General features: G+C 45.7%; 2 protein-coding genes and 1 pseudogene across 3 annotated transcripts; all 3 read right to left on the reverse strand.

Moving 5' to 3' along the window:
- Positions 1 to 25642: 25642 nt before the first annotated feature.
- LOC125550384 (putative protein phosphatase 2C 65 pseudogene) lies at positions 25643 to 29353 on the reverse strand (annotated as a pseudogene). The gene is made up of 3 exons (XR_015600174.1): positions 28034 to 29353; positions 26850 to 27434; positions 25643 to 26348 (listed from the first exon to the last, which is right to left on the reverse strand). The product of XR_015600174.1 is annotated as a putative protein phosphatase 2C 65 pseudogene (transcript).
- Positions 29354 to 31240: 1887 nt separating this feature from the next.
- Positions 31241 to 35648, reverse strand: LOC125554554 (tyrosine--tRNA ligase 1, cytoplasmic-like). Its single transcript, XM_048718077.2, has 9 exons — positions 35406 to 35648; positions 35033 to 35298; positions 34867 to 34948; positions 33973 to 34075; positions 33783 to 33862; positions 33496 to 33641; positions 33178 to 33283; positions 32981 to 33040; positions 31241 to 31388 (listed from the first exon to the last, which is right to left on the reverse strand). The coding sequence occupies exons 1-9, from the start codon at positions 35589 to 35591 to the stop codon at positions 31362 to 31364; spliced, it is 1056 nt and encodes a 351-aa protein (XP_048574034.1). The 5' UTR covers positions 35592 to 35648; the 3' UTR covers positions 31241 to 31361.
- A 1156-nt stretch (positions 35649 to 36804) lies between these two features.
- LOC147974577 (uncharacterized) lies at positions 36805 to 37302 on the reverse strand. Its single transcript, XM_087520082.1, has one exon. It carries the CDS (start codon positions 37300 to 37302, stop codon positions 36805 to 36807), a length of 498 nt encoding a protein of 165 aa, XP_087376208.1.
- Positions 37303 to 72089: the final 34787 nt, after the last annotated feature.

Here is a 72089-nt window from a genome sequence, read left to right on the forward strand (position 1 = left end):
GTCTGTATAAAACCAAATGCTTTGATCACACTATCAAAACGTTTATTCCAACTCCGAGAGGCTTGCACCAGTCCATAAATGGATCCCTGGAGCTTGCACACTTTGTTAGCTCCCTTTGGATCGACAAAACCTTCCGGTTGCATCATATACAACTCTTCTTCCAGAAATCCATTCAGGAATGCATTTTTGACATCCATCTGCCAAATTTCATAATTATAAAATGCGGCAATTGCTAACATGATTCAGACAGACTTAAGCATCACTACGGGTGAGAAGGTCTCATCATAGTCAACCCCTTGAACTTGTCGAAAACCTTTTGCGACAAGCCGAGCTTTATAGACAGTAATATTACCATCAGCGTCAGTCTTTTTCTTGAAGATCCATTTATTCTCTATTGCTTGCCGATCATCGGGCAAGTCAACCAAAGTCCATACTTTGTTCTCATACATGGATCCCATCTCAGATTTCATGGCTTCAAGCCACTTTGCGGAATCTGGGCTCACCATCGCTTCTTCATAGTTCGTAGGTTCATCATGATCTAGTAGCATGACTTCCAGAACTGGATTACCGTACCACTCTGGTGCGGATCTTACTCTGGTTGATCTACAAGGTTCAGTAGTATCTTGTTCTGAAGCTTCATGATCATTATCATTAACTTCCTCACTTATTGGTGTAGGTGTCGCAGAAACAGTTTTCTGTGATGTACTACTTTCCAACAAGGGAGCAGGTACAGTTACCTCGTCAAGTTCTACTTTCCTCCCACTCACTTCTTTCGAGAGAAACTCCTTCTCAAGAAAGTTTCCGAATTTAGCAACAAAAGTCTTGCCTTCGGATCTGTGATAGAAGGTGTATCCAATAGTTTCCTTTGGATATCCTATGAAGACACATTTCTCCGATTTGGGTTCGAGCTTATCAGGTTGAAGCTTTTTCACATAAGCATCGCAGCCCCAAACTTTCAGAAACGACAACTTTGGTTTCTTGCCAAACCATAGTTCATAAGGCGTCGTCTCAACGGATTTTGATGGTGCCCTGTTTAACGTGAATGCGGTCGTCTCTAGAGCATAACCCCAAAATGATAGCGGTAAATCAGTAAGAGACATCATAGATCGCACCATATCTAGTAAAGTACGATTACGACGTTCGGACACACCATTACGCTGTGGTGTTCCGGGTGGCGTGAGTTGCGAAACTATTCCACAGTTTTTCAAATGTACACCAAACTCGTAACTCAAATATTCTCCTCCACGATCAGATCGTAGAAACTTTATTTTCTTGTTACGATGATTTTCAACTTCACTCTGAAATTCTTTGAACTTTTCAAATGTTTCAGATTTATGTTTCATTAAGTAGATATACCCATATCTGCTTAAATCATCTGTGAAGGTGAGAAAATAACGATATCCGCCACGAGCCTCAATATTCATCGGACCACATACATCGGTATGTATGATTTCCAAAAAATCTGTTGCTCTCTCCATAGTACCGGAGAACGGTGTTTTAGTCATCTTGCCCATGAGGCACGGTTCGCAAGTACCAAGTGATTCATAATCAAGTGGTTCCAAAAGTCCATCAGTATGGAGTTTCTTCATGCGCTTTACACCGATATGACCTAAACGACAGTGCCACAAATAAGTTGCACTTTCATTATCAACTCTGCATCTTTTGGTTTCAACATTATGAATATGTGTATTACTACTATCGAGATTCAATAAGAATAGACCACTCTTCAAGGGTGCATGACCATAAAAGATATTACTCATATAAATAGAACAACCATTATTCTCTGATTTAAATGAATAACCGTCTCGCATTAAACAAGATCCAGATATAATGTTCATGCTCAACGCTGGCACCAAATAACAATTATTTAGGTCTAATATTAATCCCGAAGGTAGATGCAGAGGTAGCGTGCCGACCGCGATCACATCGACTTTGGAACCGTTTCCCACGCGCATCGTCACCTCGTCCTTAGCCAATCTTCGCTTAATCCGTAGCCCCTGTTTCGAGTTGCAAATATTAGCAACAGAACCAGTATCAAATACCTAGGTGCTACTGCGAGCATTAGTAAGGTACACATCAATAACATGTATATCATATATACCTTTGTTCACCTTGCCATCCTTCTTATCTGCCAAATATTTGGGGCAGTTCCGCTTCCAGTGACCAGTCTGCTTGCAGTAGAAGCACTCAGTTTCAGGCTTAGGTCCAGACTTGGGTTTCTTCTCTTGAGCAGCAACTTGCTTGCTGTTCTTCTTGAAGTTCCCTTTCTTCTTCCCTTTGCCCTTTTTCTTGAAACTAGTGGTCTTGTTAACCATCAACACTTGATGCTCCTTCTTGATTTCTACCTCCGCAGCTTTCAGCATTGCGAAGAGCTCGGGAATAGTCTTGTTCATCCCTTGCATATTATAGTTCATCACGAAGCTCTTGTAGCTTGGTGGCAGTGATTGGAGAATTCTGTCAATGACACAATCATCTGGAAGATTAACTCCCAATTGAATCAAGTGATTATTATACCCAGACATTTTGAGTATATGCTCACTGACAGAACTGTTCTCTTCCATCTTGCAGCTATAGAACTTATTGGAGACTTCATATCTCTTAATCCGGGCATTTGCTTGAAATATTAACTTCAACTCCTGAAACATCTCATATGCTCCATGACGTTCAAAACGTCGTTGAAGTCCCGATTCTAAGCCGTAAAGCATGGCACACTGAACTATCGAGTAGTCATCAGCTTTGCTCTGCCAGACGTTCATAACATCTGGTGTTGCTCCAGCAGCAGGCCTGGCACCCAGCGGTGCTTCCAGGACGTAATTCTTCTGTGCAGCAATGAGGATAATCCTCAAGTTACGGACCCAGTCCGTGTAATTGCTACCATCATCTTTCAACTTTGCTTTCTCAAGGAACGCATTAAAATTCAACGGAACAACAGCACGAGCCATCTATCTACAATCAACATAAACAAGCAAGATACTATCAGGTACTAAGTTCATGATAAATTTAAGTTCAATTGATCATATTACTTAAGAACTCCCACTTAGATAGACATCCCTCTAATCCTCTAAGTGATCACGTGATCCAAATCAACTAAACCATGTCCGATCATCACGTGAGATGGAGTAGTTTCATTGGTGAACATCATTATGTTGATCATATCTACTATATGATTCACGCTCGACCTTTCGGTCTCCGTGTTCCGAGGCCATATCTGTATATGCTTGGCTCGTCAAGTATAACCTGAGTATTCCGCGTGTGCAACTGTTTTGCACCCGTTGTATTTGAACGTAGAGCCTATCACACCCGATCATCACGTGGTGTCTCAGCATGAAGAACTTTCGCAACGGTGCATACTCAGGGAGAACTGTTGGAAATATACCCTAGAGGCAATAATAAAAGCATTATTATTATATTTCCTTGTTCATGATAATTGTCTTTATTCATGCTATAATTGTGTTATCCGGAAATCGTAATACATGTGTGAATAACAGACACCAACATGTCCCTAGTATGCCTCTAGTTGACTAGCTCGTTGATCAACAGATGGTCATGGTTTCCTGACTATGGACATTGGATGTCATTGATAACGAGATCACATCATTAGGAGAATGATGTGATGGACAAAGACCCAATCCTAAACATAGCACAAGATCGTATAGTTCGTTTGCTAGAGTTTTCCAATGTCAAGTATCTTTTCCTTAGACCATGAGATCGTGTAACTCCCGGATACCGTAGGAGTGCTTTGGGTATACCGAACGTCACAACGTAACTGGGTGACTATAAAGGTAGACTACGGGTATCTCTGAAAGTGTCTGTTGGGTTGACCTGGATCAAGACTGGGATTTGTCACTCCGTATGACGGAGAGGTATCACTGGGCCCACTCGGTAATGCATCATCATAATGAGCTCAAAGTGACCAAGTGTCTGGTCACGGGATCATGCATTACGATACGAGTAAAGTGACTTGCTGGTAACGAGGTTGAACGAGGTATTGGGATACCGACGATCGAATCTCGGGCAAGTAACATATCGATTGACAAAGGGAATTGCATACGGGGTTGATTGAATCCTCGACATCGTGGTTCATCCGATGAGATCATCGTGGAGCATGTGGGAGCCAACATGGGTATCCAGATCCCGCTGTTGGTTATTGACCGGAGAGTCGTCTCGGTCATGTCTGCTTGTCTCCCGAACCCGTAGGGTCTACACACTTAAGGTTCGGTGACGCTAGGGTTGTGAAGATAAGTATATGCAGTAACCCGAATGTTGTTCGGAGTCCCGGATGAGATCCCGGATGTCACGAGGAGTTCCGAAATGGTCCGGAGGTAAAGAATTATATATAGGAAGTGCTATTTCGGCCATCGGGACAAGTTTCGGGGTCACCGGTATTGTACCGGGACCACCGGAAGGGTCCCGGGGGTCCACCGGGTGGGGCCACCTATCCCGGGGGGGCCCATGGGCTGAAGTAGGAGGGAACCCAGCCCAAAGTGGGCTGGGGCGCCACTCCCCTAGGGCCCATGCGGCTAGGGTTGAGGGGAAACCCTAGAGGGGGCGCCCCTTGCTTGGGAGGCAAGCCCCCCACCCCTTGGCCGCCGCCCCCCCTAGTAGATTCCATCTACTAGGGTCGGCGCCCCCCCCCTTGGCACCCCTATATATAGTTGAGGAGAGGAGGGACTTCATACCTCAGCCTTGGCGCCTCCCTCTCTCCCCGTTACGTCTCTCTCTCGTAGTATAGGCGAAGCCCTGCTACTGTGACGCCCTGCATCCACCACCACGCCGCCTGGAACAGTTTCACAACTCACGCCGCCTGGAACACCACAGTGTAATGGTGTGTCCGAACGTCGTAATCGCACTTTATTAGATATGGTTCGATCTATGATGTCTCTTGCCGATTTACCGCTATCTTTTTGGGGCTATGCTTTAGAGACCGCCGCATTCACTTTAAATAGGGCTCCGTCGAAATCCGTTGAGACGACACCGTATGAATTATGGTTTGGGAAGAAACCTAAGCTGTCGTTTCTAAAAGTTTGGGGATGCGATGCTTATGTCAAGAAACTTCAACCTGAAAAGCTCGAACCCAAGTCGGAAAAATGCGTCTTCATAGGATACCCAAAAGAAACTATTGGGTACACCTTCTACCTCAGATCCGAAGGCAAGATCTTTGTTGCCAAGAATGGGTCCTTTCTAGAGAAAGAGTTTCTCTCGAAAGAAGTAAGTGGGAGGAAAGTAGAGCTTGATGAAGTATTACCTCTTGAACCGGAAAATGGCGCAACTCAAGAAAATGTTCCTGAGGTGCCTGCACCGACTGGAGAGGAAGTTAATGATAATGATCAAGATACTTCTGATCAAGCTCCTACTGAAATTCGAAGGTCCACAAGGACACGTTCCGCACCAGAGTGGTACGGCAACCCTGTCTTGGAAATCATGTTGTTAGACAACGGTGAACCTTCGAACTATGAAGAAGCGATGGCGGGCCCGGATTCCGACAAATGGCTAGAAGCCATGAAATCCGAGATAGGATCCATGTATGAAAACGAAGTATGGACTTTGACTGACTTGCCCGTTGAGCGGCGAGCCATAGAAAATAAATGGATCTTTAAGAAGAAGACAGACGCGGATGGTAATGTGACCATCTATAAAGCTCGACTTGTCGCTAAGGGTTATCGACAAGTTCAAGGGGTTGACTACGATGAGACTTTCTCACCGGTAGCGAAGCTAAAGTCCGTCCGAATCATGTTAGCAATTGCCGCATTCTACGATTATGAGATATGGCAAATGGACGTCAAAACGGCATTCCTTAATGGTTTCCTTAAGGAAGAATTGTATATGATGCAGCCGGAAGGTTTTGTCGATCCTAAGAATGCTGACAAGGTGTGCAAGCTCCAACGCTCGATTTATGGGCTGGTGCAAGCATCTCGGAGTTGGAACATTCGCTTTGATGAGATGATCAAAGCGTTTGGGTTCACGCAGACTTATGGAGAAGCCTGCGTTTACAAGAAAGTGAGTGGGAGCTCTGTAGCATTTCTCATATTATATGTAGATGACATACTATTGATGGGAAATGATATAGAACTCTTGGACAGCATCAGGGCCTACTTGAATAAGAGTTTTTCAATGAAGGACCTTGGAGAAGCTGCTTACATATTAGGCATCAAAATCTATAGAGATAGATCGAGACGCCTCATAGGTCTTTCACAAAGCACATACCTTGATAAGATATTGAAGAAGTTCAATATGGATCAATCTAAGAAGGGGTTCTTGCCTGTGTTACAAGGTGTGAAATTAAGCTCAGCTCAATGTCCGACCACGGCAGAAGATATAGAAGAGATGAGCGTCATCCCCTATGCATCAGCCATAGGTTCTATTATGTATGCCATGCTGTGTACCAGACCTGATGTAAACCTTGCCGTAAGTTTGGTAGGAAGGTACCAAAGTAATCCCGGCAAGGAACACTGGACAGCGGTCAAGAATATCCTGAAGTACCTGAAAAGGACTAAGGAAATGTTTCTCATTTATGGAGGTGACGAAGAGCTCGTCGTAAAGGGTTACGTCGACGCTAGCTTCGACACAGATCTGGGTGACTCTAAGTCACAAACCGGATACGTGTATATTCTGAATGGTGGGGCAGTAAGCTGGTGCAGTTGCAAGCAAAGCGTCGTGGCGGGATCTACATGTGAAGCGGAGTACATGGCAGCCTCGGAGGCAGCACATGAAGCAATATGGGTGAAGGAGTTCATCACCGACCTAGGAGTCATACCCAATGCGTCGGGGCCAATCAAACTTTTCTGTGACAACACTGGAGCTATTGCACTTGCCAAGGAGCCCAGGTTTCACAAGAAGACAAGGCACATCAAGCGTCGCTTCAACTCCATTCGTGAAAATGTTCAAGATGGAGACATAGAGATTTGTAAAGTACATACGGACCTGAATGTAGCAGATCTGTTGACTAAACCTCTCCCTAGGGCAAAACATGATCAACACCAGAATTCCATGGGTGTTCGATTCATCACAATGTAACTAGATTATTGACTCTAGTGCAAGTGGGAGACTGTTGGAAATATGCCCTAGAGGCAATAATAAAGCATTATTATTATATTTCCTTGTTCATGATAATTGTCTTTATTCATGCTATAATTGTGTTATCCGGAAATCGTAATACATGTGTGAATAACAGACACCAACATGTCCCTAGTATGCCTCTAGTTGACTAGCTCGTTGATCAACAAATAGTCATGGTTTCCTGACTATGGACATTGGATGTCATTGATAACGAGATCACATCATTAGGAGAATGATGTGATGGACAAAGACCCAATCCTAAACATAGCACAAGATCGTATAGTTCGTTTGCTAGAGTTTTCCAATGTCAAGTATCTTTTCCTTAGACCATGAGATCGTGTAACTCCCGGATACCGTAGGAGTGCTTTGGGTATACCAAACGTCACAATGTAACTGGGTGACTATAAAGGTAGACTACGGGTATCTCTGAAAGTGTCTGTTGGGTTGACATGGATCAAGACTGGGATTTGTCACTCCGTATGACGGAGAGGTATCACTGGGCCCACTCGGTAATGCATCATCATAATGAGCTCAAAGTGACCAAGTGTCTGGTCACGGGATCATGCATTACGGTACGAGTAAAGTGACTTGCCGGTAACGAGGTTGAACGAGGTATTGGGATACCGACGATCGAATCTCGGGCAAGTAACATATCGATTGACAAAGGGAATTGCATACGGGGTTGATTGAATCCTCGACATCGTGGTTCATCCGATGAGATCATCATGGAGCATGTGGGAGCCAACATGGGTATCCAGATCCCGCTGTTGGTTATTGACCGGAGAGTCGTCTCGGTCATGTCTGCTTGTCTCCCGAACCCGTAGGGTCTACACACTTAAGGTTCGGTGACGCTAGGGTTGTGAAGATAAGTATATGCAGTAACCCGAATGTTGTTCGGAGTCCTGGATGAGATCCCGGACGTCACGAGGAGTTCCGGGATGGTCCGGAGGTAAAGAATTATATATAGGAAGTGCTATTTCGGCCATCGGGACAAGTTTCGGGGTCACCGGTATTGTACCGGGACCACCGGAAGGGTCCCGGGGGTCCACCGGGTGGGGCCACCTATCCCGGGGGGCCCCATGGGCTGAAGTAGGAGGGAACCCAGCCCAAAGTGGGCTGGGGCGCCACTCCCCTAGGGCCCATGCGGCTAGGGTTGAGGGGAAACCCTAGAGGGGGCGCCCCTTGCTTGGGAGGCAAGCCCCCCACCCCTTGGCCGCCGCCCCCCTAGTAGATTCCATCTACTAGGGCCGGCGCCCCCCCCCTTGGCACCCCTATATATAGTTGAGGAGAGGAGGGACTTCATACCTCAGCCTTGGCGCCTCCCTCTCTCCCCGTTACGTCTCTCTCTCGTAGTATAGGCGAAGCCCTGCTACTGTGACGCCCTGCATCCACCACCACGCCGTCGTGCTACTGGATCTTCATCAACCTCTCCTTCCCCCTTGCTGGATCAAGAAGGAGGAGACGTCTCCCGTCCCGTACGTGTGTTGAACGCGGAGGTGCCGTCCGTTCGGCGCTTGGTCATCGGTGATTTGGATCACGTCGTGTTCGACTACATCATCATCGTTCTTTGAACGCTTCCGTGCGCGATCTACAAAGGTATGTAGATGCATCCGATGACTCGTTGCTAGATGAACTCCTAGATGGATCTTGGTGAAACGAGTAGGAAAATTTTTGTTTTCTGCAACGTTCCCCAACAGTGGTATCAGAGCTAGGTCTATGCGTAGTTCTTCTTGCGCGAGTAGAACACAATTTGGTGTGGGCGTAGATTTGTCAACTTTCTTGCCGCTACTAGTCTTTTCTTGCTTCAACGGCATTGTGGGATGAAGCGGCCCGGACCAACCTTACACGTACGTTTACGTGAGACCGGTTCCACCGACTAACATGCACTAGTTGCATAAGGTGGCTGGCGGGTGTCTGTCTCTCCCACTTTAGTTGGAGCGGATTCGATGAACAGGGTCCTTATGAAGGGTAAATAGAAGTTGAAAAATCACGTTGTGGCTTTAACGTAGGTAAGAAGACGTTCTTGCTAGAACCCTAATTCAGCCACGTAAAACTTGCAACAACAATTAGAGGACGTCTAACTTGTTTTTGCAGCAAGTGGTTTGTGATATGATATGGCCAAAGTTGTGATGAATGATGAATGATCTATATGTGATGTATGAGATGTTCAGGCTATTGTAATAGAAATCACGACTTGCATGTCGATGAGTATGACAACCGGCAGGAGCCATAGGAGTTGTCTTTATTCTTTTATATGACCTGCGTGTCATTGAGAAACGCCATGTAAATTACTTTACTTTATTGCTAAACGCGTTAGCCATAGTAGTAGAAGTAATAGTTGGCGAGCAACTTCATGGAGACACGATGATGGAGATCATGATGATGGAGATCATGGTGTCAAGCCGGTGACAAGATGATCATGGAGCCCCAAGATGGAGATCAAAGGAGCTATGTGATATTGGCCATATCATGTCACGTTTATTATTTGACTGCATGTGATGTTTATCATGTTTTGCATCTTGTTTACTTAGAACGACGGTAGGAAATAAGATGATCCCTCATAATAATTTCAAGAAGTGTTCCCCCTAACTGTGCACCGTTGCGACAGTTCGCTGTTTCAAAACACCACGTGATGATCGGGTGTTTTATTCAGACGTTCACATACAATGGGTGTAAGACAGATTTACACATGCAAACACTTAGGTTGACTTGACGAGCCTAGCATGTACAGACATGGCCTCGGAACACAGAAGACCGAAAGGTCGAGCATGAGTCGTATAGAAGATACGATCAACATGAAGATGTTCACCGATGTTGACTAGCCCGTCTCACGTGATGATCGGACACGGCCTAGTTAACTCGGATCATGTAATACTTAGATGACTAGAGGGATGTCTAATCTAAGTGGGAGTTCATTAATTGTTTGATTAGATGAACTTAATTATCATGAACTTAGTCTAAAATATTTTACAATATGTCTTGTAGATCAAATGGCCCATGTAGTCCTCAACTTCAACGCGTTCCTAGAGAAAACCAAGCTGAAAGACGATGGCAGCAACTATACGGACTAGGTCCGGAACCTGAGGATCATCCTCATAGCTGCCAAGAAAGATTATGTCCTACAAGCACCGCTAGGTGAAGCTCCCGTCCCACAGAACCAAGACGTTATGAATGCTTGGCAGACACGTGTTGACGACTACTCCCTCGTTCAGTGCGGCATGCTTTACAGCTTAGAGCCGGGGCTCCAAAAACGTTTTGAGAGACATGGAGCATATGAGATGTTCGAAGAGCTGAAAATGGTTTTTCAAGCTCATGCCCGGATCGAGAGATATGAAGTCTCCGACAAATTCTTCAGCTGTAAGATGGAGGAAAATAGTTCTGTCAGTGAGCACATACTCACTATGTCTGGGTTACATAACCGCTTGTCTCAGCTGGGAGTTAATCTCCCGGATGATGCGGTCATTGACAGAGTCCTCCAGTCGCTTCCACCAAGCTACAAGAGCTTTGTGATGAACTTCAACATGCAGGGGATGCAAAAGACCATTCCTGAGTTGTTCTCAATGCTGAAATCAGCGGAGGTAGAAGTCAAGAAGGAACATCAAGTGTTGATGGTCAATAAAACCACTAAGTTCAAGAAGGGCAAGGGTAAAAAGAACTCCAAGAAGGACGGCAAGGAAGTTGCCGCGCCCGGCAAGCAAGCTGCTGGGAAGAAGCCAAAGAATGGACCCAAGCCCGAGACTGAGTGCTTTTATTGCAAGGGAAGCGGTCACTGGAAGCGGAATTGCCCTAAATACTTAGCAGACAAGAAGGCCGGCAAAACAAAAGGTATATGTGATATACATGTAATTGATGTGTACCTTACTAGTGTCCGTAGTAGCTCCTGGGTATTTGATACCGGTGCAGTTGCTCACATTTGTAACTCAAAGCAGGGGCTGCGGAATAAGCGGAAACTGGAAAAGGACGAGGTGACGATGCGCGTCGGGAATGGTTGCAAGGTCAATGTGATCGCCGTCGGCACGCTACCTCTATATCTACCTTCGGGATTAGTTTTAAACCTTAATAATTGTTATTTAGTGCCAGCTTTGAGCATGAACATTGTATCGGGATCTCGTTTAATTCGAGATGGCTACTCATTTAAATCCGAGAATAATGGTTGTTCTATTTATATGAGAGATATGTTTTATGGTCATGCTCCTATGGTGAATGGTTTATTCTTAATGAATCTCGAGCGTAATGCTATACATATTCATAGTGTGAGTACCAAAAGATGTAAGGTTGATAATGATAGTCCCACATATTTGTGGCACTGCCGCCTTGGTCACATAGGTGTCAAACGCATGAAGAAGCTCCATGTAGATGGACTTTTAGAGTCTCTTGATTATGAATCATTTGACACGTGCGAACCATGCCTCATGGGTAAGATGACCAAGACTCCGTTCTCAGGAACAATGGAGCGAGCAACCAACTTATTGGAAATCATACATACTGATGTGTGCGGTCCAATGAGTGTTGAGGCTCGCGGTGGCTATCGTTATGTTCTCACCCTCACTGATGATTTGAGTAGATATGGGTATGTCTACTTAATGAAACACAAGTCTGAAACCTTTGAAAAGTTCAAGGAATTTCAGAGTGAGGTTGAGAATCAACGTGACAGGAAAATCAAGTTTCTACGATCAGATCGTGGAGGAGAATACTTGAGTCACGAATTTGGCACACACTTAAGAAAATGTGGAATAGTTTCACAACTCACGCCGCCTGGAACACCACAGCGTAATGGTGTGTCCGAACGTCGTAATCGCACTTTATTAGATATGGTGCGATCTATGATGTCTCTTGCCGATTTACCGCTATCTTTTTGGGGCTATGCTTTAGAGACTGCCGCATTCACTTTAAATAGGGCTCCGTCGAAATCCGTTGAGACAACACCGTATGAATTATGGTTTGGGAAGAAACCTAAGCTGTCGTTTCTAAAAGTTTGGGGATGCGATGCTTATGTCAAGAAACTTCAACCTGAAAAGCTCGAACCCAAGTCGGAAAAATGCGTCTTCATAGGATACCCAAAAGAAACTATTGGGTACACCTTCTACCTCAGATCCGAAGGCAAGATCTTTGTTGCCAAGAATGGGTCCTTTCTAGAGAAAGAGTTTCTCTCGAAAGAAGTAAGTGGGAGGAAAGTAGAGCTTGATGAAGTATTACCTCTTGAACCGGAAAATGGCGCAACTCAAGAAAATGTTCCTGAGGTGCCTGCACCGACTGGAGAGGAATTTAATGATAATGATCAAGATACTTCTGATCAAGCTCCTACTGAAATTCGAAGGTCCACAAGGACACGTTCCGCACCAGAGTGGTACGGCAACCCTGTCTTGGAAATCATGTTGTTAGACAACGGTGAACCTTCGAACTATGAAGAAGCGATGGCGGGCCCGGATTCCGACAAATGGCTAGAAGCCATGAAATCCGAGATAGGATCCATGTATGAAAACGAAGTATGGACTTTGACTGACTTGCCCGTTGAGTGGCGAGCCATAGAAAATAAATGGATCTTTAAGAAGAAGACAGACGCGGATGGTAATGTGACCATCTATAAAGCTCGACTTGTCGCTAAGGGTTATCGACAAGTTCAAGGGGTTGACTACGATGAGACTTTCTCACCGGTAGCGAAGCTAAAGTCCGTCCGAATCATGTTAGCAATTGCCGCATTCTACGATTATGAGATATGGCAAATGGACGTCAAAACGGCATTCCTTAATGGTTTCCTTAAGGAAGAATTGTATATGATGCAGCCGGAAGGTTTTGTCGATCCTAAGAATGCTGACAAGGTGTGCAAGCTCCAACGCTCAATTTATGGGCTGGTGCAAGCATCTCGGAGTTGGAACATTCGCTTTGATGAGATGATCAAAGCGTTTGGGTTCACGCAGACTTATGGAGAAGCCTGCGTTTACAAGAAAGTGAGTGGGAGCTCTGTAGCATTTCTCATATTATATGTAGATGACATACTATTGATGGGAAATGATATAGAACTCTTGGACAGCATCAGGGCCTACTTGAATAAGAGTTTTTCAATGAAGGACCTTGGAGAAGCTGCTTACATATTAGGCATCAAAATCTATAGAGATAGATCGAGACGCCTCATAGGTCTTTCACAAAGCACATACCTTGATAAGATATTGAAGAAGTTCAATATGGATCAATCTAAGAAGGGGTTCTTGCCTGTGTTACAAGGTGTGAAATTGAGCTCAGCTCAATGTCCGACCACGGCAGAAGATATAGAAGAGATGAGCGTCATCCCCTATGCATCAGCCATAGGTTCTATTATGTATGCCATGCTGTGTACCAGACCTGATGTAAACCTTGCCGTAAGTTTGGTAGGAAGGTACCAAAGTAATCCCGGCAAGGAACACTGGACAGCGGTCAAGAATATCCTGAAGTACCTGAAAAGGACTAAGGAAATGTTTCTCATTTATGGAGGTGACGAAGAGCTCGTCGTAAAGGGTTACGTCGACGCTAGCTTCGACACAGATCTGGGTGACTCTAAGTCACAAACCGGATACGTGTATATTCTGAATGGTGGGGCAGTAAGCTGGTGCAGTTGCAAGCAAAGCGTCGTGGCGGGATCTACATGTGAAGCGGAGTACATGGCAGCCTCGGAGGCAGCACATGAAGCAATATGGGTGAAGGAGTTCATCACCGACCTAGGAGTCATACCCAATGCGTCGGGGCCAATCAAACTTTTCTGTGACAACACTGGAGCTATTGCACTTGCCAAGGAGCCCAGGTTTCACAAGAAGACAAGGCACATCAAGCGTCGCTTCAACTCCATTCGTGAAAATGTTCAAGATGGAGACATAGAGATTTGTAAAGTACATACGGACCTGAATGTAGCAGATCCGTTGACTAAACCTCTCCCTAGGGCAAAACATGATCAACACCAGAATTCCATGGGTGTTCGATTCATCACAATGTAACTAGATTATTGACTCTAGTGCAAGTGGGAGACTGTTGGAAATATGCCCTAGAGGCAATAATAAAAGCATTATTATTATATTTCCTTGTTCATGATAATTGTCTTTATTCATGCTATAATTGTGTTATCCGAAAATCGTAATACATGTGTGAATAACAGACACCAACATGTCCCTAGTATGCCTCTAGTTGACTAGCTCGTTGATCAACAAATAGTCATGGTTTCCTGACTATGGACATTGGATGTCATTGATAACGAGATCACATCATTAGGAGAATGATGTGATGGACAAAGACCCAATCCTAAACATAGCACAAGATCGTATAGTTCGTTTGCTAGAGTTTTCCAATGTCAAGTATCTTTTCCTTAGACCATGAGATCGTGTAACTCCCGGATACCGTAGGAGTGCTTTGGGTATACCAAACGTCACAACGTAACTGGGTGACTATAAAGGTAGACTACGGGTATCTCTGAAAGTGTCTGTTGGGTTGACATGGATCAAGACTGGGATTTGTCACTCCGTATGACGGAGAGGTATCACTGGTCCCACTCGGTAATGCATCATCATAATGAGCTCAAAGTGACCAAGTGTCTGGTCACGGGATCATGCATTACGGTACGAGTAAATTGACTTGCCGGTAACGAGGTTGAACGAGGTATTGGGATACCGACGATCGAATCTCGGGCAAGTAACATATCGATTGACAAAGGGAATTGCATACGGGGTTGATTGAATCCTCGACATCGTGGTTCATCCAATGAGATCATCGTGGAGCATGTGGGAGCCAACATGGGTATCCAGATCCCGCTGTTGGTTATTGACCGGAGAGTCGTCTCGGTCATGTCTGCTTGTCTCCCGAACCCGTAGGGTCTACACACTTAAGGTTCGGTGACGCTAGGGTTGTGAAGATAAGTATATGCAGTAACCCGAATGTTGTTCGGAGTCCCGGATGAGATCCCGGACGTCACGAGGAGTTCCGGAATGGTCCGGAGGTAAAGAATTATATATAGGAAGTGCTATTTCGGCCATCGGGACAAGTTTCGGGGTCACCGGTATTGTACCGGGACCACCGGAAGGGTCCCGGGGGTCCACCGGGTGGGGCCACCTATCCCGGGGGGCCCCATGGGCTGAAGTAGGAGGGAACCCAGCCCAAAGTGGGCTGGGGCGCCACTCCCCTAGGGCCCATGTGGCTAGGGTTGAGGGGAAACCCTAGAGGGGGCGCCCCTTGCTTGGGAGGCAAGCCCCCCACCCCTTGGCCGCCGCCCCCCTAGTAGATTCCATCTACTAGGGCCGGCGCCCCCCCCTTGGCACCCCTATATATAGTTGAGGAGAGGAGGGACTTCATACCTCAGCCTTGGCGCCTCCCTCTCTCCCCGTTACGTCTCTCTCTCGTAGTATAGGCGAAGCCCTGCTACTGTGACGCCCTGCATCCACCACCACGCCGTCGTGTTGCTGGATCTTCATCAACCTCTCCTTCCCCCTTGCTGGATCAAGAAGGAGGAGACGTCTCCCGTCCCGTACGTGTGTTGAACGCGGAGGTGCCGTCCGTTTGGCGCTTGGTCATCGGTGATTTGGATCACGTCGTGTTCGACTACATCATCACCGTTCTTTGAACGCTTCCGTGCGCGATCTACAAAGGTATGTAGATGCATCCGATGACTCGTTGCTAGATGAACTCCTAGATGGATCTTGGTGAAACGAGTAGGAAAATTTTTGTTTTCTGCAACGTTCCCCAACAAGAACACTTCTTGATAATTTAGTGAGAGATCATCTTATAATGCTACCGTCAATCAAAGCAAGATAAGATGCATAAAAAGATAAACATCACATGCAATCAATATAAGTGATATGATATGGCCATCATCATCTTGTGCTTGTGATCTCCATCTCCGAAGCACCGTCATGATCACCATCATCACCGGCGTGACACCTTGATCTCCATCGTAGCATCGTTGTCGTCTCGCCAATCTTATGCTTCCACGACTATCGCTACCGTTTAGTGATAAAGTAAAGCATTACATCGCGATTGCATTGCATACAATAAAGCGACAACCATATGGCTCCTGCCAGTTGCCGATAAGTCGGTTACAAAACATGATCATCTCATACAATAAAAATCATTCCTTGACCATATCACATCACAACATGCCCTGCAAAAACAAGTTAGACGTCCTCTACTTTGTTGTTGCAAGTTTTACGTGGCTGCTACGGGCTTTAAGCAAGAACCAATCTCACCTACGCATCAAAAACCACAACGATAGTTTGTCAAATAGACTCCGTTTTAACCTTCGCAAGGACCGGGCGTAGCCATACTTGGTTCAACTAAAGTTGGAGAGACAGTCGCCCGCAAGCCATCTATGTGCAAAGCACGTCGAGGGAACCGGTCTCGCGTAAGCGTACGCGTAAGGTTGGTCCGGGTCGTCTCGTCCAACAATACCGCCGAACCAAAGTATGACATGCTGGTAGGCAGTATGACTTGTATCGTCCACAACTCACTTGTGTTCTACTCGTGCATATAACATCAACATAAATAACCTAGGCTCGGATGCCACCGTTGGGTTACGTAGTAATTTCAAAAAATTTCCTACGCACACGCAAGATCATGTGATGCATAGCAACGAGAGGGGAGAGTGTTGTCTACGTACCCAACGCAGACCGACTGCGGAAGCACTGACACGACGTAGAGGAAGTAGTCGTACGTCTTCACGATCCAACCGATCAAGCACCGAAACTACGGCACCTCCGAGTTCGAGCACACGTTCAGCTCGATGACGATCCCCGGACTCCGATAAAGTGTCGGGGAAGAGTTCCGTCAGCACGACGACGTGGTGACGATCTTGATATACTACAGCAGCAGGGCTTCGCCTAAACTCCGCTACAGTATTATCGAGGAATATGGTGGCAGGGGGCACCGCACACGGCTAAGGAATAGATCACGTGGATCAACTTGTGTGTCTAGAGGTGCCCCCTGCCTCCGTATATAAAGGAGTAGAGGGGGGAGGCTGGCCGGCCAAGGAGGAGGGCGCAGGAGAGTCCTACTCCCTCTGGGAGTAGGATTCCCCCCCAAATCCTAGTTGGAATAGGATTCGCGGAGGGGGAAAAGAGGAGGAGGGGGCCGGCCACCTCTCCTAGTCCTAATAGGACTAGGGGAAGGGGGAGGCGCGCAGCCCATCTAGGGCAGCCCCTTCTCTTTTCCACTAAGGCCCACTATGGCCCATATAGCTCCCGGGGGGTTCCGGTAACCCTCCCGGTACTCCGGTAAAATCCCGATTTCACCCGGAACACTTCCGATATCCAAACATAGGCTTCCAATATATCAATCTTTACGTCTCGACCATTTCGAGACTCCTCGTCATGTCCATGATCACATCCGGGACTCCGAACAACCTTCAGTACATCAAAATACATAAAATCATAATATAACTATCATCGTACCTTAAGCGTGCGGACCCTACGGGTTCGAGAACAATGTAGACATGACCGAGACACGTCTCCGGTCAATAACCAATAGCGGGACCTGGATGCCCATATTGGCTCCTACATATTCTACGAAGATCTTTATCGGTCAGACCGCATAACAACATACGTTGTTCCCTTTGTCATCGGTATGTTACTTGCTCGAGATTCGATCGTCGGTATCCAATACCTAGTTCAATCTCGTTACCGGCAAGTCTCTTTACTCGTTCCGTAATACATCATCTCACAACTAACATATTAGTTGTAATGCTTGCGAGGCTTATGTGATGTGTATTACCGAGAGGGCCCAGAGATACCTCTCCGACAATCGGAGTGACAAATCCTAATCTCGAAATACGCCAACCCAACATCTACCTTTGGAGACACCTGTAATGCTCCTTTATAATCACCCAGTTACGTTGTGACGTTTGGTAGCACCCAAAGTGTTCCTCCGATAAACGGGAGTTGCATAATCTCATAGTCATAGGAACATGTATAAGTCATGAAGAAAAGCATTAGCAACATACTAAACGATCGGGTGCTAAGCTAATGGAATGGGTCATGTCAATCAGATCATTCAACTAATGATGTGACCTCGTTAATCAAATAACAACTCATTGTTCATGGTTAGGAAACATAACCATCTTTGATTAACGAGCTAGTCAAGTAGAGGCATACTAGTGACACTTTGTTTGTCTATGTATTCAAACATGCATTATGTTTCCGGTTAATACAATTCTAGCATGAATAATAAACATTTATCATGATTATAAGGAAATAAATAATAACTTTATTATTGCCTCTAGGGCATATTTCCTTCACTAACACTTAGCAACCGAACCGGTATCTAATACCCTGGTGCTACTAGGAGTACTAGTAAAGTACACATCAACACAATGTATATCCAATATACTTCTATCGACCTTGCCAGCCTTCTATTAATCTACCAAGTATCTAGGGTAATTCTGCTCCAGTGGTTGTTCCCCTTATTACAGAAGCACTTAGTCTCGGGTTTGGGTTCAACCTTGGGTTTCTTCACTAGAGCAGCAGCTGATTTGCCGTTTCATGAAGTATCCCTTCTTGCCCTTGCCCTTCTTGAAACTAGTGGTTTCACCAACCATCAACGATTGATGCTCCTTCTTGATTTCTACTTTTGTGGTGTCAAACATCGCGAATAACTCAAGGATCATCATATATGTCCCTGATACATTATAGTTCATCACGAAGCTCTAGCAGCTTGGTGGTAATGACTTCGGAGAAACATCACTATCTCATCTGGAAGATCAACTCCCACTCGATTCAAATGATTGTTGTACTCAGACAATCTGAGCACAAGCTCAACAATTGAGCTTTTCTCCCTTAGTTTGCAGGCTAAGAAAATCGTCGGAGGTCTTATACCTCTTGACGTGGGCACGAGCCTGAAATCCCAATTTTAGCCCTCGAACCATCTCATATGTTCCGCGACGTTTCAAAACGTCTTCGGTGCCTCAATTCTAAACCGTTTAACTGAACTATCACGTAGTTATCAAAATGTGTATGTCAGATGTTCGCAACATCCACAGACGACGTTCGAGGTTCAGCACACTGAGCGGTGCATTAAGGACATAAGCCTTCTAAGAAGCAATGAGGACAATCCTCAGTTTACGGACCTAGTCCACATAATTGCTACTATCAACTTTCAACTAAATTTTCTCTAGGAACATATCTAAACATTAGAACTATAGCGTGAGCTACGACATAATTTGCAAAGTCCTTTTGACTATGTTCAGGATAATTAAGTTCATCTTGTGAACTCCCACTCAGATAGACATCCCTCTAGTCATCTAAGTGATTACATGATCCGAGTCAACTAGGCCGTGTCCGATCATCACGTGAGACGGACTAGTCAACATCGGTGAACATCTTCATGTTGATCGTATCTTCTATATGACTCATGCTCGACCTTTCGGTCTTCTATGTTCCGAGGCCATGTCTGTACATGCTAGGCTCGTCAAGTCAACCTAAGTGTTTGCATGTGTTCCGAGGCCATGTCTGTACATGCTAGGCTCGTCAACACCCGTTGTATGTGAACATTAGAATCTATCACACCCGATCATCACGTGGTGCTTCGAAACGATGAACTTTCGCAACGGTGCACAGTTAGGGGGAACACTTTCTTGAAATTTTAATGAGGGATCATCTTATTTACTACCGTCGTTCTAAGCAAATAAGATGCATAAACATGATAAACACCACATGCAATCAAATAATAGTGACATGATATGGCCAATATCATATAGCTCCTTTGATCTCCATCTTGGGGCTCGATGATCATCTTGTCACCGGCATGACACCATGATCTCCATCATCATGATCTCCATCATCGTGTCTTCTTGAAGTTGTCTCATCATCTATTACTTCTACTACTATGGCTAACGCTTTAGCAATAAAGTAAAGTAATTACATGACGTTTAAGTTGACACGTAGGTCATAAATAAATAAATACAACTCCTATGGCTCCTGCCGGTTGTCATACTCATCGACATGCAAGTCGTGATTCCTATTACAAGAACATGATCAATCTCATACATCACATATCATTCATCACATTCTTCTTGGCCATATCATATCACATAGCATACCCTGCAAAAACAAGTTAGACGTCCTCTAATTGTTGTTTGCATGTTTTACGTGGCTGCTATGGGTTTCTAGCAAGAACGTTTCTTACCTACGCAAAACCACAACGTGATATGCCAATTGCTTTTTACCCTTCATAAGGACCCTTTTCATCGAATCCGATCCGACTAAAGTGGGAGAGACAGACACCCGCCAGCCACCTTATGCAACTAGTGCATGTTAGTCGGTGGAACCGGTCTCACGTAAGCGTACGTGTAAGGTTGGTCCAGGCCGCTTCATCCCACGATGCCGCCGAATCAAGATAAGACTAGTAACGACAAGCATATTGAACAAAATCAACGCCCACAACTACTTTGTGTTCTACTCGTGCATAGAATCTACGCAATAGACCTAGCTCATGATGCCACTGTTGGGGGACGTAGCAGAAATTCAAAATTTTCCTACGTGTCACCAAGATCTATCTATGGAGAGACCAGCAACGAGGGGAAGGAGAGTGCATCTACATACCCTTGTAGATCGCTAAGCGAAAGCGTTCAAGAGAACGGGTTGAAGGAGTCGTACTCGTCGTGATCCAAATCACCGGAGATCCTAGTGCCGAACGGACGGCACCTCCGCGTTCAACACACGTGCAGCCCGGTGACGTCTCCCATGCCTTGATCCAGCAAAGAGAGAGGGAGAGGTTGAGGAAGACTCCATCCAGCAGCAGCACAACGGCGTGGTGGTGGTGGAGGAGCGTGGCTATCCTGCAGGGCTTCGCCAAGCACCACGGGAGAGGAGGAAGAGAGAGACAGGGCTGCACCAACAGGGAGAGATCCAATCGTGTATGTTGTGCAGCCCCTAGGCCTCATATATATAGGGGAAGGGGAGGAGGGTGCGCCCCCTCTAGGGTTCCCACCCCTAGGGGGGCGGCAGCCCTAGATGGGAAAGGGGAGGCGGCCAAGAGGGGGAGAGGGGGGGCGCCCCCTAGGGTGGGCCTTAGGGCCCATCTAAGCCTAGGGTTTCCCCTTCTCCTCCTTTGCTGCACCTTGGGCCTTGTGGGAGGCGCACCAGCCCACTCAGGGGCTGGTCCCTCACCACTCTTGGCCCATGCAAGCCTCCGGGATTGGTGGCCCCACTCAGTGGACCCCCGGGACCCTCCCGGTGGTCCCGGTACGTTACCGATAAACCCTGAAACTTTTCCGGTGACCAAAACAGGACTTCCCATATATAAATATTTACCTCCGGATCATTCCGGAACTCCTCGTGACGTCCAGGATCTCATCCGAGACTCCAAACAACATTCGGTAACCACATACAAACTTCCTTTATAACCCTAGCGTCATCGAACCTTAAGTGTGTAGACCCTACGGGTTCGGGAGACATGCAGACATGACCGAGACGTTCTCTGGTCAATAACCAACAGCGGGATCTGGATACCCATGTTGGCTCCTACATGTTCCACGATGATCTCATCGGATGAACCACGATGTCAAGGACTTAATCAATCCTGTATACAATTCCCTTTGTCTATCGGTACGATACTTGCCCGAGATTCGATCGTCGGTATCCCGATACCTTGTTCAATCTCGTTACCGGCAAGTCTCTTTACTCGTTCCGTAACACATCATCCCGTGATCAACTCCTTGATCACATTGTGCACATTATGATGATATCCTACCGAGTGGGCCCAGAGATACCTCTCCGTCACACAGAGTGACAAATCCCAGTCTCGATTCGTGCCAACCCAACAGACACTTTCGGAGATACCTGTAGTGTACCTTTATAGCCACCCAGTTACGTTGTGACGTTTGGCACACCCAAAACACTCCTACGGTATCCGGGAGTTGCACAATCTCATGGTCTAAGGAAATGATACTTGACATTAGAAAAGCTTTAGCATACGAACTACACGATCTAGTGCTATGCTTAGGATTGGGTCTTGTCCATCATATCATTCTCCTAATGATGTGATCCCGTTATCAACGACATCCAATGTCCATGGTCAGGAAACCGTAACCATCTATTGATCAACGAGCTAGTCAACTAGAGGCTTACTAGGGACATGTATCCACACATGTATCTGAGTTTCCTATCAATACAATTCTAGCATGAATAATAAACGATTATCATGAACAAGGAAATATAATAATAACCAATTTATTATTGCCTCTAGGGCATATTTCCAACAGCGTGGGTAGTTCATCCTCGCAGCTGAGGGTTTATACCAGGAGCTATTTCTTTGATCTCTCTCTCTCTCTCTCTCTCGTGTTCTTGATTTGACACAATCTTGATGTATCATGAGCTTTTATCAATATAGTTAAATCAAATGATGTTCTCTTCCCTTTCTTATTTTTGTGGTGAACTGAGTCTTGCTCTTTGAGGTTTCTTTATGTTCGATTGAATATTTTGATTTTAAGATCATTTGATGCATGTCTCACTCACGGAAACTCGTGGCGACATTGGTGTATCTAGATGAAATTAGAGTTGATTGATGCATATCATATGATGTTGTCGTAGTACGATCTCTACAAATATTCGTGACACTTTGGGATGGTTCTTTTAAATTGATTGGAAACCCAACCTTGAGGTGGTTTACTACCTACACGATTTTAAACTACTTTCTCCGATGGGAATAGAGACTTTGGAGTGATTCTTTGCCGCACTCTGAGGGATTATGTGATTCAGTTATGTTAATGATGTTGGGAGATTGCACTAGCGAAAGTATGAACACTAGGCCTTGTTTTGTAAGCATCGAGACACCGTTTTCACACTTTTTTTACATGCTACCTTGTTTTTATCTATTCAAATTATAAAAACCTATTTCTACCATCCATATTACACATCTATCATCACCTCTTCGCCGAACTAGTGCACCTATACAACTGACAATTATATTGGGTGTGTTGGGGACACAAGAGACTCTTTGTATTTGGTTGCAGGATTGTTTGAGATTAAAACACCTTCATCCTACATCTCCCACGGATTGATAAACTTTAGGTCATCCACTTGAGGAAAATTTGTTATTGTCCTATAAAACTCTGTGTTTGGAAGCCCAACGGAGTCTACAAGAATAAAGCTACGTAGTAGCCATCAGCGCGCCGCACTTCTTCCTTGGCGACGTGTTGCCGCTCTTGCTTTACGCTGCGCCGTGCACTGCGGAGAGCCGTGTGCAGACACGGGCCCACTCATGCATTGCGGCACCACTCTTGCTCTCTGGCCAGCTCCGACTGGTTCTCCTCCTCGAGGAGGTTGATGACGGAGGCGGCACTTCGCAGGTTGGCATGCTTGAAATGGTAGAGGGGATATAGGCTGCGCTATGGCTGGTGTGTAGCCGCCTAGCATTTTTATGCCCACTCTTGTTGGTGGCGGGAAACAAAATGGTGAGTGGCGGAAAACGGTGGAGTGTTCAGATAACACCATTAATATGAAAAACGTAGGAAAGAAGGAAGCGTGAGCTAGCACGACATGACGACGCGTGCACACACAATGCGTACCCGCAGGTGTGCTAGTGCTATGCCGTGAATATCGTAGACAGTCACTGTTTAAGAATTCACCTGATTAATCAGTTAACAGGCCAGTTAATCGCTACTCGTAGCATGGCCGAATTGAATAGTACCTATTCGCCGGGTTAACTTGTCAGACCGATTAATTAGTTGATTAAACCGATTAATCAGTTGTTAAGCCGATTAATCTCTGCTGGCCCATTACTGGGCAAACAAAGCCTAAATGTTTGGCCCGTAATCCCTTATAGCCCCATACCTACCGCTCCCTAATATCTAGGGTTAGTAATTTTACCTCCTCTCTATGCTATTTATATGTGTACGACATCAATTTTTGGAATATTACATAGCTGGGAGCATGAGAATATGGTATAATACAAATAAAAACTAGATATATGTTGGCAAGTTTCTATTCAATCTACCGATTAATGGTCGACCGATTAATCCAGTTAATAGGCCGATTTACCGATTAATCGTTACTCTTGCACTAACCGAGCAGCTACCAGTTAACAATTTATTTTTAGTGAAAGCAAAACGTGTGCCGAACTTAACAAATGAGCACACATTTTTCATAATAATACCATCAAGCCACTACATGTTATCGCACACCATTCCTTTAGTTCTACTAGATGACCCGTTGCGCCAATGGCGCAAAGGCCGAATGAAAGCTAATCGGCGCGAGAGTATGCTCTAACATATTATTGTTGCCGAGAGCAAGCCAACTATTTAAAGTGTGTGCATCAAAATATGTAGACACTGAATGAAACATATGGAAGTAAGTATGGATTGATGATAGATAGATGGTTGCTGATGATACATGTTTTTTAATCATTAACAATGTTATGAGCAAGGCATGTAGATAGGCAGAGATATGTTAGACAGATGTATCGCTGGATGTTTAGAACGACTTCTTTGAGGCAGCTATTCATAACTGCTATTCTTCGTAGCCTGCATTGCTCAGAGCAGAAATTCCTTCGATATCATCGTCCAGGCTCCAATAATAGTGGTTTGTTTGCTGGAGATCATATTCAGACTGTTGTTGTATCGCTAAGACCGATCAGCAATATATGTTACCTGTGATAAAACATGATTGAGATTGTTGTCTTTGGAGCGGTTAAATGATATAAGGAAGAATATACTATCAGCAACTATAGTCTATGATTTTGTATCTGCTTGTGTGTGTATAAATCTCTTGAAAGACATACAATTATCAGAGTAACCAAATTATATGTGCTGTGTACCTATCTGCAAAGAGAACAACATGACCTTAAAATTGCTCTGCTTGTAGTTTTGGTCAAGTAACAAGAAAACCTGGGATTAAGAGGTGCAGGTGTTTGGTCGGTGTTGCTAGTAGAAAACAAAAAGAAATTGTTGCTGATGCTATAGTATTCTTCAGAAGAAGGCCCTGCAGTATTTTCACCCTTAACAAAATATTCAGTCAATCAGCCATGTGCATCACATAGTCCACGGCAATCTCTTTTGTGAAGAACAAATATAATATCTACAACAAGTTAATCGTGCGAACCAGTTTCAGCTATCAGGAAGCGAAGGAGAATTGTTCTCTGTTCTCTAGCCATCAGAACACAATACTAAGTCCTAACTGAACAGAAATATTGCCTCAATCTTAAAATCTGATGCTTTCTTTCATTGTTATAAGGAGAATCCCCAAATCTATGCTGATTCTCTCTAAAACTGAACATAGGCCAGATCTGAAACCAAAGCCTGCCTAAGCACCATCCTCAGGATAACAAAAAATATGCATTGGGTGGAGTTTAGGAAGAACTAAAATCAACCAAAACAGTGTCTAAGGACGAAATATGGCACTATATTAGGATCCCGGGCATAGGCTCATGGCAACAGGAAAAGGAAAAATGGGGAGCAGAACGAATCTAGGTTGCAGAGAAAAAGAATTTCCAAACAACATGTATAGGGCACACTAAGCATATAAACAGCAAAAGTTCACTTCTGAATTTGGTCACACAACATAAAGAAATCTTAATATGAGCTTGTAAGTGCTGCAGATATGATCACAGGGAATGTTTGATGCAAACATTAGTGTGAAAGCATGCATAAAAGGAAAGGTTGTTTTCTTCAGTCATAGTGTTCTGAAAACAACAGTAGAAGAGGAGACTTTCACATATATACAATAAGCGATGGTAAACCGCTCTTGACCATAGAGACAACAATAAAGTCTAAAGATCGTAGACTACATCATAGACTACTTTTCACCAGAGGCAGCAAGGGAGGACTAAAGTCTATACATATCTTGCTGAGAGTAGTCCAAAATGGGAAAGATGCTGGTCTGATAGATATGAAACAAAAGGTGGTTGTTGCAGTAACCGATGAAGCACGCTGTCCAGGATACATTCAGCAAAGTTTACCAGAAACTGTTTCTGGTTGCTTCAAGGCGCTGCTCAAACTTCATAGCAATGTAGCGTAGCCTTTGCGTCAGTCCTTCGATGCTTGCAAGAGCTGTTTTCATAAACTCCCTTGGTGTTATCCTGACCTTTCAGGTGGCGAGCAGCTGTTGTGTTTTCTATTTGGGCAGAATACGAGTTCATATACCTAACAGCGTAGTAGCATGTTTTGCGCAGCTTCTTGATTGTCTCATTCGATGAAGTCAACCATTTGACCAGGTGCGTCACTTGATTTTCTAGCCTCTTGACATGGGTGTAGTGGTAGCCCCTCATTTCTTTGCCATATGCATTCTCCATGTATCTAATAGCCTCCATAGCAGCACTGTCTTCTGCATCTTCATAGCTATCTAAGATTGCACCTGGTATAGAACTCGGGACAAGTGAATCATCTAGCAATTCCAAAGTAGAAATGAAAGTCACTGTTACACGATTCTTTCCGCCTGGGTATATTTTGTGCTGGTAAGTTGCAGGGGGCAGCTTTAGAGCTTTCAGCATGAGGGCAAATATGTGGGCATAAGGAATCACTATCAGGTAGTCATTATCCTGTAGGGACAAAGCAAGGGTAAATTTTAGTTAATATCATATCATCTTTTTGAAACCCTTCTCTAAAGTAGTGATTCCTTATGCCCACATATTTGGTTTCTACTGTATAAGTAACTTACATCTGTAGAAGTCAGTAGATATTAGCAGATGTAAGTTAATGCACAAACAAACTGAGACTATAAAACAAACTGGTCATATCACCTAACCATGTAAACTCTTACAATAGACAGTGACAGTTTGCAGTAATGCGGTTTCTTTTAGAAGCATTCCAAAAAACTGACAACTAAATGAAAGCAAAGAATAGGAAGTGATCCGACCTTTTCCTCACATAGATCCAATATTTTCAGTGGCATCCTTTTTTGTGATTAGTGCAGAACAAAACTGACCCTTTTTCCCTGTTAATCCCAAGACAAAATCAAATCTGCCTTCAAATGGAATTAAAAGATCAAGGTAATGAGCAAATTTTAGATAATACATCAAATGGAATCAAAACTGCCAAATTGCATCCATAAAAGAATATAACTGCACATACATGTTTAATAACAATCGTGGTCTAGCAAAACCAAAACTCAGATCAGTATATGGCATCGCTCACCATTGATATGTTACAAAACCTGGGTCAATTAAGCCGCTAACCTGTTTACACGCAAGAACAAAATATAAATAGCATGAGGCAAACCTTGCAAAAACTTGGGATGAGTCAGGTGGATCTCAAACAATGTTTATCCAATTATTATTATCCTCACCTCCTCACATAACCTGAGATTGAAGTAAGAAAATGGGATGAGTTCACCTTTGATCTGCAGTAGCACATTTAGGAATACCCAATTTCTTCTTCCATCATGCAAGTACCCAGGACAAAAACACGTCCAGCTCGTTGGTGAGCAACCTTATCAAAGCTCCTACAAATAGGAAAACAATGATTTCAGGAGGGGAAATGACACCAATAACTATCAGGCATAGCTCACTGTATGAACTTAATACCATTTGCACATTTGGTACTGACAACAGTTCTAGCGATAAACAAAAGATGCAGTAGTATATGAAGTCAGGTAAGTGTACACTCAAATACACCGCTACATGAAAACAAAAGCCTACAAAGCACGCATTTTAGTGAACATGTTTCAGTTTTCTTTTCCTATCCGCGTTTGAAAAGGATAAAAGAGAACACAAGCAAACCTAAAAATAACCTCATGACAAAACAAAATATACAAAATTTCATGTCTCCTATAGTCTTATACAACAGGGGGAAAAATCAAGTTACCAAATGCTAATCTATGGGTAAAATCATCATGAAGAATTCTGTAGGGTCGAGAGCCCCATAAACAGAAGTAAATATCTACTTCATGGATTCTTGTTATGATTGAGTGGAACTAATGTTTTGACTGGATATTCCTTGTTTCTTTATACTTTTATTAATCTCGAAATCATCTTTTTATGATTGACTGGAACTAATATTTTGAAGAATGAAATCACGTGGCTTGCATAGACTAATCCTCACCTGCTAGCCTTCTGGGATTTTCATCAAACACCTTGTAGGAGTAGCACAAAATCTGCACAAGCAAAGATCAGAAAAAGTTCAAAGAAGGAGCAGGGCATTTATAGGAGGAAAGAAATTAGGAAGAGGACAAGAGTGTGTGCACTTCCTGGCTGGAGAGGAACTCCGAACACGCCATCGCTTGCGACGACGACGAAGAGGTGGGCCGGGGTGATCTCCACGGTCTTCACCTCACGGTTGCCGAGGCTGCGCGTGAAGGCCGTGCTCGGGTAGAGCCCATGGCGGGCCCAGACGCGAGGCGGGGTACCCCTCGTAGGCGAGCCAGCCCTCGGCGTCGGGGTCGCGCACGCCCTCCACCTGCTCGACGGACATGACCCGCGCGCACGCTCGTCGGCGTGGAACGGCGCCTGGTCCCACGACACCTCCTCGGCGACGACGCGGCCGACGCGCCAGACCCGGTCACGGCGCGCAAGTCCCCGACGTTGGCCACGTGGAGCACGCCGCCGGCCACGAGCGCCGCGACGGCGGTGGTCCCGCTCACGGAGTTGTCCACGGCCGCCGCCGCGCGCATCTCCTCGTTGACCCCGACCATAGCCGCCCGGAACGCCCCCGCGGGGTCCGACGCGAGGAGGCTCCCTCTGGAGGCGTCGTCCTCGGCCGCGAGGAGGAGGAGGCGGGGAAGCCCATCCCACGAGAACCGGGACCAGGCGCCGTGGCCGTCGAAGACCGCGAAGAGGTGGAGATCGGGGTCGCCCGCGGAGCGCGTGGCCACGAGGTACACGTCCTGCGACTCCCGGCCCGGGGAGTCCGGGTAGAGGCCGTCCACCGTCAGCGTGGTGTACTCCAGCGCCAGGCCCGCACCCGGCACCACAGCGCGGCTACCGGGCACGCCACCGCCTTCCCGCCGCCCTCCGCCGTCGCCCCGCGGCAGGCGGCACCTGCCGTGCGCGCACCCCATGGAATGCGTGCGCCCTCCACCAGCACCCCCCGGGATGCAGCCGCGCTCCTCATCCTTCCCAGCAGCTCCACTGCACCACGACGGCGCTGATTCCCGTCCTTGTCGCCCACCTCCCCTGCTCCTTCACACAACCACCGCCTCACCTAACCCGCACCCGATACAGATCCATGCGCCGCCGATGGGCATCGGACAATGGAGAGAAGGAAGGAGGGGGAGAGAAACGAGGACGGGAGCGGATTTGGTAGCTAGGTTTTACTGCTCGCGTCTCATCCGGCGTCCACACCACCAATCGCGGACCAAGCCACCTCGCAAACTCTCACCTGCGCCACATCTACCACAGAGGCTAACAAATGGGCCCAATGTTTCTGAAGCGGAAGAGATCTAGCTGGGTGCATGGAAGGACGGTGAGGGTATACCAGCGCCAATCCACCCACCCGCCTGGCAGCCCCACGACGCCTCGTTGGTCTGTAATTGTTTTTTTTTTCACCCAGGCACAAGCGACGCACCCTCAGTACCTACCCCGCCAAGCCGGACCCGTGAGAGATGTGGCCCACCCGTCATCCAGATGAGTAAGAAATGATAACGTGAAAAAAACAAGCGGTAGGATCTCTGCCAGCGCGGTAAAAAAGCTCCAGCGAGGCAGATCGAGTGAATGAGGATGATTTCATGACGCAGATGCCTCGGTTTGGCGGGTAGTCTAGAGCGGTCTATATGTTCAATTGTGTACCCAATAGAGCACACAATTCACATGACAAAATCATATGCGTTGTCACGAGATATTACACCCAAGTTGCCTTTATAAATCGTGTGCCTAACTTTCAAACAATCACGCACGAGTATACATATCACGCATGGTGTGCGATGCTCCAAGCCATCACAAACAATTTGATTACGTAAAGTGTTTGCCAATCAACGCACACGTTCACAATATAGGAATATGTGTGTTTCATTCCTGGCACATGAGTTTATTTTTCTACTACTGTTTGTGATGCCTACATCACACAATTTGGTCTAGTGGTGTGTGGGGATGTATCTGGTGCACCGGGGCAATTTGTGCTACCGGTGCACCGGTCGCTCGTTGCACATTCAAAAATGTTCCAAAAAATCTGAAAAAAAATCTAGTGCATTGACACAACATCAATGTACGTTGTCAGAAAATTTTAAATCAATATTTGAAACATTGCTCAAGATACAAAAATAACAAATTTGATACTGAATAGTACATAACACAAGTTAGGCTTCAGTTTTGGCCCATTAGCACATTGAGGTCAAATTTGTCATTTTTATATCATGAGCATTGTTTTGAATTTTGATTTGAATTTTTGTGACAACATACATTGATGTTGTGTCGATACGCTAAATTTTTTGTAACTTTTTTTGAATATTTTTGAATGTGCAACGGGTCCGGTGCACCGGTAGCATCAATTGTCTTGGTGCACCAAATATGTTCCCAGTCGTCTCAGGCCCAATCTGCAGTAGTGGGTGCAGCTGTACCATTAAGTATTGGACCATAGTATCTTGGGAGCGCTTTTCCAAGCAAACACCAAACTTGCCATGGCAACTTTGTAGGATTTACCATGATCGGTGGTGAAAATTGCCATGCGGCGCAAAAAAAGCAGAAAAATTGTCGTCTGTCTGATCGTGATCAAATGACGTTGAGGGTGTCCGCGGGAGGCCCAAAGAAAAATGACTTTAAACACTTATCATTCTCGTGGGTATTTAGAAAATTTACGTGCAAGGGAATGTAGGGGATTGGGAGGGAATGTGGAGGATTGGTGAATTGGAGGGATTCACCAAATCCCAGGTAATGTCGGTCCCTTTGGGGCTTGAAAACCCCCTCTGCCAAACAAGGCCTAAAATAGCTTCCAGAGCGATGGCCAGAGCTGCCCTTTATGTTACTTTATTAATATTTTTTAAGAACTTCAAAATGTGGCTTTTGCTAAATTCGAAACAAAAACCAAATTATATGCACGACTGTCCAGAAAATTCATTTTTATCTAGCATTTTCTACTCATTTTTGAAACCGTCTGAACCCAAAATGTTCAATTGGGACACCATCTAGTACATTAAAAATATGTGACCCACATGTCACTCGAAAAGATAGTTTAAAGTATATATAATCTCAGATACCTTTGGGCCAAGAAATATTTTTCTTCCAAATCGGGTTACTCCCTGGGTTCCATATGCATGGACAAAATTCAGTATCATCTATGCATATTAAAGATAGCAGGGGACGGGAAAGGGAAAGCCGATTGAGCAGCCCCAGGAAATTGCTTCTTGGTAGTATGTGCGATGAGAACCGTAAGGCCCATAATGTATGTTGCTTCTTGGTAATCTGTGCTTCAGGGATTCCTCTTAGGGGATGGACGATTGTTAAGCTGGATTAGTTGCTAGGTACTCCTGCAGAAGATGAAATTTTCCAGTTAATTTACATTATATGCTGCTTATAACAATAAGAGAGGTGCATCCTGGAGAGTGGTTATTACAAAATTGACATTCAGTTTGAGCACATAAATGTTTTCCCCTACATCTTTCAAAATAATGCGACACTGACGATCAAATAAACCCATGATTCAAGATCTCCTAACAAAACATTCTATCAGTTTATTGTAAGCCTTAAAATAAGCATAGTGGGAGTGTTACAAACAAAACATATACTCGATAATATTCTAGAAAAAAAGGTGAGTTCTCACGAATAACTAGATTTGACATGGAAGATTAATTTTAGATAGATTCTTCTTCTCGCGTTAGGAAATATTCAGATAATACAATATTTATAGAAGGTTCTAAAAGAGATAATCAACTTAGAAATGTCCACGGGTGTCCTACGGAGAGATTAGTAAACTAGCAAAAGACAGACGTGCGTCTTGTTGTATAAGGGCATCTCCAAACTGACTCCAAATCGGACACCGTATCCGTCTGTGGACCGGTGAGGACTAGTCCACAGATATTGATGTGGGAGCCGGTCATCCAACCTTGTCCGCATAAATTTCAAACATGATTTCAACATACGGAAAGAAACATGATGGAATTCTACAAAATTCAACTAACCAAGCCCCCACAACAATCAAAATAATTATAGAAAATAGCACAATTCATCCATAAGTTGCATGCAAATATCTCTAATGCAACAATAGTTCAACTAGATAACCAGATGTTCAACAAGTTTTTCATGTCGATGCCCTAACAACTTCGCATTGTGTTCATGGATGATGCGCATGTCGTAGGGCGCAAAGTGCTTTCGCACATGAAACGAGCGATGCACGCTCTGCCAAAAGACCCCGCCCCTTGCGCTCCTGCCTACAAAGTCCATAGATATAACCAACCACGCATCACACAACAACTTATCATCCTTCACCGAGTACCCCGCCCTCGTGCTTTCTCTAAGAAACAAGATGAAGTTCAAAAATAAGCTCAATGTCATTTGACCGAACACATGTCGGGTGTGGTGTTTGCTATGGACGTCGTCGGTACTGGGGCAGAGGGTACATGGTTGCGGAGGGATTCTGGGTGGATGGCGGCTGCGTTGGTGGGGGCTGTGACGTCCTATGATGTGCGGGAAGGTGTAGATGCAAGGCAAGGGGGAGCATGACGGAGTGGAAGAGAAGTGGATCGGAAGGGGGAGTTGGGTGGGACAGGGGTGTCGGAGTCCTACGTGGTGAAGGTCCGAACCGCTCCGCAGACCAATAAGGTACCAAATTGGATGGCAGACTGGATCTAGACAGTTTGGTCCGAAAGGATGAGGACCGTTTGAGGATCCGCGTTGGAGATGCCCTAAGATCTCTAGGAAGTATTAACGAGTTGAGTTGTCCCATGTGTGAGAACGGCCGGCGAGTGCGGCTACACGTCCTCATGTGGTTCACAGAAAGCATAATGCACAAAGGTTCAAATGTCTTATTATTCTTATAGTGTGGGCCTTAAAAAGTATAGGCCATATAACAACCAAAATTAATGTGAACATTATGTAATTGATGAAGTTCAGAAGCATGTACCTTAACGATATTATGCAAAACTTTGGCTTCATTGTTTTTGTTGAAGTGGTCACGAACAGGCTGTGGTAGAAGAGAAACTGGTAAGATCATAAATACACTACAAGTATATTTCCAAATAAAAAACTGGAACACGGAAAAGGCAAAAATGATTTTGTAATAGGTTCAGTTTACATATAAAGTTGGAAAGTGTATTTTACCTGCAATATGTCATTTATTGCTTTTGCAAGAGAATTTTTCACATCACGAGGATGCAAAGCACCACTATGATAATCCGCAACGAATTCTTCCATTCCAAGGTAAGTTCTGTTTAAGAGGGCACAAGTTAAGATCTACCAAAATAATTGAACTGCTGTCATATCCAGAGCTCATAACTTAACTGGTGCTTAATAATTCAAATTTTGGAGTAATTTGTAACTGATAATAGCATAAAATGTGCGACTTCTTTATTGCTCATGCATAACCTATGGCAAATAATAAAATTTCTAGTTATAGTTTATCTAGAAGAAAAATATTACCTGCTACCACCATGACTTTCATGCCGAACTATCTCAAACTTTTCAAGACTAGGGAAAACAATGTGTTCAATGTACTCCAAGCATATATTTCCTTCAACAATTTTGATAGGGCAGAAAGCTTTATTTATCTTCAACTTCACCAAACCCTGAATAAACAAGTCCATCATGAAGTCATTATCACCACAAAAGAAAAATGCGTAAATATCAATTGATATTTCTAGTGATTAATAACTTAACTGTTTGAAGTAACTAAAAGTTGTTAATAGAAGAAAAATCGTGATACAAACCTCGCTATCATCCATAAATATATCCAAGGATGGATTACTCTTTGACATCTTTTGGCCTTCTTTGAAACTAGTTAGCATGTCTAGTTAGTGTTATGGATAAGCACATACACCACAGACCTAGCTATCTCTAACCATGCATACCAACAGTAAAATAGATATACAAATCACATATTCATTAAAAAATGGATACGATGTAGCAATATAATTGGTTTATTCTTTCCCATGCATTCACAATATTCCCTAGCCATGATATTCTCCTCTCTTTGATCTATGCCCACCAGGCATATGTCTACCTACAAAAAATAATTAAAAAAATCATAACGGCATGTTATTAATAAGTCAGTAAAACTAAGAAAAAAGTCGTAAGCTTGTTAGGTTTCATTGAATCATATATAAATACCATACTATAGCATGTAAGCTTTGAATCATATATGCATGATGTAGATGTTCATTTAATTTGTATAATTCATCTCATTCAAAATTAATTAGTTTTATAAAAAAATAATCTATTTTAAGATTCACGGAATTGTGCATTGTAAAGCATAAAGTAAAAAACAAATAGTGGCAATTCATTAACAAAAAAAAGCATGGAGTCTTCTAGATTATACATGTGGCATGATCTGGTGGAATGTAGATGATATCCAATGGCCAGTAGTGCTCGGATTTGCCATCTATGCACAGTCGGATTGGCTTCATTCAACGACCAACTTTCAAAGTTATCCGCACACTATATAGGGGTATAGACTAGTATGTGCGGAATTTTATAACAATATACTTTTCACATGTGGCATAAAAAAAGATAAGTTTGTATTTCAAATGGGCAGATTTTTTTGTTGACCCGATATTTTGTCCTTTCTGTGTAGCCACAAATCACAATATTTTCAAACAAAATTTCACAGAACCATACTGCATACATATAAGTTTTCACAACAAAATAGTTTTTTTTAACTTTAAATATGTTTTTTGATTTTTTTAAAAAATACCAAACTCCAAACTCAGCAGCCATAAGTCAGCACTCATATAGGCTTCCTTATCACGGAGCATGTTGCGTATTCACAAAATACTAGGATGTGAACATACTAACCTCCGTAAAGAGTATGTCAGCACACCGCATGATGGGGTCTAAGAGCTTGGTAGCACTCACGTGAGCCGGGTTAAGTTGCAATCTAGCAAATGACAGATCATATGTTAATATCTGGAAGGGGCAAATATAACATTAAAGGTAAACGCAATCTGGATGGGAAATATACCTCATTAATCTTTCAACTTTATTTCTCCGCGCAATGTCCATTACAAGTGGCCAATACTCTTGTGCACGGTTGTTGATTTGTTCAGGGGACCATATAAATTCCACCTTGTCTATGTTCATGCCAAGAGATTCCCAAATCTCAATCATGTAGCGACTGATTGTTCTAACCTTGTCCAAATCCTTTGCCGTCTTCTGGACCGCTACCAAAATCTTCACTTTACATCCAGCTCTGACCATTCTATTTACATTTATCGCTTTCCCAACACCCTGAAAAAAAACAAATGTCTGATTTATTTTGACATAATAGATGTGCATGTAGCGAAGTTATAGGCACAACTAATTGATTCGACGGAGAAGATGGATTTATTAAGAACCTGGGCGATGTGCACGCGGCAAGAGGGCTCGAAGTCAACATAGCATACCGGGTTGTGCTTGACATGCAGCAGGGGTAGCAGCTCGTCCTCCCCGATGCACTCTTCCGCGATGCTCAACACCGTCGCCAAGCGCTCTTCCGGGGTCATCACTGCCATGGTATTCGAGAGCTCCTCCGAGGCAGACATTACGGCTGGTCACCGCGCCAGGCAGTGTGGACGCGATCGATTACGTTGATGGGGCGTGGACTGCGGATCCGCCGGAGGAAGGTCTTCCCCCACCCCCTCTTATATACAAGGAAAAGACGTGTAGAGAGGCGAATCGACGGAGAGAGAATCTACATATATAGATTGAGAGAGATCGTGACGGGAGGCGGCCGGACAAAAGGGGGGGCGCGGAACAAGAGATTCGTACGGAGTATATTTACATTAATATAATAAATAATATATAATATAATAAATAATAACAACAACAATAACAAAATACAATATATAATATAATAATAATAATAATAAAGAATTTTACAAAATAGTCCCTGTAGTTTTTGGTAATTAACCCGCAGTACTGTTTTAAGTGTTAAAACGGAGAAAAACGTTTCGTTTTGCATTTTAGTCCCTCAAAAAGTGCCATATCAACCCGCAGTCCATTGAATTTGCCCCGTCGTTCGCCGTCCTCCCGACCCCCATCTCTCGACCTCTCTCCCGACCACCCACATCTCTCTCGCGAACTAGGGTTAGGCGCCGCCACCGTCTTCCTGGTCAACGGCGAGCTCCAGCGTCACCTACGGCCAGGCCCATCCCCGCCTCCCTATCTGCCCACAGGAGCTCGACCCTGCCGCCCTCTCCCGATGGGAGCTCTACCACAACGACCGAAAGCCACCGGACGTTGGTCCTCCTATCCCACGTCGCCGCCAGCCGCCTGGACAACGCGCTGGAGGCCCTCGCGGCCGCCGGGACTCGTTCCTCCACAAAGCCCTGATCCGGGCTTCACCGACGCAGGCCTCCATGCTAGCCTGTCACGCCCCGGAAGGGATCGGGGTGGATTCGAACGGGAGGATCACAGATCTCGCGAAGAAGAAAGGGGAAAGTAGGAACCGAACTAGGGTTTTGTATTGATGTAAGATATATGTTTGAGTAATGAAATGGTTCTTAGATAAGGAATGCATTACAAGACGAGGGGTGCAAGCTTTATAGCTCAGCTGGCACGCGGTGACGGCAACAGTGCCATAAATGAAACGCTACAGGAAACGGCCGAAACGGTACAGTGGGACGGCGAGCAACGTGAGCAGTCCGATCGTCGGTTCGGTGGTAGATCATGGACGGTCGTTAACTGAAGAAGGGAGACACTAGTTAATTGAAGATGCAGGCCTGACAATGCCCCCGGGCAAAATCGAGCTTGTCCTCAAGGAGGTGATCTGTTGAACCAGCGATCAATGGTTGCTTTGAAGAATGCAGGAAAGGTCTTCTTCATGAATGACGCGTCTTCCCATGATGCTTCGTTAGGTGGCAAGTTTGCCCATTGGACGAGCCATTGAACCACCGGCAGGTTGTTGCGCGGTACCTGGCGAGTCTCCAGTACCAGAACAGGTTCAGTAAGTATCAACCCATCTGCTCGAACCAGAGGGAGGTCAGCACAAGGAACGGCCGAGTGCCCAACATGTTTTTTCAACTGGCTGACGTGGAACACTGGGTGGATGTTGGTGCTGTCAGGTAAGAGGAGCTTGTAAGCGACGCGCCCAACTTTGGCTATGACACGGAAATGCCCATAGTACTTGCTCTGTAGCTTGATGTGAGAGCGTGCGCCGAAAGCATTCAGGCGGTAGGGTTGCATCTTGAGATATACCATATCCCCCACTTCTAGTACTCTCTCAGTGCGTTTACGATCCGCATACTTCTTCATGCGGGCTTGAGCAGCTGTTAAGTTGGTTTTCAGGTGCTGGAGGAGTGCATCTCTGTCGGTGTAAAACTGCTGAGCCTCTGTTGACAGGTTATTGGGCAGAATGTTCTCGCAGATGTTGGGAGGTGGGTATCCATAAGCTACTTCAAACGGTGTTTTCTATAGAGAGGAATGGTATGACGTGTTATACCAGTACTCTGCCATGGATAGATGTTGTGCCCACTTCTTGGACTGAGTTGATGTCAGGCAACGAAGGTAGTTTTTGTTGGAAATATGCCCTAGAGGCAATAATAAATTAGTTATTATTATATTTCCTTGTTCATGATAATCGTTTATTATCCATGCTATAATTGTATTGATAGGAAACTCAGATACATGTGTGGATACATAGACAACACCATGTCCCTAGTAAGCCTCTAGTTGACTAGCTCGTTGATCAATAGATGGTTACGGTTTCCTGACCATGGACATTGGATGTCATTGATAACGGGATCACATCATTAGGAGAATGATGTGATGGACAAGACCCAATCCTAAGCCTAGCACAAAGATCGTGTAGTTCGTATGCTAAAGCTTTTCTAATGTCAAGTATCATTTCCTTAGACCATGAGATTGTGCAACTCCCGGATACCGTAGGAATGCTTTGGGTGTACCAAACGTCACAACGTAACTGGGTGGCTATAAAGGTACACTACAGGTATCTCCGAAAGTGTCTGTTGGGTTGGCACGAATCGAGACTGGGATTTGTCACTCCGTGTAAACGGAGAGGTATCTCTGGGCCCACTCGGTAGGACATCATCATAATGTGCACAATGTGATCAAGGAGTTGATCACGGGATGATGTGTTACGGAACGAGTAAAGAGACTTGCCGGTAACGAGATTGAACAAGGTATAGGGATACCGACGATCGAATCTCGGGCAAGTACAATACCGCTAGACAAAGGGAATTGTATACGGGATTGATTAAGTCCTTGACATCGTGGTTCATCCAATGAGATCATCGTGGAACATGTGGGAGCCAACATGGGTATCCAGATCCCGCTGTTGGTTATTGACCGGAGAACGTCTCGGTCATGCCTGCATGCTTCCCGAACCCGTAGGGTCTACACACTTAAGGTTCGGTGACGCTAGGGTTATAGAGATATTAGTATGCGGTAACCCGAAAGTTGTTCGGAGTCCCGGATGAGATCCCGGACGTCACGAGGAGTTCCGGAATGGTCCGGAGGTAAAGAATTATATATAGGAAGTGCTATTTCGGCCATCGGGACAAGTTTCGGGGTCACCGGTATTGTACCGGGACCACCGGAAGGGTCCCGGGGGTCCACCGGGTGGGGCCACCTGCCCCGGGGGGCCACATGGGCTGTAGGGGGGTGTGCCTTGGCCTATATGGGCCAAGGGCACCAGCCCCAAGAGGCCCATGCGCCAAGAGAGAGAAAAAAAGGGGAGAGTCCTAAAGGGGGAAGGCACCTCCGAGGTGCCTTGGGGAGGATGGACTCCTCCCCCCCTTGGCCGCACCCTTCCTTGGAGGAAGGGGCAAGGGCTGCGCCTCCCCCCTCTCCCTTGGCCCTATATATAGTGGGGAAAAGGAGGAGAAAACCATACCTAAGGCCTGGCGCCTCCCTCTCCCTCCCGTGACACATCTCCCTCCTCCCGCAGCGCTTAGCGAAGCCCTGTTGGAATCCCGCTACTTCCACCACGCCGTCGTGCTGTTGGATCTCCATCAACCTCTCCCTCCTCCTTGCTGGATCAAGGCGTGGGAGACGTCTTCGCTCCGTACGTGTGTTGAACGCGGAGGTGCCGTCCGTTCGGCGCTAGGATCATCGGTGATTTGGATCACGACGAGTACGACTCCATCAACCCCGTTCTCTTGAACGCTTCCGCGCGCGATCTACAAGGGTATGTAGATCCACTCCTCCCTCGTTGCTAGATGACTCCATAGATAGATCTTGGTGACACATAGGAAAATTTTGAATTTATGCTACGTTCCCCAACAGTTTTCAATACATTGGTTCACACGCTCCGTTTGGCCATCAGACTGTGAGTGGTATGCAGAACTGTAGCGCAGTTCGGTGCCCGTTCCTTTGAAGATGTCTTGCCAGAGTTGACTAATGAAAATGCAATCTCTGTCAGAGACAATGGCTACTGGAGGGCCATGTAATTTCAGCACATTGTCGATGAATGCAGTGGCAACTATATGGACAATGTATGGATGAGAGAGAGGGATAAGTGAGCAAACTTGGATAATCTGTCAACCACCACAAAGATTACATCCTTTCCCTGAGATTTAGGCTGGCCCTCAATAAAATACATACTGATGTGTTTCCGGACCATATCAAGCAGTTGAAGGGGATCTAAATATCCTGGATAAGGGCAATTTTCTCCTTTATTCTTCTGACAGACAGGACATTCATATACAAATTTGTCCACCTCTTGCTTGAGACCTGGCCAGTAGAAGATCTGCTTAACTCTGTGATAGGTAGTTTTCCTGCCTGAGTGGCCTCCCAAAGCAGAAGCATGTAGTGCAGACAGTAGTTTCTTTCTCAAAGCTAAATCCTTGCTCACATATATTATTCCTTTGTGTCTGATAATTCCAGAGTACAAGGTGTTTTGGTTCACTGAATGGTCAGGGGACAGTAGTAGCTTTTCCAGAAGAGACTGTCATGTGTTGTCATTGGCATAGGACTCCTCTACTGCAGAAATCCATTGAGGAGTAACCAGTGAAATAGCCATGAGTGAGTTTTTTCTTAATAGGACCTCAGCCATAATGTTTTCCTTGCCCTTTTTGTACTGCAGGGTAAACTTAAACTCTTAAGAGCTTCAACATCAGCTTGTGTTGAATGCTGGTGTTGACCTTTTGTTCTGTCATGAACTGTAGACTCTGGTGGTCTGTTTTTATGATGAGATTATTTCCCAGGAAGTAATGTCTCAATTTTTCAATGCAGCTAGAATTACTAGTGCTTCCTTCTCATAGTTGGAAAGGGCAGCATTCTTTGGACAGAGGGTGGATCTGTAGTATGCTATGGGTCTCCCCTGCTGCATCATGACTGCTCATATCCCAGTCCCAGAAGCATCTTTCTCTAGGACAAAGGGCTCAGTGAAGTTTGGTAGGGCCAGCACTGGGGCATTTGTCATAGCTTGTTTCAATTGTTGGAAAACACTGGTTTGTTTATCTGTCCAGGAGAAATTGTCTTTCTTGAGCAGATCATGCAAAGGTCTTGCTATAGTTCCAAAATTTCTGACAAATCTTCTATAGTAGCCACAGAGGCCCAAGAATCCTCTGAGTTGTTTAGGTGTGGTGGGAGTTGGCCATTTAGCTACTGCTGCCACTTTAGAGGGGTCAATAGAAACTCCTTCAGCATTGATAACATGGCCCAAGTAATCCACTTGTGTCACTGCAAATACACACTTGGAGAGTTTGGCATATAACTGATGTTCTTTCAGCAACTGTAACGCTATCTGCAGGTGTTCCAGGTGTTCTGACAAGGATTTACTGAATATGAGGATATCATCAAAGAAAATCAGCACAAACTTCCTCAAGTATGGGCCAAAGATGTTGTTCATGAGAGCTTGGAATGCTCCAGGAGCATTTGCAAGCCCAAAAGGCATAACTAGGAACTCATAGTGCCCAAAGTAAGTCCTAAATGCGGTTTTGGGTATATCATTTTCATCCATTCTCACTTGATGATATCCAGACCTGAGATCCAACTTAGTGAAGTAAGTTGCTCCATGTAATTCATCCAGCAGATCTTCAATCACTGGGATTGGGAACTTGTTCTTTATTATTGCTTCAGTCAACTTCCTGTAGTCAATGCACATCCTCCAAGTACCATCCTTTTTCATTACTAGGATTGCTGGAGAGGAGTAGGGACTTTCACTAGCCCTGATGATTTTATCTCTGAGCATTGCATCAACTTGCCTTTCCAATTCATTCTTTTGCATGTGAGGTACTCTGTAGGGCCTAGAGTTAGGAGGGGTTGCTTTTTCTTTCAGGGGTATTTTGTGATCATGCGATCTTTTAGGGGGCAGACCCTTCGGTTCTTGAAATACTTCAGGAAATTGCTGCAGAACCTCTTCCACAGGTTGTGGAACTGAGTGTTTCTCTGGTTTTGTCATAGTAGTATCTCTGATAAGTTGTAACACATAACCAGGAGCTCCTAAAGAAAGTAGTTTGTCCACTTCTGCAGCTTCAATTGGAGTAGCTTCAGATAGAGTGTCACAAGCTCTAATTGTGACAGGAGTGTTCTTGTTCTGCATCACTGTGATCTGTCTGGGGTTGTAGTGAAAAGCAACAGGGCTGTGCTTGGCCATCCAGTCACTGCCCAGCACCATGTCATGTCCAGGGAGATCTAGCACTCTGAATTGATGTTGGAATTTGGTATGGCCGGCAGTGAATGTGGTTGAGGGTATATAAGAACCAGACCACAATGTTCCTCCCCCAGCAACAGTGACAGCCCTAGTAGTGTCTTTGAGGATAGTGCAAGAAGTGGTCAGAGCAAATTTGAGGCTGATAAATGTGGAATTACTTCCTGAGTCAACTAGAGAAATCCCCTATTTGCCCCCAATTTGCACTAGTATGGAGATGGTGTTGACATTATCTGATTGCATTGCTTGTGCAGAAATTGTCATGCATTGTTCTTCTGCTTGTGGTTGTTCCTCTACATCCTGTTCCTCTAATTCCTCTTGCTCTCTTTGTTGATCAGTAGGCTCCACACCAGTCAGAACATTAAGTGCAGGGGCCAGTTTGCACTTATGGCCATGAAACCAAGCATTACCACACCTCCAGCACTTGTTAGGTTCTCTGGCTCTTTGGTTCACTATAGTTGGCTTGGGATCTGTAACTTTCTCTGTTGCTGGGCTATAGGTTTTATGAAAACCAGTATAGCTTTTGCTGGTGCTAGTGTGGGCTTGAAGTGCTTTCTTTTCTGTTGTGCCTTTCTCCATGTCTACTGCCAACCAGTAAGCTTCTGTGAGAGATGTAGGTCTCAATGATCTAAGCTGAAACTTGATCTGTGAACGAAGCCCATTAACATAGCATTTGACAAACCACTGTTTATCCATGATTGGGTTGTTAGTCTGAATTTCTGCCATCAACTCTTCAAATTGATCGGTGTAGTCAGACACTGACGAAGTGCTCAGCTTTAGGTTGTTGAACCTTTCAGTTAGTTCGTAAGAGCTAGCAGATGAGAAACGACGCATGATTTCTTCAGTAAACTGTGCCCATGTGGGTTGCTTCTTGAGGATGCCCGAACGGCGCAGCCACACATCAGCTTTTTCCCACAACATTGAATGGGGGACTTTCCAGGGTTTTTGTTCCATCACGGGGGCTCAGGCGAGGAGACCCCCTGTCCCCATATCTGTTTTTATTCTGTGTTGAAGGCTTTTCAGCGATGTTGAGGAAGGCTCAAGCAGAAGGAGGCATCAAAGGTGTGGGGTTTGGGATCACTGGCCCCCAAGTCACGCATCTTTTGTTTGCAGATGATAGTATTGTGTTCCTGCAGGGTACGCCAGAAAATGTCCAGGTTCTAAAGGGCATTCTGAGTAGATATGAGGCATCACCGGGGCAGCAAGTGAACCTCCAAAAGTCGTCCATCTTCTTTGGGAAAGGATGTGGACAGCAACAAAAAGATGCCCTCAAACAGGCCATAGGGATTGAACAGGAAGCCCTTAGTGAGAGGTATCTAGGTTTACCAACGGTGGTTGGGAGATCTAAGGATGGCACGCTCAGATATGTTACGGAATGCTCAAAAGGAAAGGTAACGGGTTGGGGCAGGGCCTATCGAAGAAGGCGCGGGAAGTGCTTGTGAAATCGGTCCTTCAAGCTACACCTACTCTGACTATGAGTTGTTTTCACCTCTCGAAGAAGATGTGCCGGAACTTGACTTCAATCTCTTCAAAATTCTGGTGGGGTGCAATGAATGGTGAGAGGAAGGTGCATTGGATTGCATGGGATAAGATGTGTCAGTCCAAACGCATAGGTGGTATGGGGTTCCGTGACCCCGAAGCATTCAACCAAGCACTACTAGCAAAACAAGCATGGAGGATTTTGCAGGCGCTGATGTCTCTTTGTGCTCGGGTTCTTCAGGCCCGGTATTTCAGTGATAGTTCCATCATGAGTGCGACATGCCCTTCGGGGGGCTCCTATACTTTCAGGAGCATACTACATGGGAGAGACCTACTGTAACGCCCTCGATGCGGCTATATCTCCCACGTGTCGAGGCACGACTTAGAGGCATAACCGCATTGAAAGCAATGTCGCAAGTTAGGCAATCATCACAACATCCAAATGTAATACATAATAATGGGATGAGTAACATAGTTGGCTTACACTCGCCATGTCACACAAAGTACATAAATAGCATTACATCACTCAAACACTCATGGCCCGACTACGGCGCCAAAATAAAAGATGAACCCAACATGCGACACGGTCCCGATCACCCCGACTGGGCACCACTACTGATCATCAGGGAAAGATACATAGTAACGACGTGAGTCCTCGTCGAACTCCCACTTGAGCTCTAACACGTCATCTGGAACGGAGTCGTCTGGCCCTGCATCTAGTTTGGAAGTAAACTGTGAGCCACAGGGACTCAGCGATCTCGCACCCTCGCGATCAAGACTATTTAAGCTTATAGGAAAGGCAAGGTAAAATATGTGGAGCTGCAGCAAGTGACTAGCATGTATGGTGGCTATCCTGTTCGCAAAAGAGAGCGGGAAGAGAAGGCAAAGCGCGAGCGGATAACAAGAGGACAACCTGCGGCAAGCATTACTCCAACACCGTGTTCACTTCCCGGACTCCGCCGAGAAGAGACCATCACGGTAACTCACACAGTTGATTCATTTTAATTAATTTAAGGTTCAAGTTATCTACAACCGGACATTAACAAATTCCCATCTGCCCATAACCGCGGGCACGGCTTTCGAAAGTTCAATCCCTGCAGGGGAGTCCCAACTTAGCCCATGACAAGCTCTCACGGTCAACGAAGGAATAGACCTCCTCCCGAGACATTCCGATCAGACTCGGTATCCCGGTTCTACAAGACACTTCGACAAGTTAAAACAAATCCAGCAACACCGCCCGAATGTGCCGACAAATCCCGATAGGAGCTGCACATATCTCGTTCTCAGGGCACACTCAGATTGTCTAAACTTCCGGTAGGCCAGCCCAGAGTTGTCCCTGGTAGCCATCGGCGGCTGACGAGTTGGACCAACACTCAGAGGAGCACTGGCCCGGGGGGGTTCAAAATAAGATGACCCTCGGGCTCCAAAAACCCAAGGGAAAAATAGGCTAGGTGGAAAATGGTAAAACCAAGGTTGGGCGTTGCTGGAAAAGCTTTATTCAAGGCGAACTATCAAGGGGTTCCCATTATAACCCAAGCGCGTTAGGAACGCAAAAATCCGGGAACATAACACCGATATGACGGAAACTAGGGCGGCAAGAGTGGAGCAAAACACTAGGCAAAAGGCCGAGCCTTCCACCCTTTACCAAGTATATAGATGCATTAAGATAACAAGATAATATAATGGTATCCCAACAAGTAAAATAATGTTCCAACAAGGAACGATCTCCAATCTTCACCTGCAACTAGCAACGCTATAAGAGGGGCTGAGCAAAGCGGTAACATAGCCAATCAACGGTTTGCTAGGACATGGTGGGTTAGAGGTTTGACATGGCAATTTGGGAGGCATGATAATCAAGTGGTAGGCATCGTAGCATAGGCATAGCAAAAGAGCGAGCATCTAGCAAAGCAAAGATAGAAGTGATTTCGAGGGTATGATCATCTTACCTGCAAAGTTGTCAGAGTTGACTGGATCCTCGAAAGCAAACTCAACGGGCTCCTCGTTAGAGAACTCATCTCCCGGCTCTACCCAAACAAGACAAACAAGCAAGAAGAACGCAATCAACCACGTGCACAATTCAAACAACATGACGCAAACATGATATGCTATGCGGGATGCGATGCGGGATGCATATGCAAGATTTGACAAGGAATGAATGAACCTGGCCTCAACTTGGAAATCCAAGCGTGCCGCTGGAAAGGTGAGATGAAATCGCTTGAAAACTATATAAAGAACGCCGGAATCGGAGTCACGGTTTGGAAATGGCAAGCAATTCAAATATGGCCACGTTCTGCGATTTGCAGCAAGTAGCCATCTAAATGCAACAAGATGAACATGCTACAGCACACAAACATGGCAACAAAATACATGGCAGGAATCCATTCATGATGCTTAACAAAAGACTAGCACTGAGCTATGGCCAATTCATCCATTAACAGGTTCAAACAAGCATGACAAAAATGCATTTGGTAAACAGATTTTAGACTTGGTGAAATTAACACTTGTCTGGAATTTCAGATCAGATAGCACACTTTGGAGCATGAAAACTATATGCTACAGGACCTGAACATGGCAAAGTAAAGCATGGCATGGAGATACTCAAAGAGCTTAACAAAAGTCCCTTAGTGACCTTGAGCCAAAAGGGATCAGAAAATATATTTGCAAGCATGTGAACATGGAAAAAACATAATCAGTTCTCAGACTTAGTGAAAACTGGGACATGCAAAACAGATATCAAGTAGGCATGTTTACGAGCTCGTTGCACTCACTACAGAGTATGTCATGACAATCTAAGCATACACCCATCAAGAATACACAAAATAAAAGCGAGACATGGCAAGAACAATAACATAGCATGCACGGATCAACTACAACATCCTCGGCAAAATCGCTAACAAGTAGACAATCTGCCAAATTCACGAAATAGCAAAAGTAGAGCTCGATTGACTCAAGCTAGGGTGCTCCATAGTTGCAAACAAAGACATGGATGGATAGAGCACTACAAGATTAACAAAACATCCTTACTGATCATCCTCAAAAGAGGCACGGATCACTAGGAAACAACATAAACGTATGGCATATTGAGATAAACAGATTCAGGACTTAGTGGAAATGCTAAGTCCCTGAAATCAGCATTAACGAATGCTCCACTTTGCAAGCTTGTGCTAGTCACCACACTCATCACAAAAATATATGGATGGCACCACTGGAAATATGGCAAAACATATAACAAAACATAAGTAGAGCTCATGGGCATATCATGCACACAATAATCATGGCAAAAATGACAAATATCTAAATGGAGCAGCAGATCTGACAATTATCTCAAATAGCATTATTCTAACAGCATTTCGGGAATCAAGATGAACTCAAATGAAAATGATGCAATGAGATGAAATGATATGCTCTCAGAGGCGAACAATTTGATATGCTATATGCCCAAAACGGAGCTACGGATGCAAAGTTACGATGCGATGAACAGGGGCAAACTAATTAGGGTTTCGGGCAAAAAAATCAACCGAACCAATCTCCAGATCTGGATCCGGTGGCACACTTTACGAGGTTCGCCGGAACTATCGGCGGGGATCGCCGGAGTTGACGAGGAGGCGGCGGGGAGGCGCTCCCGGGACGGATCTTGCCGGATCCGGCCGCCGAGGAGCCGGAGTGGCGGCGGGGCGAGGCCGGAGACCGGCGCCGGGTGAACGGGGCGGCACGCGGCTCTCGCCGGCGACGATGGCGGCGCCGGTGCGGCGGAGAGGCTGGCGGCGGCCGGCAAGGAGGAAGGTGGCCCCGGGCGGCGGCGGGAGGCAACGGGCCTCGGGGGCCCCTCCTGGGCCTCCCGGGCCGGCGGCGATGGCGAAGTGGGGCGGCGGCGCGACCCAATCGGCGGCTGCCACGTGGCGTCGGCGGGTGCAGCGGACACGTCCGTCGGTGGCAAAGATGTCCGGCGGCGGCGGACGAAGTGGATCTAGGGTTTCGGGAGGAAGAAGAAACGTGGATCTCGGAGGGGTCTTTAAATAGATATAGAGGGAGCTAGGAGAGTCCAAATGAGGTACGGTTTTCAGCCACACGATCGTGATCGAACGCTCTAGAAGATGGAGAGGGTTTTGGTGGGTTTTGGGCCAAAATGGAGGGGTGTTGGGCTGCAACACACACGAGGCCTTTTCGGTCCCTCAGTTAACCGTTGGAGCATCAAACGAAGTCCAAATGGTACGAAACTTGACAGGCGGTCTACCGGTAGTAAACCAAGGCTGCTTGGCAAGTCTCGGTCCAATCCGGAAATGTTTAATCCCCACACACGAAAGAAAGGTAGAAATGACCACCGGAGGAGAACGAAGCGCCGGAATGCAAAACGGACAACGGGGAAAATGGTCGAATGCATGAGATGAACACGTATGCAAATGCAATGCACATGATGACATGATATGAGATGCATGACAACGATAACAACACACGGAGACAAAAACCCAAACCCGAGAAAATAAAATAACTTAAGGCCGGAAACGGCAAGAGTTGGATTACATATTGGGTAAAATCATATCCGGGGTGTTACAACACTCCACCACTACGAAAGGATCTCGTCCCAAGATCTAGGACTGAAAGAACGGCGGGTACTCAGAACGGAGGTGATCCTCGCGTTCCCAGGTAGCTTCACGGTCGGAATGGTGTGACCACTTGACTTTGAGGAATTTGATTGACTTGTTGCTAGTCTTGCGTTCAGTCTCTTCAAGAATAGCAACGGGGTGCTCACGATAAGAGAGATCTTCTTGGAGCTCAATGTCCTCGAAGTTGACGGTGCGGTCAGGAGTCTTGAAGCACTTTCAGAGCTGAGAGACATGGAACACGTCATGAACATTTGCAAAGTTTGAAGGAAGCTCGAGTTGATAGGCGAGATCGCCTCTCTTGCTGACAATCTTAAAAGGTCCCACGTATCTACGGGCAAGCTTCCCTTTGATACCGAAGCGACGAGTACCTTTCATTGGAGAGACGCGGAGGTAAACATGATCTCCGATCTCGAAAGCCAAATCACGGTGCTTACTATCATATTAGCTCTTCTGGAGCGATTGGGCTGCTTTGAGGTTATCTCGAATGACTTTGCACATTTCCTCTGCCTCCATGATTAAGTCATTTCCCAAAAGCTGACGTTCACCGGTTTCGGACCAGTTGAGAGGGGTACGGCACTTCCTGCCATACAGAATTTCAAATGGGGCCTTGCCCGAACTTGCTTGAAAACTGTTGTTGTAGGAAAATTCAGCATATGGAAGACAATCCTCCCACTTCATGCCGAAGGAGATCACACAAGCCCTGAGCATATCTTCAAGAATCTGATTGACACGCTCGACTTGACCGCTAGTTTGAGGATGGAAAGCTGTACTGAAGCGGATGTTGGTGCCCATGGCCTTCTGAAAAGAATCCCAAAACTTTGAGGTAAAGATACTGCCACGGTCTGAAGAGATCACATGTGGAATACCGTGCAGCGAGACAATTCGAGAGGTATAGAGCTCTGCCAATTGAGCTACAGTGATTGACACTTTGATAGGCAGAAAGTGAGCCACTTTAGTGAGTTTGTCGATGACAACGAATATAGCATCATTGCCATGCTTGGACTTTGAAAACCCAGTCACGAAGTCCATCTCAATGTGGTCAAACTTCCATTCTGGAATGGCAAGAGGTTGGAGGAGACCAGCTGGCCTTTGGTGTTCTGCCTTCACTCTTCTGCAGACATCACATTCATTCACGAACTGAGAAATCTCGCGCTTCATACGAGTCCACCAATAAGCCTGCTTAAGGTCCTGATACATCTTCGTGCTCCCAGGGTGGATGGAGAGGAGAGAATTGCGAGCCTCGTTCATGATCACTTTACGAAGGTCACCTTTGGGCACGACAATACGATCCTCGAAGAAGAGAGTATCCTTGTCATCAAGGCGGTAGCACTTGTACTTGGGTTGACTCTTGGCAATCGCAATCTTCACCTTTTTCACCATAGCATCAAGAAGCTGAGCTTGGCGAATCTGGTCTTCCAAGATAGGAGAGACTTGAAGGTTGGCGAGGAAACCTTGAGGAACAACTTGCAGATTAAGTTTGCGGAAAGCTTCAAAAAGCTCGGGTTGATAAGGCTTGAGAATCAGACTGTTGCAATAAGCCTTCCTGCTCAATGCATCAGCAATCACATTGGCCTTGCCTGGAGTATACTCGATACTCGAATTATACTCTTAAATCATTTCGACCCATCGAGTCTGCCTGAGGTTGAGATTAGGCTGAGTGAAGATGTACTTGAGACTCTTGTGGTCAGTGAAGATGTCCACTTTTCTTCCCAACAAAAGATGTCTCCAAGTCAAAAGAGCATGCACAACTGCCGCCAACTCGAGGTCATGAGTGGGGTAGTTCTTCTCATTAGGCTTCAACTGGCGAGAGGTATAAGCAACAACTTTCTTCTCTTGCATCAAAACTGCACCAAGACCTTGAAGAGAGGCATCGCAGAAGACCTCGAACGGTTTGGATTCATCAGGCGGAGTCAGAACTGGAGCAGTAACCAATTTCTCTTTCAAAGTGTTGAAAGCAATGTCACACTCCGGAGACCAAACGTACTTGACGTGCTTCTGGAGAAGATTTGAGAGAGGCTTCGCGATCTTAGAAAAGTTCTCCATGAATCTTCGACAATAGCTTGCGAGACCGAGGAAGCTACGGAGTAGTGTCTCTGACTCGCTTCTTGGAAGCATCACACCTCAGTTGAGCAGCCTCTTGCTTCAATGCCATGTTGTAGAACTCATCGTACCTCAAGGGCTCAAAGAGAACAAGAGCTAGCTGGATTTGTTCTCTGAGACCACCCCTGAACTGGTATATCATGCTCTTCTCGTCAGGGACGTCCTGCTTAGCAAAGCGGGCGAGCTTCTGGAACAACTTGTTGTAGTCATAGACAGACAAAGAACCTTGCTTCAGGTTGCGGAATTCCTCATGCTTGCTTTCAACCATGCTCTGAGGAATATGATGAGCTTTGAAGTCTTGACGGAATTCATCCCAGGTAATCACACGTCCACCTCTGGAATCCTTGTACTGCTGGAACCATTCTGCAGCTTGGTCTTTGAGTTGGAAGGAAGCGAACTTGACAAAGTCCTCAGGCCTGACGTTACTGCACTCGAAATGCTTGCACAGATCCACGAGCCAATCGTCAGCATCAGTTGCCTCAACACAATTGCTGAAAGTCTTTGGCCCGTTATCAAGGAACTGGTTGAGTGTAGCAAAATGATTCTGATTGTTGTCTTGGTTGCCTTGATTCGCTTGATTGCGCTCTTGAAGAATTTGCATGATCAACTGCGTGTTTGCATTAGTAGCGGCCATCACAGCTTGCCATGCCTTCGGAGGAGGGGGAGGTGGTGGCGGATCCTGATTCTGATTTTGATTCTGATTGCTGCTCTTAGCGGGAGCCATCCTGAAGAGGGTGACAACCGTTAGCACATTGACAGATAAGATGGAGCTGAAACCAACGGAATGAAAATTGCAACATATAGTCTTCACATCCGAACAAAATGAACGAATGCATTCCTCTTGAAATGGTCACATATCCATAAATTGAGAAGCCACTTAGAATTTAGGTAGAGGAATAAAACAACAAGGTACGAATCAAGAACGAATACTCGGTAAGAAATCCCAATATCAAACCAAATATCCGTGGAAGAAGAGCTAGAACTGCAAGAATTCCCACCTATGAAACTCCCGAACCTTTCCGGTTATGCAATCAGGTGTTGGGGATACAGGGGAAGCATAATATCTCACCCAAATCTAGCAAATCCTACATCCAGCTGTATCCATCCTTCAACACATAACCGAGAAAACTTCGGAAACCATCTACCTCAACCTTCGAAAAGCATCCGTTATACAAGTTATGGCAATACTCCCGAACTCCTGCCCCAGTACTGGGTGGCGTCGAGGTTATCTCACCAACGAACTGCATAAAAGAGATTTTCGATGTCGGCGTACTAAACTCAGGTATTCTAGAACTGCAACGATAAAATTGTGACGACAACACCTCGGAGCTCAACTCCCCGGGACACTGCCACAACCCCTAAAGACAGGAGGCACCAAGAACAATGTTCTCGTCACAAAACCATCGGAACGATTCCAAGATACCCGCGTGATCCTAAATTTTTTTTAGTGAAATTTGAGAAGAGAAGAGTCAAAACTCTACGTCAGGATGCCTTACCAGAGCGATGAAGGGACTGAGGAGTAAAAAGAATTCCTAAACTCTCCGATATATAATTCCTAACTGACTCAAAACATTTTTTCTAGACTCAACTCGGCCACTAATAACGATCAAGCAATGGGGCTCCTAAGTTCGGGAAGGCTCTGATTACCAACTTGTAACGCCCTCGATGCGGCTATATCTCCCACGTGTCGAGGCATGACTTAGAGGCATAACCGCATTGAAAGCAATGTCGCAAGTTAGGCAATCATCACAACATCCATATGTAATACATAATAATGGGATGAGTAATATAGTTGGCTTACACTCGCCACGTCACACAAAGTACATAAATAGCATTACATCACTCAAACACTCATGGCCCGACTACGGCGCCAAAATAAAAGATGAACCCAACATGCGACACGGTCCCGATCACCCTGACTGGGCACCACTACTGATCATCAGGGAAAGATACATAGTAACGACGTGAGTCCTCATCGAACTCCCACTTGAGCTCTAACGCGTCATCTGGAACGGAGTCGTCTGGCCCTGCATCTGGTTTGGAAGTAAACTATGAGCCACAGGGACTCAGCGATCTCGCACCCTCGCGATCAAGACTATTTAAGTTTATAGAAAAGGCAAGGTAAAATATGTGGAGCTGCAGCAAGCGACTAGCATGTATGGTGGCTATCCTGTTCGCAAAAGAGAGCGGAAAGAGAAGGCAAAGCGCGAGCGGGTAACTAGTGGACAACCTGCGGCAAGCATTACTCCAACACCGTGTTCACTTCCCGGACTCCGCCGAGAAGAGACCATCACGGTAACTCACACAGTTGATTCATTTTAATTAATTTAAGGTTCAAGTATCTACAACCGGATATTAACAAATTCCCATCTGCCCATAACCGCGAGCACGGCTTTCGAAAGTTCAACCCCTGCAGGGGAGTCCCAACTTAGCCCATGACAAGCTCTCACGGTCAACGAAGGAATAGACCTCCTCCCGAGACATTCCGGTCAGACTCGGTATCCCGGTTCTACAAGACACTTCGACAAGTTAAAGCAAATCCAGCAACACCGCCCGAATGTGCCGACAAATCCCGATAGGAGCTGCACATATCTCGTTCTCAGGGCACACTCAGATTGTCTAAACTTCCGGTAGGCCAGCCCAGAGTTGCCCCTGGTAGCCACCGGCGGCTGACGAGTTGGACCAACACTCAGAGGAGCACTGGCCCGGGGGGGTTTAAAATAAGATGACCCTCGGGCTCCGAAAACCCAAGGGAAAAAGAGGCTAGGTGGAAAATGGTAAAACCAAGGTTGGGCGTTGCTGGAAAAGCTTTATTCAAGGCGAACTATCAAGGGGTTCCCATTATAACCCAACCGCGTTAGGAACACAAAAATCCGGGAACATAACACCGATATGACGGAAACTAGGGCGGCAAGAGTGGAACAAAACACTAGGAAAAAGGCCGAGCCTTCCACCCTTTACCAAGTATATAGATGCATTAAGATAACAAGATAATATAATGGTATCCCAACAAGTAAAATAATGTTCCAACAAGGAATGATCTCCAATCTTCACCTGCAACTAGCAACGCTATAAGAGGGGCTGAGCAAAGCGGTAACATAGCCAATCAACGATTTGCTAGGACATGGTGGGTTAGAGGTTTGACATGGCAATTTGGGAGGCATGATAATCAAGTGGTAGGCATCGTAGCATAGGCATAGCAAAAGAGCGAGCATCTAGCAAAGCAAAGATAGAAGTGATTTCGAGGGTATGATCATCTTGCCTGCAAAGTTGTCAGAGTTGACTGGATCCTCGAAAGCAAACTCAACGGGCTCCTCGTTAGCGAACTCGTCTCCTGGCTCTACCCAAACAAGACAAACAAGCAAGAAGAACGCAATCAACCACGTGCACAATTCAAACAACATGATGCAAACATGATATGCTATGCGGGATGCGATGCGGGATGCATATGCAAGATTTGACAAGGAATGAATGAACCTGGCCTCAACTTGGAAATCCAAGTGTGTCGTTGGAAAGGTGAGATAAAATCGCTTGAAAACGATATAAAGAACTCCGGAATCGGAGTCACGATTTGGAAATGGCATGCAATTCAAATATGGCCACGTTCTGCGATTTACAGCAAGTGGCCATCTAAATGCAACAAGATGAACATGCTACAACACACAAACATGGCAACAAAATACATGGCAGGAATCCATTCATGATGCTTAACAAAAGACTAGCACTGAGCTACGGCCAATTCATCCATTAACAGGTTCAAACAAGCATGGCAAAAATGCATTTGGTAAACAGATTTTAGACTTAGTGAAATTAACACTTGTCTGGAATTTCAGATCAGATAGCACACTTTGGAGCATGAAAAGTATATGCTACAGGACCTGAACATGGCAAAGTAAAGCATGGCATGGAGATACTCAAAGAGCTTAACAAAAATCCCTTAGTGACCTTGAGCCAAAAGGGATCAGAAAATATATTTGCAAGCATGTGAACATGGCAAAAACATAATCAGTTCTCAGACTTAGTGAAAACTGGGACATGCAAAACAGATATCAAGTAGGCATGTTTACGAGCTCGATGCACTCACTACAGAGTATGTCATGACAATCTAAGCATACACCCATCAAGAATACAGAAAATAAAAGCGAGACATGGCAAGAACAATAACATAGCATGCACGGATCAACTACAACATCCTCGGCAAAATCGCTAACAAGTAGACAATCTGCCAGATTCACGAAATAGTAAAAGTAGAGCTCGATTGACTCAAGCTAGGGTGCTCCATAGTTGCAAACAAAGACATGGATGGATAGAGCACTACAAGATTAACAAAACATCCTTACTGATCATCCTCAAAAGAGGCATGGATCACTAGGAAACAACATAAACATATGGCATATTGAGATAAACAGATTCAGGACTTAGTGGAAATGCTAAGTTCCTGAAATCAGCATTAACGAATGCTCCATTTTGCAAGCTTGTGCTAGTCACCACACTCATCACAAAAATATATGGATGGCACCACTGAAAATATGGCAAAACATATAACAAAACATAAGTAGAGCTCATGGGCATATCATGCACACAATAATCATGGCAAAAATGACAAATATCTAAATGAAGCAGCAGATCTAATAATTATCTCAAATAGCATTTTTCTAACAGCATTTCGGGCATCAAGATGAACTCAAATGAAAATGATGCAATGAGATGAAATGATGTGCTCTCAGAGGCGAACAATTTGATATGCTATATGCCCAAAACGGAGCTACGGATGCAAAGTTACGATGCGATGAACAGGGGCAAAATAATTAGGGTTTCGGGCAAAAAAAATCAACCGAACCAATCTCCAGATCTGGATCCGGTGGCACGCTTTACGAGGTTTGCCGGAACTGTCGGCGGGGATCGCCGGAGTTGACGAGGAGGCGGCGGGGAGGCGCTCCCGGGACGGATCTCGCCGGATCCGGCCGCCCGGAGCCGGAGTGGCGTCGGGGCGAGGACGGAGACCGGCACCGGGTGAACGGGGCGGCGCGCGGCTCTCACCGGCGACGATGGCGGCGCCGGTGCGGCGGAGAGGCTGGCGACGGCCGGCGAGGAGGAAGGTGGCCCCGGGCGGCGGCGGGAGGCAACGGGCCTCGGGGGCCCCTCCTGGGCCTCCCGGGCCGGCGGCGATGGCAAAGTGGGGCGGCGGCGCGACCCAATCGGCGGCTGCCACATGGCGTCGGCGGGCGCAGCAGACACGTCCGTCGGTGGCAAAGATGTCCGGCGGCGGCGGACGAAGTGGATCTAGGGTTTCGGGAGGAAGAAGAAACGTGGATCTCGGAGGGGTCTTTAAATAGACATAGAGGGAGCTAGGAGAGTCCAAATGAGGTGCGGTTTTCGGCCACGCGATTGTGATCGAACGCTCTAGAAGATGGAGAGAGTTTTGGTGGGTTTTGGGCCAAAATGGAGGGGTGTTGGGCTGCAACACACACGAGGCCTTTTCGGTCCCTCGGTTAGCCGTTGGAGCATCAAACGAAGTCCAAATGGTACGAAACTTGACAGGCGATCTACCGGTAGTAAACCAAGGCCGCTTGGCAAGTCTCGGTCTAATCCGGAAATGTTTAATCCCCACACACGAAAGAAAGGTAGAAATGACCACCGGAGGAGAACGAAGCGCCGGAATGCAAAACGGACAACGGGGAAAATGCTCGAATGCATGAGATGAACACGTATGCAAATGCAATGCACATGATGACATGATATGAGATGCATGACAACGATAACAACACACGAAGACAAAAACCCAAACCCAAGAAAATAAAATAACTTAAGGCCGGAAACGGCAAGAGTTGGATTACATATTGGGTAAAATCATATCCGGGGTGTTACACCTACTAAGGGAGGGGATTATTTGGCGTATAGGAGATGGCTCGGGAGTGAATATCCATCACGATCCATGGATCCCACAGCAGGGGAGTCTGCTGCCACTGGGCGCAGTCTTCGTCCGGGGAGTGCACAGGGTTGCTGACCTGCTGGACAATACCGGTACCACATGGGATGACATGAAGCTTCAAGCAATGTTTTCTGAGGATAATTAAATGACATAAAACAGATTTCTGTGGGAGGCCCGGGCTGCCAAGATTATATGGCATGGAACTTTACAAAAAACGGTGTATTCACCGTGAAATCAGCCTACCACTTGCGGATGTCTCTGAATGCAGCAAAACTAGGAAAGCAAAACTAGGAAAACTACCACCGAGCCTACCACTTGCAGACTCACCGGGGCTGGCTGTCTATGTGGGATACATCGGCCCCGAGGAAAGCAAAAATCCACATGTGGCGGTTGACGAAAAATGTGCTAGCAACGGGAGCAGAATTACTGCGAAGGCGAATCAAGGCGGGTGTTTTCTGTGTGGCATGTGGGAGTGAAGAAACCAGCTACCATCGTTTTTGGGGATGCCCAACATTCGATGGGTTTCCGGACGCGGTTCTGCTCGGAGTTGGGAGTCTCGGTGGCCTACCCACCACGCAACATCGACTCTCAGAGCAAGCTGGCTAGCTGGTTACTGGAGTGGTTCGCACAAGCTCAAGATAGCGAGAAATCAGCGATGATTCAAGCAGTGTATGGTCTCTGGTTAGCGCGCAATGAGGCGAGAGATGGGCGGAAGATTGCTGACGCACATGAAATATCACGCATTGTGACTGCTCTGGTCAAGGAATGGGATGAGATCCATCCGAGGGAGGCGAAACAGAAGACTCCTAAGGAAAAAGCCAAGTGAGGAGCACCTGACGACGGCTGGATCAAAGCCAACACGGACGGCTCGGTGGCCAAAACGCGCGACAGGGGGGGTGCGGGTGTAGTCCTGCGTAACCATGCGGGTGCATTCCGAGCAGCCTCCTGTCACTTCTTTGCATCGGCGAGCGAGGCGGAAGAAATGGAATTGATGGCGTGCAAGAAGGCAATCGAGCTGGCAAGGAGCACGGGCATCCTGAAGCTCCATCTCGAGTGCGACTCGGCAGGTGTAGTGGCTATGCTCAACAACAAGGAAAAAAAACTCTCTGCGTATGGTCCAATCGTTGAGGAAATCAAAGTGAAGCTGAAGAACTTTCATGCATTCAGAGTTTCATGGGTTAGCCGTAGCGCAAATGCCGCTGCTGATAGGTTAGCAAAGGTGGGAATGGGGGATGGAATAAGCTCTGTTTGGCTCTCTTCTCCACCAGACTGCATTTTAAGCATTGTATCGGATTCGGATGAGATTCGGGCACTCTTTTAATTGAATAAAAGCGGCAAAGCGTTACCCTAAAAAAAAAGTTTACTCTGTACTCAGCAGGGGCACCAGCCATTTGGAAGTACTTTTCACACTGCTGTACCCAGCCAGCTGGGTTGTCTCCGTCGAAGCGAGGGAAATCCATACGTGGTCCCTTTGTGATGCTTTTAAGGAACTGGGTGCGCATATCCAGTTCATACTGCTTCTGAAAGTCGTCCCAACTCTGACGAACACCAAGTGGCTGAAACCCGTGAAATCCAGGGGTACGGGCAGTTTTATATGCCGCTATGGGTGTTCCATTGCCCGAGTGAATCTCCAGAACTAGGTTGGTTCCAAACCCTGGGGGAGCCGAGTGTCTGGGCACTTGAATGGGCGCCAAGTGAGGAGGGATTTGGGACGCTACATGTCGGGTTTTCTCTTGTTCTAGGGCCAGTCTTTTTCCGAGTTCTTCTGTCAGTTGCCTGTCCTCGGGTGCAGTAGTTTCCTTGTTCGCTTGCTGTTGTTCAGGAACAGGTTGGCCCGAGTGTGACGATGTCGAGGCACCAGTAGCTGTCAATGATTTGAGCACATCTGCCATGGTTGCGAGCTGAGTGTTTAGAGATGATACTGCTTTTTGGACCCCATCCATTACTGAAACCATGGTGTCTTGTTTGAGGCCGATGCATCCTTGCGCAGGTCATCAACTTTGCCTCGCAGCTCTGCTGTCTTTTCATGATGCTGTAGAAATTCACCTTTCATCGCCACAAGTTCAGCTACCTCAGCTTCGTCGAGGCTGGGCTTCGCGCGCCCCATCTTGGTGAGGTCGTTCAGAGGGGAATTTTACCTCCAGGACTAGCCGGGAACCAGATCTGAACGCTCACCCTGCCGCCGCCGAACGAGATCGCCACCGGAACAGCACCGCACGTCGCATGACCTGGGATTTTACTGAGTGAGCGGTGTGCTCAAACAACCAGTCGGGCTCGACGAGCTGCCGTCGAATAGGTCTACCGCCGCCTGCGCCGCCTACTCCGCCGCCAACGCCACCAAAACTGCTGCCGCCAACGAGAAAAGGGAGGGAAGGGTGGGAATTCACCGTCGCGGCTCCGATCTGTCGCGCCGCCGAGGAAAACCTACGCTCATGATACCAATTGTCACGCCCCGGAAGGGATCGGGGCGGATTCGAACGGGAGGATCACAGATCTCGCGAAGAAGAAAGGGGAAAGTAGGAACCGAACTAGGGTTTCGTATTGATATAAGATATATGTTTGAGTAATGAAATGGTTCTCAGAATAAGCAATGCATTACAAGACGAGGGGTGCAAGCTTTATAGCTCAGCTGGCACGCGGTGACGGCAATAATGCCGTAAATGAAACACTACAGGAAACGGCCGAAACGGTACAGTGGGACGGCAAGCAACGTGAGCTGTCCGATCGTCGGTTCGGTGGTAGATCCTGGCCGGTCGTTAACTGAAGAAGGGAGACACTAGTTAACTGAAGATGCAGGCCTGACATAGCCGCCGTCGCGCACGCCGGCCGCTTCACCTTTCCCAATCTAGGAAACCAGCTTTGCCGCTCCCCATCTCTTTATACGCAGGTGATGGCAAAGGAGGAAGAGGAGTTGTCAAGGTAAATGAAGAAGAGGAGGCCAGAAAAAGAGAATCAGCAAGGCAGAAGCTTTTTGATCTCACGGTACAATTTTGCAGGTTGGACGAGCTGCTGGCAAAGGCACATCTGTATTCTGAATTTCTACTTGAAAAGATGGACCATCAGCTACAGATTATGTTGGAAGTTATATAAATGAAAAATTCAGAGGAACATGTGGAAGATCTGAACAGAGGGCATGGCATAAAAAGGATAGCAAAGCCTAAACAGTACAATGATGCAGGTTCAGATTTCATATCTTGTGTTCCCTGCCTCATGAATATGCTAGCAGGGTTGTCTTCTAGATTATGCACATGTATTTGTTTGTCGTATACTAAGAGCAATAACTAGCTGGACGCTCTTGAATAAATTCATTCACTATTTGATTTTTAGTCTATCCTGAATCCTGATTGATAGATAGTTCGTACATTGTTCCTAAAATATAGCAATTTAATTTTAATCTTCCATTTGCAGTTGTATTCAGGGAGGAAGAAGACCATGATGATGAAATGGAGAGAGGCTGTATAGGTTATGGTAATACAAAGAAGCTGGAAGGGTTCTGAATCTTACTTTGTGTGATTTGGGATGCTGAGAAAACTATGCCATGTATGTTCCATCTCACTTTGGTCACTGCTTGTAGTTTCCCTAAGTGAAAATCTCCAAGTTTTGATTGCATCTATTAGAATTTATTTGCCGTCTGTGTCGCGCATTTGAAGGATCTCCGTGACTAAACAATTTGTGTCACACTATTTCGGAAGATCCCTCGTATTGGCGGTGGAGGTTGATGTTAGCTGACCAAGTACAACCATTGTTGCTTCTGCATCTATGAGGCCATAAATATTCATAGCCTGCATTGTTATGGATCCTATTAACTGATTCATTACCTTTGGTGTTTGATTTCATAAAAAAGTTACATTTGGTGTTCTGCATCTGTCCTTAGGATTATAAAAAATTGGCTGCAAATGTAGTGTTTTATATTTTCTTCTTATATTTGCGGAACCTTGGAAACTCAGCCATGGCGCCGTCGTAGTCAATATGCGAGGCCACCTCCATCTGATTTCCTATGCCGGGAGGTGCGCGCCGTTGACGCCAATGCATCTCCTCTCCGATGAATCAGTAAATCTCATAGTGGTTAATGAAGTGGCAGAAAGGGACAGGATTTCTGCTAGATTTGCTATTCCATTGTTTTCCTGAAGAATTACTGGGAGATGCTGCACTCCACACCCCATGTGGTTAGCGATGTGAATTGGAAGCGTCCTATGCATGAAATCTCGAAACCTAATACAGGAAATTTGGAGACAGTTGCATCATCCTGGACCATGCCACCAGCCAGAGTGATCAAGATAAATACTGATGCCTCATTCCTGACAGTCTAGGGATCAGCTTGGGTTGTAGTCGTTGAGAGAAATAGCAGTAGCGTGGTGATTTTTTCGGAAGGTTGTCAGCTTACTAAGTGTGCTGATGCTGAGGACACCGAAGCCGAGGCAGTATTGGTCTGTTTATGCATACTGCTAGCGATTGACAGGGGGGCCAATGATTTTAGAAACTGATTGCACAAGGGTGGCCGTGTCACTGAATGCTAAAATTGTTAAGTAAGGCCAGGTGTTGGGCAACGTATGGAGATGCTCTCGGCGCGTTGAAATGCTTTGTTTCTTTCAACGTGACCAAGATCAATAGTGAGAGTAACAAGGCTGGACATGAGCTTGCCGCGTATGCACAGAACAATGGTGAATTTTTTCTGGCTAGCATGTGCCATTTAGTATCAAGAATGTAATTGAGAAAGACTATTGGTTCACGAAATGAAATAAAGTGGCACCATGTGCAAGTGACTACTGTGGAATGCCAAGTTGCATATAATGCATTTTTTATTTTACTTTCCCAAATTTGGTATCTCTAGGACTCCTGATTAGCCCTCGGACAAGATGGATTTGCAATTTACATGGCTTTACCTATTTCTTGAACTGAATAGGGTGAATTGTAGCAAAAAACGTGAACAATAATGTGTTTTTTTTTCGAGATTGACAGGGGGGGGGGGGGGGGGGGCAAAAACCCCACCGCTTGTTATATTCCAACTCGAAGGAGACTTGGCAGTCAGTACAAGTACATAAAGCGCACACGAGGCGCAAAAGAAAATTACAGAGGAAGGCACCCAAGAGGATAGCCCAACACTAGAAGAAAGAAAGAAAGAAACGGGAGAGAAGGCTGGTTACGGAGACCAAACCGAAGCCCCCGGAAGCCGACACCTCCAGAGCAAGCCCCGCAAAGCAACTCGTACCACCATCGATAAAGAACCACAAACAGGCCTAGGGAGAAAATGGCACGCACCAAAACAACAGCTCGCGGGAAAACATCACTAACACGTACGAAGGGCGTCGGATAGCCGAGTTCGTGCGGCGACACTGGTGTGCCACCGGAGAAGCCGAAAGACATCACACCACCGAGACCGAAAGGCACGACACAGGTGTACCGCCGCCGAGGTCGAAGGGTAGAGTGCCGCCGAGGCCACCCCCAAGATGTCCACGCAAAACGTCGCTCGAGCCACTATGAAACACAACCCTATTGGAAAGGCGACACCAAAGTAGAAGCATACCAAGAATCGTCAATGGCGCGAACGAAGGGCATCGGATAGCCGAGTTCGAGCGGCGACACCGGTGTGCCACCGGCGAAGCCGAAAGGCAACGCGCCACCGAGACCAAAGGGCGCAGTACCCGGTGTACTGCCACCGAGGTCGAAGGGCAGCGTGCCGCCAAGGCCACCCCAGGACGTCCAGGCAAGCTCCACCCGAGTCGCCAAGACGAAGGCCAGCCGGGGGTCAAAGTCAAGGGGAAGATGGAGCTACTAGAGACGAGTCCACCTGAAGCAGAAGTAATCCAAGATGATGCCTCCAAGAAGGAAACGGCGTAAAGACGTCGACACCATCCGACTCAGGGAACCCCGGGTCCGAGATTTCTCTCGGGATCTAAGAGCATGGGAGGATGGAGACAATACCAAAAATCGACGCCTTCAAAAAGGAAAATGGCACCCGCAGGCGTCATCGTCGCTGAAGATTTTCACTTGGCAGTGCCTGCATCTCCTCGCACCTGGAGCACGTCAGCCGCCCACCACCGTAGCCCATCAGCCGCGAGCTGAGATACGGGGTGCCGAAGAAGCAGCAGCACGCCGGGACGCCCTGGACGAGGCCCACCTGAACCCGGGGGAACAGGCCAGAGACCGGCGACGGCCTCGCGAAGGCAGCCAACCGGGACCCCACACCAAGAGGCGCCGTCGACAAGCACTGATGCGGAAGTTTGGATCTGAGGGAGAGAAGCTACCCACGACGAAGCCGCGCAGCAACCACCGCCGGGAGAGCCGCCGGCACCCCAGACCAGGGGCAGGCCCGCGTGCCCAAGCCAGATCTGGCCCGCGCGTCACGACCCAGCAACCTCCATGCACCACCGAACAGATCTAGGCCGCGCTGCCGAGAGAAGCGACCGCCGGAGAAGGGCACGACCACGACGCAGTACGCGAAGGAGGCCAGCAGCGGGACGGAGCAGCTGGAGGGCGGGGCTTCAGGCAGAAACGGATATGGAGGTAGAAGGGGAGGGGAGCTCGCATGCTAGAGGGCAGGACCCCGCCGCCGCCGTCCGTCGCGCAGGGCATAGCCCGGCGACCTCATCCGACGACGGCGAGAGCAGGGAGCGGCGGGGGGAGGTGGCTAGGAGGTGGCGGCGGGGGGCCTCCGGAGCCGCCGAGAGCGACCCGGGAGGCTTCAACAATAATGTGTTTATGATGGTATTGGCTACAATATGTATGTTTGGCCTTCGTAAATGTTATCTGGCACAAAAAACTAAAACACATGGTTTCATAGTTGCCAGTCTATATCTCAAATGCTTTTTGAGTTTTATGTTTTGATAAATGCATTGTCGTTGATAATTATTCTTTCTGAGTAACCTCCTTAATTTTCAAGCTAATAGAGCAGAAAATGTCTATTGTTCAGGATAACCAGAAATTGTGACAAGAGCTGGTAAGTGCTTTCACAACTGCTATAGTTCTGAACCAATGTTGTATTCTACGGTATTATATTCTTGGAAAGAATTCCCTCATCTAGTGTTGTTCACCCAGAGCAGACATCATATCCCACGTTCCAAACTAGCATCCAAATTTTTTTGCCCTCAATTGATCCATCAAATTTCTTTTCCCCGTTGCAACGCACGGGCCCTTTTGCTAGTATATACTTATAATAATAAATATAATAATATAATAATATTAATCTTTATCTTTATCTTTTATTACCTACTCTCTTATCTCTTATCTGGTGCGTGTTGTAGAGGCAAGGCTGGGAGGTGGAGATGTGCAGAGGCGAGGTCGGAGGCGTCTATGGGCAGAGGAGGCCGATGCAGGGAGGCGATGGTGTGGACATGCAGTAGAGGACGAGCGCGGGAGGCGGCTCTTGGCGGGGTTGAGGATCAGCAGCAGAGCAGCGGCACAGGCCTAACCCACAAGTATAGGGGATCGTTTGTAGCCTTGTTCGATAAATAAGAGTGTTGAACCCAACGAGGAGCTAAAGGTAGAACAAATATTCCCTTAAGTTCTATCGACCACCGATACAACTCTACGCATATTTAATATTTGCTTTACCTAGAACAAGTATGAAACTATTTTGCAAGAATAAAACTACGAGTACTTTGCGAAAATAAAACTATAAATAAATTGCAAGGTAATAAAAGTAGGTAGCTTTTGTCAAACAAGAAAGTCATTTATCCCTAGGAAATCGATAACTAGACCGATAATCATTCTTATAATTTTATATGAGGGGGAGGCATGAGCTAACATATTTTCTCTACTTGGATCATATACACTTATGATTGCAACTCTAGCAAGCATCCGCAACTACCAAAGATCATTAAGGTAAAACCCAATCATAGCATTAAGTATCAAGTCCTCTTTACTCACATATGCAATAGCCCACTTACTCGGGTCTGTGTATTCTGTCACTCACGCCACCCACTATAAGCAAATTATGAACGTATTACAACACCCTACAGCAAGGATCCCTCACGTTTGCATGACATGGAGGGCATCATAGGACAACACCATAAATAAAATATACACTCATACCAACCAAGATCATGATTAGCCCACATGACAAAACGAATCTACTCAAACATCATAAGATAGCCATATATCATTGGGAAATAATATATAGCATTGAGCACCATGTTTAAGTAGAGATTATAGCGTGAAAAAGAGGTGTTACACCGCTGCATAGAAGGGAAAAAAGTTGGTGTTGATAGTAAGATTGTTGGTGTAGATCGCCGTCACAATCCTTGCCCCGGCCCCGGCGGCACTCCGGCGCCACCGGGAGAGAGGGGGAGAGAGCGCCCCTTTTTCTTCTTCTTCCTTGGCCTCCCCCCGAGATGGGAGAAGAGTTCCCCCTCTGGTCCATGGCCTCCATGGCAGCGGAGGGGCGGGAGCCCCTCCGAGATTGGATCTCCCTCTTTATTCTCTTCTGTTTCGCGCTCTCCAGATCTGGCCAAAAACCGTTTCTTAAATATGCGGAGATCCGTAACTCCGATTGCGCTGAGATTTTAACATGATTTTTTTTCGGATATAAGTTTCCTTGCACCCGAAGTAGAGCTCCAATCGACATACGAGGTGAGCACAACCCACCACCGCGTGCCTAGCCCCTAGGGCGCGCCCTGGTGTCTTGTGGGGGCTGTGGGCCCCTGTTTGCGTTGATTCCAAGTCCCAAAAATCATATATATTACAAAATAATTCTCCATAAATTTTTAGCGCGTTTGGACTTCGTTTGATATGGATATTCTGTAAAACAAAAAAATGTAAAAAACAGGAACTGACACTAGGCACTAGATCAATATGTTAGTCTAATAAATCATATAAAATGTTGTCAAAAATACTTGAAAGTTGTATGATATTGGCATGAAACCAAAAATTATAGATACGACGGCGATGTATCAGCATCGCCAAGCTTAATTCCTGCTCGTCCTCGAGTAGGTAAATGATTAAAAAAAATGTGGAATGCTACCTAGCATAAACTTGATCATATATCTAATCATGGCATGAATATTAAGACACAAGTGATTCAAAGCAATAGTCTATAATTTGACATAAAGACATTGATACTCAGTCATCCCAACAAACAATCGTGTCTTTCAAAATATCAACGCTAAAGAATGCCATTCCTAGCCCATCATACTCAATCATTGATCCATTCATAAAACACACTCAAATATTAGCTGCATCAATGCACAAGTATGATCATAGTGCTCCCTAGTTGGTGCTTTATAAAAAAAGATGCAGACTCAAATAAAAATAAAAATTGCATACAAGTAAATAGATAAGCCCTTCGCAGAGGAAAGCGGAGATTTTTAGAGGTGCCAGAGCTCAAAGCAAAAATTGAGAGATAAAAACATTTTGAGAAGCATGCTTTTCCTGTCCACGCTACGACCGAGAGTTCTCAACATCCTCCATGCTAGACACATTATAGGCGGTTCCCAAACAGAAAATAAAGTTCATTTCCTTCCACCATTCTTTTATAATCCATGGCTAGCCGTATCCACGGGTGCCTTCCATACCAACACTTTCCAAGAAATTATGTTGTTATTATTTTTGATTCATTGTGGGATTGGGCATCCCTAATACCGCCATACTCTCGTGCAATGACAAGTGAATAAACACTCATCGTGAGAATAACCCGCCTAATCATGAAAGACATCGTCCACCCCCTGCCGCCACATCAGCGGTACAGGCACACAAAACGGAAATTTATTTTGAAAATTAGAGTTGACACATACAAATTTACTTAAAACGGCACGGAAATACCGCATATAGGTAGGTATGGTGGACTCATATGGCAAAATTGTGTTTAAGGATTTTGGATGCACAAATAGTATTTCTACTTAGTATAAGTGGAGGCTAGTAAAAAGATTGAGAAGCAACCAACCAAGAAATGAAAATTCTCATAAACGAGCATTAAGCATACTAACACTGAATAATGCACCACAAGTAGGATGTAATTTCATTGCATAACTATTGACTTTCATGCTTGCATAGGGAACCACAAACCTTAACATCAATATTCTTACTAACCACAACCATTTACTAGTACCACCCACATATTATCATCTCTATATCGCAAAACTATTGCAAGGAATCAAACATGTTATATTCAGTTATCCATAAGTTTTATGTAGGATTTTATGACTAACCATGCAAATGACCAATTAACTGATGCGGGCTTAAACAAGCTCACATGGAGTGGCATGAGAAGTCCAAAAGAACATTAACTGCTGCGGGCTTTGTTGTAAACGAAGGTGACAAGTGTGTGTACTATCGCCATGGTGGGGGTGAAGGAGTTATTCTTTGTCTGTATGCCGATGACATACTGATCTTTTGAACCAAACTTGATTTAATCAAGGATGTTAAGGATTTGTTATCTTGTTGTTTTGAGATCAAGGATCTAGGAGTAGCTGATGTTATCTTAAACATCAAGCTGTTGAGAGATGAGAATGGTGGGATTACACTGCTTCAAACTCACTATGTGAAAAAGGTTTTAATTTGTTTTGGGTATAGCGACTGCAAGCCTTCTCCAACTTCATATGATGTTAGTGTGTTGCTTCGAAAGAATCGACGGATTGCTAGAGATCAACTGATGCCATACGACTTGTCTCACGAGGTGCCTCGCGGGAGGCCTCACGAGGGGCTTCCTTTGAAGCGGCCAAGGCAGGGCCATCCTTCGTGGGCCCGCCCGAATGTCGCCTCCTAGGCTGGAGGCAGATAGGCCTTGGTACCCCGGTTTTCATTGGGCTAACAATGATGAGCTGAAAATACCACCGTCCCTCTAACCATCCAATCATAGTTTGGGAGGGATACCTTTTTACCTTTGCTTCTCCGTCTTTTCTTTTTCTCCTTCACATCATGTGTGGGTTTTATCACCCTTTTGGAGCTCCTTATTGATGAGATTGGTTGAATAAAAAGCTCTTCCTTGTGACCTGATTCATCATCTCAACTCTTATAAAAAACCGAGTTGGTGATGATGGTGTGCCTGCCATCTTGCAATGTAGACCGTCTGATCTATATTTGACGGATAAAAAGCAAACTATGGCAATTTTACAAAAAGATACTCGCACATCTCTCCACATTTGCAGATAAGGCCTTCCCTCATTCATCCTTATCTCCCACAACCTCATTATTGAGCAATTAAAAAAGGAAGTCTCTGGAACAATCTTGCATGGTGGCCACTGTCGGCATCGTCCATCCCCATGCCTCCGCTCAGTCCGACCATCAATCACCACCACGCCCCACTCCTCCTCACCTTATCTCTCATGTTTCTTGAGATATCATTAGTTTTTACACATGGGATTACTCCTGCACGGGTCAATCACAACAGGTGTTTTGTAAAAAATGCATCTTGATGTTTTGTGCAATGCACGGGCATCTTGCTAGTAAGAGAAAATAGGAGGATATTGGGAAACCTCTTCCCCTTCATTAGTATTCTTTTCATATTCTATTTGTTTTCTTGTCTTTAAGTAATTGGCAATATAAGGATTCTCAATGCAATTTACCGCACAATACATATAAATTTCCTCTAGATCAAAAGCAAGAAATCTCTCAAAGGTTATATTCTGGAATGCCCTTAGTTATATGTTTCATTTCTTCATATCTCAAAAGCAAACTAAGTTCCTTATGATGCGCAAGGGAAATCAAGTCATCACAATTTTTGGACATGACACGATCATGAAACAATTTGTATTGGAGATTTAAATGACCACGTTCATTGCAAAGTTCACAAGGATGGCTAAAAATATTAATTTTTTCAGCACAAACATCTAGCCTCTCTTGCAACCATTTAGTTTCTAAATACTTATGCCTCTTGCAAAATCTATCTTCCCTTTTTGGTATGTAACTGCAAACTCTATGCACTCCACAAAAATTGACATGCTTATAAGAAACATTTTTATCATGACTAGTGCAATCATCATTAGTACTATGGATATTCAAAGAATTCATACTAAGAACATTGCAATCATGCTCATCATTCAAAGATTGTATGTCAAATATTTTATTGCATTCTTCCTTTAGCAATTTAGCACAATTATCGAAATCGTTATTTTCACGAAAGACATTAAAAAGATGAAGCATATGAGGCAACCTCAATTCCATTTTTTTGTATTTTTCTTTTATTGACTAGACTAGTGATAAAACAAGAAACTAAATCATTCGATTGCAAGATCTAAAGATATACCTTCAAGCGCTAACCTCCCCGGCAACGATGCCAGAAAAAAGCTTGATGTCTACTACGCAACTTTCTCCTTGTACACGTTGTTGGGCCTCCAAGTGCAGAGTTTTGTAGGACAGTAGCAAATTTCCCTCAAGTGGATGACCTAAGGTTTATCAATCTGTGAGAGGCGTAAGATGAAGATGGTCTCTCTCAAACAACCCTGCAACCAAATAACAAAGAGTCTCTTGTGTCCCCAACACACCCAATACAATGGTAACTTGTATAGGTGCACTAGTTCGGCGAAAATATGGTGATACAAGTGAATATGGATGATAGATATAGGTTTTTGTAATCTGGAAATATAAAAACAACAAGGTAACTAATGATAAAAGTGAGCGAAAACGGTATTGCAATGCTTAGAAACAAGGCCTAGGTTTCATACTTTCACTAGTGCAAGTTCTCTCAACAATGATAACACAATTAGACCATATAATTATCCCTCAACGTGCAACAAAGAGTCATTCCAAAGTCACTAATAGCGGAGAATAAACGAAGAGATTATTGTAGGGTACGAAACCATCTCAAAGTTATTCTTTCTGATCGATCTAGTGGGCTTTCTATAAGTGTCACAAACAGCCCTAGAGTTCGTACTAAAATAACACCTTAAGACACAGATCAACCAAAACCCCAATGTCACCTAGATACTCCAATGTCACCACAAGTATCCGCGGGTTTGATTACACGATATGCATCACACAATCTCAGATTCATCTATTCAAACCAACACAAAGAACTTCAATGAGTGCCCCAAAGTTTTCTACTGGAGAGTCAAGACGAAAACGTGTGCCAACCCCTATGCATAAGTTCACAAGGTCACAGAACCCGCAAGTTGATCACCAAAACATACATCAAGTGGATCATGTGAATATCCATTGTCACCACAGATAAGCACATGCAAGACATACATCAAGTGTTCTCAAATCCTTAAAGACTCAATCCGATAAGATAACTTCAAAGGAAAAATTCAATCCATTACAAGAAGGTGAAGGGGGAGAAACATCATAAGATCCAACTATAGTAGCAAAGCTCGCGGCACATCAAGATCGTGCCAAATCAAGAACACGAGAGAGAGAGAGAGATCAAACACATAGCTACTGGTACATACCCTCAGCCCCGAGGGTGAACTACTCCCTCCTCGTCATGGAGAGAGGGATGATGAAGATGGCCACCGGTGATGATTCCCCCCTCCGGCAGGGTGCCGGAACAAGGTCCTGATTGGTTTTTGGTGGCTACAGAGGCTTGCGGCGGTGGAACTTCCGATCTAGGTTTCTTTTCAGGGGTTTCTGTATTTATAGGAATTTTCGGCGTCGGTTTCACATCAGGGGGGGTCCACGAGGAGCCCACAAGTATGGGGCGCGCCCTCCACCCTTGTGGAGGCCTCGTGGCTCTTCTGGCCTAACTCTTTTGCTTTGGGGGCTTCTTCTGGTCCATAAAAATCACCGTAAATTTTCAACTCATTTGGACTCCGTTTGATATTCCTTTTTTGCGAAACTCAAAAAAAGGAAAAAAACAGAAAACTGACACTGGGCTCTAGGTTCGTAGGCTAGTCCCGAAAATAATTAAAATAGCATATAAATGCATATAAAACATCTAACATAGATAATATAATAGCATGGAACAATAAAAAATTATAGATACGTTGGATACGTATGAACGACCAAAATACCAACACTGTCTGTTATTTTACTTTAAAATAAAAAACATTCTACAACACGTGCAGGCTCCAACACGCCTCGTCTTCTGTCTGCTAGTCATATATTTATTGGTACTCCCTCCGTTCCTAAATATAAGACTTTTAGCGATTCCAATATGATCACATACGGACAATATGAGTGAATCTATAATCTAAAATAAGTCTATGTACGCGCAAAATGCCAATGGCGGGCGACCTCCATGGAGGTTGTTTTAAAAAATAAATTGAAAAACATATTTTAAAGTTTAAAAAAATTCTGAAACAAATCATACATGTTTACATGGATGTATTCTATATGTGTGTAAATTTTGATGATGAAATACATTATGATGAAAGCTACACAAAAAAGACAAATCATATCTACTACTATTAAACAATCAAACAAGAACTTCTCTAAACGCACCCCACGAAATGTACACGGATCAATTACCACCGCATGATTAGGCCCATTAAATTTAATCTAACAGCTAGCGTTAATCTAATCCATTCTCTGTGTGCGCTTAGTAAATTGCATTGACTGACCATACTCCACCTTTGAAGAAAATTACCCACCATGCCACCCGTAAGTGAAAAGTAACGATTCGATAGTAAAGCGTTGTTTTTTTCATACTTCGCCTGCTTCGTCCCTCATCCTTCCCGATTCCATGGCCTCCCAACCCTAGCCGGTTGCGCCTCCGCGGAAAATGAATTGGTGGTGGAGAGGATAGATTGAACCCCGCGGGTCCTAGGCGTCGCTGCTGAAGAGAAAAGAAGCCCCAACATGACGAAGGGCACATCGACGCGGCGAGCGCGCACGCAACTGCAAGTCCGCCCCCCGCCACCAATCCCCTATCTTCTCTGCTTCGAGACGCACGCCACCCTAACCCGCGCTGCCGCTGGATCATGGATGGCGGGGCGAAAGGGCCAAGACCTGCGACTGATTTTGCGGCGCATCAGCAGCAAGCAATGGCGGGCCTGTACGTGCCAGTGGATCTACATAAGGTGTCGGCGCAGGGCTGGCACTGCGGCCAGGTGACGTCGCTACCGCCGCCCAGCACCATGCAGAGCTGCCGCGCGAGCCGGCCCACGCCAACGCGCGAGAAGTACTCGCCGCTGCCATGCCCGACGCCGGACACCACGGCTCCTGTACCTCTCTTGCCGACGCCTCGAAGACTGGCATGGTGTTGGCCAGCTACAGGTCGGCGCGGGAGATCGCGTCGGCGGCCCGAGGAGTCGCGGCGTAGACGGGGGAGCACGTGGGACCTGTAGCTCTGGTGTCGGCCCTGCTCCTCCCGAAGGAAGGCCCTGGAGTCGAGCCGCAGGGTGAGAGCCCACTCCGGTGAAGGATTGGATCGCTGGAGAATGACCTTCTCTGTTCTTCAATCGCGTTCTGGTGAAGGAGTCGATCGCCGGTGACATATGTAATTATCTTTGCTTTTCTCCTGCTATCTTCCCCATGAATCGCTAACTGCAGTTAGGAACATCAGATTGCTTTCAAATTTAGAATATTTTCCCTTGATCAACCTCTACCCTTTTATTCGTGGAAGAAGCAGCCGGTGAGGACGACCTGCTCTCCTTTTCAATCTGGTGCGTAAGTCTGAAGTTTCCCTTTCTCAAGCCATGTTCCTATGAATAGCTCACTAGAACTGACAGAATTTTTATCATAAGACCGCTTTCAACTTGATCAAGCTTTCCCTTTTATAAAAAGAAGAATCAGTCGGGGTTGTATTTTGTCTATTGAGATGGAAGAAGAGGCTAACACATCGTACTATCGTACCATGCCAATATGAGCTACCAAGCTTTCTCTTTCACATTTACTTTTCTCTCATCCTGAAATATGGCACTTGCACAAGTTTCTTGTGCTCACGATTACTTTTCTATTGCAGAGCTATATTGTCCGGTTTGGTACCTCATGTTGGCATGAAATTTAAAAATTCGGATGAAGCTTGGGCATTTTGCCTTAGCTGTGGTGGTCAAAAGGGCTTTGAGATTCGAAAAAGGTATACGAACAAAAGGTCCGCGGATGGCAAGGTAATGTCATGTCGATTTGTTTGTGCAAGAAATTGGAATTCTTAATCTATTTTTCCAAAGTAAATTCAGTTATCAAGTCTGAAAATGTACAAGTAGCAAGGGCTACATGGGCTAATTCAGTTAACAAGTCTAAAAACTAAATTCGGTTATCAGCTAATCGGCCTGCAGCTGTCGACAACGACGGCGTGTCACAGCCGACCACTACCATGGAGATGGGTGTGCAGGTCGTCGATGTGGGGTTGCTGCGCGCGTATGCCGAGGTGTTCATCACGGGCGACAACTTGAGGAGGCCGACGAACAGGATGCCCTTGGACCAGCATGGCGGGGGGAGGCCATGTAGCACACGTTGCTCTGGTTGCCCTGTATCCTGGACGCCGCCGACCACAGGGGCTCCG

The sequence above is a fragment of the Triticum urartu genome, chromosome 4A (assembly GCF_056163025.1).
Source record: "Triticum urartu cultivar PI428250 chromosome 4A, HENAU_Tu73, whole genome shotgun sequence".
Classification (NCBI taxonomy): domain Eukaryota; kingdom Viridiplantae; phylum Streptophyta; class Magnoliopsida; order Poales; family Poaceae; genus Triticum; species Triticum urartu.

Excerpts from the sequence above, each read along its gene's own strand:
- LOC147974577 (XM_087520082.1), bottom strand. The coding sequence starts at position 37,302 with ATGAAGAAGTATGCGGATCGTAAACGCACTGAGAGAGTACTAGAAGTG.
- LOC125554554 (XM_048718077.2), bottom strand. The coding sequence starts at position 35,591 with ATGTCTGCCTCGGAGGAGCTCTCGAATACCATGGCAGTGATGACCCCG. Across the intron at positions 34,949-35,032 it reads AAAGTTGAAAGATTAATGAG|ATTGCAACTTAACCCGGCTC; the intron begins GTATATTTCCCA and ends GTCATTTGCTAG. Across the intron at positions 34,076-34,866 it reads CTGACATACTCTTTACGGAG|GTAGACATATGCCTGGTGGG; the intron begins GTTAGTATGTTC and ends TATTTTTTGTAG.